General features: G+C 27.8%; 2 non-coding genes across 2 annotated transcripts; one reads left to right on the forward strand and one right to left on the reverse strand.

Annotated features, from left to right (window-relative positions):
- Nucleotides 1-52488: 52488 nt before the first annotated feature.
- Nucleotides 52489-52560, reverse strand: Trnaa-ugc. Its single transcript has one exon. It is a non-coding gene; the product is annotated as a tRNA-Ala (tRNA).
- Nucleotides 52561-52838: 278 nt separating this feature from the next.
- On the forward strand, nt 52839-52910 carry Trnaa-ugc. The gene has a single exon. It is a non-coding gene; the product is annotated as a tRNA-Ala (tRNA).
- The last annotated feature ends 8038 nt before the right edge of the window (nt 52911-60948 follow it).

Here is a 60948-nt window from a genome sequence, read left to right on the forward strand (position 1 = left end):
GTAAAATATTCTAAATGATGTTCGATCTGGAGACTTCATTGTAGCTAGAAATTAAATAAAATGTAAGAACATATATAAGACAGATTTATCAATATTTTAGTGAATTGTTATAATTTAGAATTTTTTATTAATGGTCTTATAAATTAAAGTAATGAAGCTACTTAATATGTAATTTGAACATTAAGAAAATTATTACCTGAGTTTGTCACACTCCTCATGACAAATAAGACACATTCTCCCAAACTTTTCCAATATTTAGAATTTATCGAATTCGAGCTCAAATATTACATAATCCACATAGAAAATAAAAGTCCCAAAATTGTACAAACAACTGCTATCCAACAATACAAAGATAATGTCGTAATATAAAAATCAGATGACAAAACTTTTTGTGGCCTTGCCATTATTATTTCGTAACTGAAATTTAAAAAAAAGCTTTGGTGAAAATATTACATTACATTTAGTGAATAATCGGAAATATTTAGGCTTACCCAGATTTTAAAAAAGTATTAAATACATCGAATCCATAATGACCACCAAATGGAACTAAAATAACTCCTTTTTGGTGGACGTAATCCCATGGTAAATTTTTGTTCATTGTTATATTGTTGAAACTTCGATGTATTGATCTTAAAAAAATAATTAATTAAATATAAAATGATGAAATATATCAATTGCTATTGAACTTTTATAACAGCCAAATCTATGTTCAAATATTTTAAAGAATAATTTTTGTGCAACAAATGGAAATCTAAATACTAAATTTAAAAAATGTGATATGATGTGTTCTATTGTCGAAAGGGCATTTATGAAAATGGGATTTATTCAGAATTTCATTATCAAATAGATGTAATAACAGTTTAATTTAGATTTACAAACTTTATACATTTTTGCCAAAAGCTGTATTAAATCTAATATTTTTAAAATCAAGCCTTATTTTTGCTATTTGCATCAAAGTTGATATGTTAATTTAGAGTTTAATTTGTCTGATAAAAATTTAATTTAATTTAATTTATTTACTCTTTTATTTACAACTCTCCAGTTAAGGACATTTAATAAATTTGTGGAATATATCCAATAAAGAAATAGAAAATACTACTAAATTTAAAATAAAAGAGAGAACAAAAAAAAATTAGATATGTTTATACTGTTAGTTAAAAAAATGTTTTAAATTTTTATCAGACAAATTAAACTCTAAATTAACATATCAACTATGATGCAAATAAATAAAAGAAAGCTTGATTTTAAAAATATTAAATTTAATACAACTTTTGGCAAAAATGTATAAATATACTTTTCACATATATAAGAACATCTGGATATTAAATTTAAACTCATGCTTACTTGAAATTTAGCGTTTCTTCCATAACATTCCATAAACTTCTAACAAATACAAAGCTTGGATGATCATCTTGCAAATCACCTTAAAAGAAACCCTTCATACAAATCAGCCTTTGAGAAAAACATTAATTTTGTCTCAATCTTACCCCAAACTGGAATTTTTTGTCCTGATATGCTTTCGGGGTTCAAAATTTCATCTGCCAATGTATAAATTTTATTCACATCAATTTCTGTTATTTTACCGTTGTTAATTTTTTGGATTCTGTTAACTAAACTCATTATCAATTTTTTTTTGTAATTATGTTACTGAACTATTTAGCTTGATTTGTTTGAAATTACTGTAACGAATATATATATTTATCGAAATCAATTTACTCAATAATGTAGAAAAAACGTTTTTTCTTAATTATCGTCATCCATTAGCATTGTAATGAATCAAAATATAATTGCATGGCAAATTTGACATATAGCTATTTTTATATATCATGAAATAGAATATATTGAAATATATAATACAATGAAAAAAATAGATCACACAATGAAAATACTCAAGGCTGTCCTTTTAATCAATTTTATTCATTCTGTACCAAAAAGGTGTATAATATAATATACACTACAAATAATTTTATTATAAATTCTTCGGATTACTATTTTTTTGACTCCTTGAACAATATTTGTTATAAATAATTTCCATCATCAGCATAGTTACAGAAATACTTGCAGATATCAAATAAAACTTTAGTAATCCAAAAATACTCTCCACAGAAATTTCTTGTGAATCCAATTCATCTTCATGTGGCGATGGAGGTGAATATTTATATTGTCTGTAGAAATAGTTTTGCAATCCTACGTTTTTCATTTTGAGGATTCTGAAAATAAGATAAAAATTTATATGTGGTAAATAATAATGTAGGACGGGGAACAAAAATCCAACTAGTCTGTCCAAAGTTAGACTAAACCAAATAAACTATATCACAAATAACATGTATGTTCACTAGAATCTTCAGAAGGAAGAAGAGCGAATGGCACTAATTTGACAGAAGCATAATTAAAAAGGAGAATTATAGAATTCTAGATCCTACCCCTATGAAGTATATGCCTAACTGTTAACATGTAAGCTTATTAGACTTGCGATCTTCAGAAAGAAGAGCGAATGGCACTAATTTGGAAGAAATATAATTAAGACACAGAGGATCATAGCATTCTACATACTCCCCCTACGAAGTAATGCCTAACTGTTATCCCCGAGGAAAAAAAGCAAGAGTTAATCGGAGGTTATCCTGACATACCCAGACAAAAGACCTAGTTTGGTATGCGTAACTTATGTACCTCCTAAAAACACATTTTTTAAGTTAACTTTTTATTATTGTTTTGTCATTTTTTGCATCTTTTGCAGAAAATTTATATTTCACTTGATTTTTAAATAATGTAGGTGGATCTTTTTACCCCGCTCTACACTATAGTAATTGATACTTACATTCTGTTTATTAGTTTAGAAAATGGAAACCGTTTAGTACTCAGCATTATTATTTGTACGGGTAATATTTTACCTTTTGTAGAGTAGACAGTGCATGATTCGTATCTGATATTGAAAATTATTTAAGAACATCAATATTTTAAACATATATTATATATATATATATATATATATATATAATAAGTTTATAAATACTTGGATCCATCAGGATAAGGAATACTCCTCAAAGGCGCTAAAACAATTATATTTGATTCACAGCATTTTTCCATATGATGCAAATCAGCGAAACAGTGCAACATTTTTTTATATTTTTTATCCTGAAAATAAATAGTTTTAATATATTTCCAGTCATGTTTTATGATATTTTTATTCTATTAAACTTACTTTTTCCATTTGTTCCTCAGCGTATGAATGTTTTCGTACACAGAGTTCATGGGTTTTAAGTCGCAAAACATCTTCTAAAGTTTTCATAGGCGATTTTTCTATGGATATTGATAGTTTTGAAATAAATAGAGCTGAGTAGAATAATAACAACAAAAAGCCAAACATTGTGGATGTTAAATAGAATATTCTGAATGACGTACGAATCGGCTTCTTTATTGTAGCTAAAAATGACAACATTCTTCAATATAATAGAGAATAATAGAGGGAATATCAAACTTTTTGAAATTTTTGAAATATTTTCAAAGCAACAAAGCTGTTTATTAACTTGTATTTTTGCTCAGTAGTTTTTGGAACAAAATTTATTAACTTGCAATAAAATGTCTAAACACTAATCAAGTTATTTTTTATTAATTTATATGATTCACTTTTCGTTGATGTTTGTTTCCAGAAATTTCCTTCTGCTATTTTTTTGTTTTTTCGACATTGCAAGTCATTCCAAATTATTTGATTTGAGAAACCAATTGAAAAACTATGTTTAGTATGACCAAAGTTTTTGGGACAAGTTCGTCGCTGTGTTTCAGAGTTTTTAATATACTTTACCTCTATTTGTGATACTTCTGCAGATAAATAACAGACATACTGCTAAATATTTCAAAGATATTCGTTTTCTAGAATCCGAGCATATGTAACACATTATCCACATAAAAATTAAAAGTCCCAAAATTGTGAATCCAACTGCTATCCAACATGATACTGATAAAGTGGAAATATAAAAATCAGAAGCCAATACTTTTTCTGGTTTTGCCATCAATAATTCATACCTTAAAAATTTTAGGTATTTAGAATTATGAAATTAATTTTTATAATTAAAATATTACTTTTACCAAGTAGTTACAAAAGTATTGAGCACACTCTGTCCATAGTCGTTACCAAATGGATTTATAAAAACGCCTTTGCGATGCACATAATCCCATGGGTTGTTTTTCTTTAGCTCTACATTGAAGTAGTTATGTTGCAAAGATCTGAAAAAATATTTACTTAATTTCTACTACAAAATCATACAAACCTTTATTTCTTAATTTTTACCTAAACTGCAGCGTTTCTTCTACCAAATTCCACAAACTTCGTACGAAAACATGATTTGGATGATCCTCTTCAAAAAGTGCTGAAATTAAAATCAATCCATAATCAACAATTTTGTATTATAAAACTTTAATAAAGTTTTGATTGACAAAAAAATACAAATTTATAATTTATCTTTTTTACCCCACACAGGAATATTTTGTCCTTGTATATTTCCTTGATGTATAATTTCATCTGCTAAAATAGTCATTTTTCTTGTATCAATCTCGATAATTGTACCATTGGATAAAATTCTCCGAACCATCCAGTATAAATTTTCAGCACTATTTTGTTTTGTATATCAAATATAACAAAAAAATTTGTTATGCTAAAGTCGCATAGAAAAGTGATTACGTTAATGGAATATTATTGATGATATCAATGCAATGTTTTGATGGGTAATCAATCACTAATGATATGGAAATAGTATTTATTGGAATTAATGAAAATTTATTTGAAATGGAATAGTTTTTATGACAAACAAAACACTTAACCAATCTTGGAATTTTATACAATATAAATGTATACAATAAAATTTTAATATGTTTTATATGTAAAATTTAAAAATATTTGCTTTTATAAATAAAATAATAGTTAATCATCAATAAATCAATCTGGTTGTCAAAATGGTCTAATTCTGATAATGAAGATATTTACATAAACAAATTTTTATATATAATCTCTATTACAAAAATTAAAATTGAAAGAAACACGCATGTCAAATAAAATCTCAATAATCTGTTAATATTATTTAAAGTTATTTGTCGAGCCACTGGTTTTTCTGTAAAAGGAGATGGTGGTGAAAATTTTAGTTTTTGGAACCAGTAGTTGTGAATGCCTACATTTTTTATTTTAATCATCCTGAAAATCAATAACCAAATGAAATTAAAGTTCAAATAAATATTATTTTAAAATTCCATATTCTTACTGAGAATTGATCAATTTGGTGAATGGAAATCGTTTTGTAACCAACAGTCTCATTTGAACTTGAAAAATACGTTTCTTTGATGCAAAGACTATGCAGCTGCCAAACCTACAAATTTATAAAATAAAATGTAATATATTATTTTATTATAAATTTATATACAGTTTGAAATATTACTTGGATCCGTCCATGTATGGAATGGTATTCATATTAGCCAGAATAACTATTTTGCCTTTGCATGCCTCTTCAAAAGAAATATCGTGTGTTCCAAATACTTGACCACAATTCAAACCATTGATTAAACCCTTGTATTGTATTTTATTTTGTTCCTGTAATAAGAAAGATAATTTCAAATCACACCAAAATTTAAAAAAAAACGTAATACTAATAAGGAAACTCTCAGGTTTACTCGTCTAGGAATTTGATGAAACTTGGAATGAAAGTTGGTACGTCGTTGGTAATTTTTATTCTCAATTATTTTTGACTAAATTTTAAGTTTCATCAAAAATCCTCACAATTAAGCATAAAGTTCTCCTTGTTGGTGCAAAACAATTGACATGATTAATTTATTATTACTTACATTTTCTCGAAATATCATTATTCCGTATGTATCATTGGCTACACAAAGCTGGTGAGTTTTTAGTCTTTTAATGTCATCTAAACTTTTGATTGGTGTATATATAAAAGTTATTGACAATTTTGATATAAACAAGGCCGAGTAGAAAATGAGAAAAATAAATCCGAATAAAGTTGCTGTTATGTAAAAAATTCTGAAGGATAGACGGTGTGGTGATTTGATGGTGGCTAGAAGAAAAACCATTAGGTTATAATTAATTTGAAGTCTAGGAGACAAAATAATATTTAGTTATTACAATAATTTGTTACTTGGTTTTAGAATTTATAGACCAAAAGTTTGAGTTGAAATCCAATTTTAACCTCATACAACTGTCAACTTAATTATTCAGAAACCAGAAATGAACAATTTATTTGGAGACAAATATCTAAAATCAACAAAATTCTGTTTCTACAACTTAACTTTATCTACCTCTGTTTGTGACGCTTCTGCTGACAAATAGCAGACATTCGCCTAAATATTTAATAGACTTATTCTTCGAAGGATCAGGACAAAAATAGAACATTGTCCACATAAACAGCAAAAGACCAAAAATTGTAGTCGCCACTGCTATCCAGGAGGAACTTGACAAAGTTGATATATAGAAGTCAGATGTTTCTTTTTTTCTAGGCCTTTGCATAACCAAATTATACCTATAATTTTTAAAAAAAAACTTGATTAAATTTTGTATTTATCTTTATTGTTATTATTTTTATCACTATCAACTTACCAAGTATTTATAAATGTGTAAAGAAAATCAAATCCAAACAAATTGGCATATGGAAATACCACGACTCCTTTACGATGAACGTGGTCCCAATTATATGATTTGTTTATGGAAATTTCATAGACATTATGTCTTATAGACCTAATATAATATAATACAAATTATTATTTTAACTAGATCATGTGCTATGGTTTTTGTATTTGTATTATATACATTTTATAAGTTCTTACTTAAAATTTAGCATATCTTCAACCAAGTTCCACAAGTTTGTTATAAATACAAGATTTGGATGATCCTCATCAAACACACCTTGAATTGTTGAACTTTAATTAAACTAAAAATTAAAATATTACTTATTTGTTTTTTACCCCAGACTGGAATTAATTGTCCTCTAATATCAATTGTAGGATCTACAAGTTCATCTCCCATGGTTAGTAATTTATTTTTATCAATGCCAATTATTTCACCAGTTTGTAAAATACGTCGGATTCTGTAAACTATATTTGTCGAGTTTTGCATTTTTAAAAGTTATTATAAAAATATGACCTGCTGGAAATTTATAGATAAATACACGTATAGGTTTTCTAACTATTTGTACACAATTATAATAAATGGAACATAGGAAGTAATAATTAGATAAGTGGAATATTGAAGACATAAATATTCTATTACAATATGAATGTCTTAGTCATTAGTCAAAAACACTAAATATAATTCCATAATTGTATGCCAGCTGCCTCTTTTTCATTATAATACCTCATGCACATGACCTTTTTAATGTGTCAGCATCTTTGAACACCATGGTGTATTTCGTACATTAAATTAAATGGTGTATTTAGTACATTATATTAAAAACTTTAAATACGTTTTTCTCAAATTGACTTTTTTCAATGCGGTGCCACAAATTAAAAAAAAACTACAAGTCGGATCGACTTGCATTTTTCTTTTAATTTGTTCACCACTGCAATACCTAGTCCCCCTACCTCAAACAACTTGATAACATTACGCAAAAAAAATTTGCGAACCTTCTCGTCCCAAAACCAAGGCCTTTTTGGACACTTTTTTTTAAAATAGCTGCCATTTTTTCCTCCTTGCTTTTTTTCTTTCATTTTGGTAGGGGGACTGGATTCAAACTTCTTCTTCAACGTAGTTTCGTTTTTTTTTGTTTCAGGCGATGCGCAACGGATTTATCTCTGGCACCGCAAACAAGATCGATTTTGCAATGCCCACTTTGGCGCCCCCTGGTTAAAAAATGACGGCGAAAAAAAAAATGTCTTAATATTCTATGATTTTGTAATTTTTATTTTAAAAAACCGCATGTCTTTATGATAAATACATTTCGAGAAAAACAACTTGCATGCTTTGTAACAAAAAAAAGAACAATCCGCTTAATCTATTTTTTATTACAAATATGTACAAATATTTTCAAGATGTGCATTAATTTATTTTTAATTTCTAACTAATAAAGATTAAATGTTTATATAAATTTGGTAAGTAAAATTTTAATAGGTTTAAATAATAGTGCTTTTCTTGTTCATTACATATTCATTTTATTTCTCTGCTCTTTAGTTCATTACACGGATCATTAGTATTTCAAAAATTTAGTGTTCAGCTTATGAAAAATAATTTCTAGTATTAACAATATTAAAGATACTGTCATAAATATTCCATAGCCTTGCATTACACTCCAAACATTTTTGTAGGAAACTTGAACAAATGGAGGTTTCACGTCATAAGGCGACGGTGGAGAATATTTCATTTTGCGATACCAATATTCATGTAAACCCACGTTTTTTATTTTCAAAATCCTAAAAAATTAAATAGTTGCATTCAGCTTTCACTTAAAGTTAACAAATACACAATAATAAAAAATATATGGTAAATTAAAGAGGCTTTTTTGTATCATGAACTCTCCTCCTATGTCCAAAATAGTGAATATGTATAAGATTTATTACTCACGATTTATTTATTAATTTAGTATAAGGAAATTTCTTTGACGCCAACATCACCACTTCTGATTGAAATAATTTTTGATCTCTCGACATGACAACACATGATCCATATCTGAAATCAATATTGAAATATTTATTTAATACATTTATTTGTAGAAGGGTTCTGGAGAGACATTTGTACTTAGATCCTTTTTTATATGGTGTTGTTTTTAGCAAACGAATTAACACAATATTTTCCTTGCAACATGTGGCGAATAATTTGTGTAAGGTTTTCTGGCAATTGATTCCATTTAATAGTCCTTGCCAAACGTCCTAAAAATAATCAAAGGACTGTATATTTATATATATATATATATATATATATATATAGGTATATATATATATATAGGTATATATAGTTTTACAATTCACAAACAGTAATTAATTACTAACTCTATAAAGAGTAAAAATTTGCTGGCTCTACAAGTACCTGTTATATTTAGTTTTTATTTAAATTTTTAATGAATTTATTACTCTTTATATTGAAGTTTATCCTTAAAATATATTTTTTATTTCGCTTACATTTTTTCTCATCCTAACTTCGGCATAAGTAAAATTCTCGACGCAAACCTGGTGCGTCCTCAATTTAGCCACGTCTTCTAGATTTTGGACTGGAGACTTTGTGACACTGACAGACAACATCGACGTAAATAATGCAGAATAAAATACCAAGACCAGAAACCCGAATGTACATGCAGTCATGTAGAATATTCTGAACGATGTTCTATTTGGTGATTTCATCGTAGCTGGAAAAAAATGTTTTAGGAGGATACTCATCTCACCTCGTTAATAATTTTCACCATATAACTTATATAATTGTCAGTTCAATTCTTTATTGGTACCTCGATTTGTTATGGTCCTGCACATGAACAGAAAGCACTCTCCAAAATACTTTAATGGTTTGTTCGAAGTAGAATCAGGAGCCAAATGGAACATTGTCCACATAGATAAAAGAAGCCCAACTATTGTGCTGATGACTGCGATCCAACAAGATAATGATAAGGTAGTTATATAGTAAGATGATGTTTCGACTTTATTTGGAACTGCCAAGTATAATTCGTACCTATTAAAATAATAATGGATAAACTTTAAAAAAGTCAATTCATCATGACCTCAAAGCGTTTAGAACCAAACAAAAATTGAAACTATTGAAAATTAAATATTTTTCATATGTATATGTATGCGTGTGTCAATAATTTTCAAAAATAATGTGAATGTATTTATATTTACCAAGTGTTAATATAAGGATAAATTGCATCCCATCCTCCAGCGTAAGCAAAAGGCCACAACACAATTCCTTTTTGAAATGTGTAGTTCCAGCGATATTTTGTTGCCACTACAATGTCTCCATAACTACGATATACAGATCTAAAATATCAACCTAATTACATATAATAATACTATTTTGATAAGTTATTAAATATAAATCACTTGAACTGTAAACTTTCTTCTACCAAATTCCAAATCTGAATTATCATTTCACATGTGGGGTGGTTCGAGTAAGTATCGCCTAGAAATAATAAAATTATTATTTTTGAAAATTTTATTATATATATATATATATATATATATATATATATGCTTAGTCTTTATTATATTTACTCCAAACATTAATATATTGTCCTTTTATAATTTCTTGATCCATTATACCATCTGACATCACAAAATATTTTTTTTTATCCAAAGATACGATGTCTCCAGTGCTTAAAATTCTCTGATACTTACTCACTGTATCATTCATAATTTAAAATAATTTAGAAACCTAATTTTAATATATCTTTACGAGAAAAACCTAAATTACATGAAAGTGTACTACAAACACTGTTTTTATTTCATGTATTTTTGGCTGAACAGCTAGACGATGTTTACAAATGATGGATTCGTTAATTATAGAGTATAAAAAATCTTTTATTAAATTCTGAATAATTGTAGATTGAATACAAAAATGTTTGAATAAATTCACAATAGATTTTTTGTTGGTTTTCTTAATATTTTATTAACCTCGTTTTTTATATCTTATGTTCAATCTTGCAGTTACAATAAGCCAGAAATTCTATTGTTAATTTTCAAAAAGATTACGAATCTTAAGTTAACATACTTCCATTGAACGTCTAAAGTAAAATTTGGTTTAAATGAATACACGTATTTAATTTCCCAATAAACACGTAGTGTATCTGTACATTCACTCTGGATAATATATCCAAAAGTAATCTTTTGTTTTTAATTTTAGAATGAATTTGTAACAAATTTAATATTGTGTAAATATTTTACTTGCATTTACTAAAAATTTGTATATCAACCACAATGTGTGTAGATATATGAAAACTTAAAAAAAAATCATACATCATTCCACTTTTCATATTTTTTAGAGAATGGACTATAATTTAGAGGGAAGTCCCGTAACGCCGGACGGCACCTAATGCCGTACTCTCTATTTAACACGTATTATTTAAGCGAGTATAAAAATTTTTATATCAAAATATAAGTGAAAGGGGCGCGGGCGGCACACAGGTGCAAGATTACGCGCCAAGACCTGTCACCTGTGACGCACACGGCCACGGCGGGAGGAACCCTTTGCTGTTTCATGGAAGTAATTCTAGTATATTTATGCATTTACATTTGAGTGGCATTCAGTGATAAAAGTAGTAGGTGATTACATACCTACTTGATTGTTATCCGTAAAATGGTAGAATATTGTTAGATCTTTTAACCAATTTTAGTAGGTGCCACCAAATGAACGAAAATGTCTGTCTCTTAGTACTGGACACTAAGTCGTTTCTTAGTGCCGAACAGTAAACATATTGATATTTCTTGTGAGGATTGACGTAATTTATTTTAATTATTTAATTTTGTTCTGTATGAGTGCTAAGGGTCACTACATACCCCTATTTTTCGTATTTTCTAGTCAAAGAATGAAAATCTTACGATGAATGCTCCAGCTGAGAGCATCGATGTGGCCCAGTTAAAAGGGTGGAAAAATAGTGATTTTTTTGCAATGTCTAAGAATATTCGTCAAACACACATGTGCAGTCACTCCAGAGTGTGGAGATGGCTACCTATGTGTTCAATACTGGTTATTTTGAAATGTCCGTTACTAGGAGCCACTTTGTAAAATCACATTCCTTGTTACCAAAGTTTGATTGATAGTGTTATTTATTTTTAGCAAAGGTTACGTTTTTGTTAATTTAATTGGATTTCTAACTTTGTTATAAACATGAATCATAATTTAATAAACATTTCGTAAAATATTTTTTGATTTATTTATAAATAACTTAATGTGTCCGACACTCGGGGACTTCCCTCTAATATAATTATCTCTTTCTACAAATAGTAGTTTGCACGTAATTTTAACTTTTGTATGATTAATTAATCATATCAATATTTGAGCTCATAGGATCATTGATGTTATGTCTAAATTGAAATATACAATTTTAGCTGCCATTTTTTTATATAGAATAAAAACCCTTGTTTTAGTAATTTAATCCTATTTTTTACATTTAATAATTAAAATAATGTAGTATATATCTTATGAATAATAATTTCGAATGCTAATAACATTAAAGATATTAACATAAATATTCCATAGCCTTGCATTACACTCGAAACATTTTTGTAGGAAACTTGAACAAATGGAGGCTTCACGTCATAAGGCGACGGTGGAGAATATTTCATTTTGCGATACCAATATTCATGTAAACCCACGTTTTTTATTTTCAAAATCCTAAAAAATTAAATAGTTGCTATACAGCTTTCACTTAAAGTTAACAAATATACATTATTAAAAAAATATATGATATATTCAAAATTTTTTTATATCATGAACTCCTATGTTCAAAATAGTGAATATGTATGAGATTTATTACTCACGATTTATTTATTAACTTAGTATAGGGAAATCTTTTGGTCGCGAGCAACATGACTTCTGATGGAAACAATTTTTGATCTCTCGACATGACTATACATGATCCATATCTAAAATCGATATTGTATTATGTATTTAATATATCTATAAAAAAAATTAATTTCGAAAAAGGTAACTGTACTTGGATCCTTTTTTATATGGTATAGTTTTAAAAAAACGAATTAACACAATATTTTCTTTACAACAACTGGCGAATAATTGGTATAAGTATTTCTGGCAATTGATTCCATTTAATAGTCCTTTCCAAACTACCTAAAATATTTAAATATTTGTAAAAAGTATTACATACTATTACTGCTATTATTTTACTTACATCTTTATTCAATCTTATTTCGGCGTAAGTATATCGGTCGAGGCAAACCTGGTGCGTCCTCAATCTGGCCACATCTTCCAGATTCTGGATTGGAGACTTTGTGACACTGACAGACAACATCGAGGTAAATAATGCAGAATAAAATACCAAGACCAAAAACCCGAATGTACATGCAGTCATGTAGAATATTCTGAACGATGTTCTATTTGGTGATTTCATAGTGGCTGGAAAAAGGACGCTATCAGGAGAAAACTGCTGGTGCATTAAACTAAACCTATGACTCCAAAAGCTTAATTATTCTTTGGACATGTTTTGAGTTAGACACTCATCAATAATCAAAAATACTGAGAAATTTGGTTAATATAAAATACCAAGACCACATATTAGAATGCAAATACAGTCATGTAGAATATTCTGAACAATGTTCTATATGATGAGTTTATAGTAGCTGGCAAAAAACAAGTTTGAGGAAAAGCTTGTCAATAGTAATGTTTCACCTTAGTACTAACTCAAAAAAGTTTTTATACCACTGCCTCACGATTATGATAATACAACTCATATCACTTTGTTAATAGTTTATGTTCACGGTATATTTTAATGATCGTCAGTCTACCTTACTATCTTATTATTTATGACAACTAATTAACTGTCAATTAAATTCATGATTGGTACCTCGATTTGTTATGGTCCTGCACATGAACAGAAAGCACTCTCCAAAATACTTTAATGGTTTGTTCGAAGTAGAATCAGGAGCCAAATTGAACATTGTCCACATGGATAAAAGAAGTCCAACTATTGTGCTGATGACTGCGATCCAACAAGATAATGATAAGGTTGTTATATAGTAAGATGATGTTTCGACTTTATTTGGAACTGCCATGTATAATTCGTACCTATTAAAATAATAATGGATAAACTTTAAAAGAAATCAATTCATCATTTTGTCATCATGACCTCAAGTACTAAAGCGTTAAGAACCAAACAAAAATTGAAACTATTTGAAAATAAATATATTTTTTATGTATATGTATGGGTGTACATAATTTTCTAAGGCAATTTCAATGTATTTATATTTACCAAGTGCTAATATAAGGATGAATTGCATCCCATCCTCGCGCGTAAGCAAAAGGCCACAATATAATTCCTTTCATAAATGTGTAGTTCCAGAGATATTTTGATGTCACCACAATATCTCTGTAACTACGATGTACAGATCTAAAATGTCAACTTATTTACATAAATCAATACTAATTTGATAGGTTATTAAATATATTACTTGAATTGCAAGTTTTCTTCTACCAAATTCCAAATCTGAAACATCATTTCAAATGTGGGGTGTTCCACGTGGATATCTCCTATAAATACGATTGTTAAATTTCTATAATATATTTATTTATTATATATACATATATATATATATATATATATTATTTACCCCAAACATTAATATATTGTCCTGATATAGTTTCTTGATCTATAATACCATCAGACATCACAAAATATTTTTTTCTATCCAAAGATACGATGTCTCCATTGCTTAAAATCCGCTGATACTTACTTACTGTATCATTCATGGTTAAGCAGAATTTAGAAACCTAATTTTAATATAATCATAGCAGAAAAATCTAAATTACGTGAAAATTAACTCCAAACACTGTCTTCATTTTATGTATTTATGGTTGAACTAGACGATGTTAATAAATGATGGAGTTGTTAATAATAGGGTAAAAAGAATCTGTGATTAAATTCTAAATGATTGTAGATTGAATACAAAAATGTTCGAATAAAATCACAAAATAGATTTATTGTTGATTTTCTTAATATTGCATTAACCTCGGTTTTTATATCTTATATATGATCTTACAGTTACAATAAGCCAGAAACTCTATTGTTCATTTTCAAAAAGATTACGAATCTTAAGTTAACATACTTTCATTGAACGTCTAAAGTCAAATTTGGTTCAAGTGAATATTTAATTCCCTAATAAACATGTAGTGATTTCTTTACATTCACTCTGAATAATATATCCAAAAGTAATCTTTTGTTTTTTATTTTAGAATGAATTTGTAACAAATTAAATATTTTGTAAATATTTTACTCTCATGTACTAAAATTTTTATATTAACAACAATGTTTATAGATATAATAATAGTAATAAAAGGTAGTCCGCTCGAAGGCAGGTCCATGGTGCGAGAGCCACCACAAATAAATGATTCCCTTACCCTTTGTGTATCGTCTATTCGTTTGTAGATATATGAAAACTTAAAAAAATCACATTATTATTTTATATTCCAATTCATTCATATTTTTTACAGAATATTCATAGTTTTTACTATAATATAATATAAGTATCCTTGTTTTAGTAATTTAACCCTATTTTTATATTTTAACAATTAAACGGATATAATATATAGCTTATGAAAAATAATTTCTAATGCAAATAACATTAAAGATATTAACATAAATATTCCATAACCTTGCATTACACTCCAAACATTTTTGTATGAAACTTGAACAAATGGAGGTTTTACATCATAAGGCGACGGTGGAGAATATTTCATTTTGCGATACCAATATTCATGCAAGCCCACGTTCTTCATTTTCAAAATCCTAAAAAATAAAAAAAAGTTATACATGGTAAATTCAAGAATTTGATATGTATTCCGAAGTATTGGGATAAGTTTTCAGCTCACAGTTCCAGGTGTAATTTAATTATTGGTTAGTATCAAGCATGCAGATAAATGATCTATGAACATATTATGTTTTGATTCAACTGATTTCAAAATTTAATTTCTTTTTTTTTAACAGTATGCGCTAATAAAAACATAATGAGTTCATTACTTAATTCGTAAAGCACTAACTTAAATTATGTTTTTATAAATTCGCTTTTATTCCTCGAATGTTAGTCGAGCTTTGTCATACAACTTCAAACTCTATTCCATTCCATGCATCCACATCAACTCTTAGGTACCAAATAATGTATATTATACATTAGTATTATTGATAACTAAGATTTATTACTCACGATTTATTTATTAATTTAGTATAAGGAAATTTCTTTGACGCCAACATCACCACTTCTGATGGAAATATTTTTTGATCCCTCGACATGACTATACATGATCCATATCTGAAATCGATATTGAAATATTTAGTTGATATACTTATTTGTAGAAGAATTTTAGAGAAATATTTGTACTTAGATCCTTTTTTATACGGTATTAGTTTTAGCAAACCAATTATCACAATATTTTCTATGCAACATGTGGCGAATAATTCGTGTAAGGTTTTTTGGCAATTGATTCCATTTAATAGTCCTTTCCAAACGTCCTAAAAATAAACAAAGAATTGTATATATATATATATATATATATATATATATATATATATATATATATATATTTTAGAGTATGCAAAACAGTAACTCTTATTGCAGTTTTTTACTCATTACTAGCTCTATAAAAAGTAAAATTTTGGTATTATATTTAGTTTGGTATTGGTATTTAATTTATATTTATAATGAATTTATTGCTTACTAAATCGAAATTTGATTTTAAAATACATTTTTCTATTATACTTACATTTTTTCTCATCCTTACATCGGCGTAAGTAACATTTTTGATGCAAACCTGGTGCGTCCTCAATCTGGCCACATCTTCCAGATTTTGGATTGGAGACTTTGTGACACTGACGGACAACATCGAGGTAAATAATGCAGAATAAAATACCAAGACCAAAAACCCAAATGTACATGCAGTCATGTAGAATATTCTGAATGATGTTCTATTTGGTGACTTCATTGTAGCTGCAAAAAAGTCTCAACTAGAGAAAACTAATGGTGCAATAAACTAAACCTATAACTCCAAAAACTAAGTTATTCTTTAGACATCTTTTGAATTAGACACTCATCAATGATCAAAAATACTGAGAAATTTGGTCAATATAAAATACTAAGACCAGATATTAGAACACAAATAAAGTCATGTAGAATATTTTGAACAATGTTCTATTTGATGAGTTCATAGTAGTTGGCAAAAAACAAGTTTGAGGAAATAGCTTACTAGAAGCACATAAATGCATGTTTCATTTCAGCAGTAACTCAAAAAAGTTTTGGCACCACTGCCTCACGATGCTGATTATACAACTCATCTCACCTTGTTAATAATTTATATTCATGGTATATTTTAATGATCGTCAGTCAACCTTACTATACCCATCTTATTATTATTTATGACACCTAATTAACTGTCAATTAAATGCTTGATTGGTACCTCGATTTGTTATGGTCCTGCACATGAACAGAAAACACTCTCCAAAATATTTTTTTAATGGTTTGTTCGAAGTAGAATCAGGAGCCAAATGGAACATTGCCCACATGGATAAAAGAAGTCCAACTATTGTGCTGATGACGGCGATCCAACAGGATAATGATAAGGTAGTTATATAGTAAGATGATGTTTCGACTTTATTTGGAACTGCCAAGTATAATTCGTACCTAAATATAGTAATGGATAAATTAAAAAAAATCAATTAATAATTTCCTCACCATGACCTCAAGTACTAAAGCTTTAAGAACCAAACAAAAATCGAAACTATTTGAATGTTTCTAATTCTAAAATAATTTGAATGTTTTTATTTTTACCAAGTGCTAATGTAAGGATAAATTGCATCCCATCCTTTCGCGTAAGCAAAAGGCCACAATATAATTCCTTTCATAAATGTGTAGTTCCAGAGATATTTCGATGTCACCACAATATCTTTGTAACTACGATGTACAGACCTAAAATATCAACTCATTTACTTAAATTATTACGATTTTCATATGTTATTAAATATTAATTACTTAAACTGTAAGTTTTCTTCTATCAAATTCCAAATTTGAAACATCATTTCAAATGTGGGGTGTTCCACGTGGATATCTCCTTTAAATATTATGCTCATTATTGTTAAATTTTCCATAATACATGTGTTTATTATGTATATATATATATATATATATATATATATATATATGTATATATTATATACTAAATACTATATTTACCCCAAACATTAATATATTGTCCTTTTATAACTTCTTGATTTATTATACCTTCTGACATCATAAAATATTTTTTTCTATCCAAAGATACGATGTCTCCATTGCTTAAAATCCGTTGGTACTTACTCAATGTATCATTCATAATTAAAAATAATTTAGAAAATTAAATTAAAATAATCATAGCAGAAAAAATTACGTGAAAATGAATTACAAACTGTCTTTACATCATGGATTTGACTAAACTACACGATGTTAACAAATGATGGATTTATTAATTATAGAGTACAATAATTCTAAACGACTGTGGTTTGAATACGATAATAATGTTTGGATAAATGCACAACAGACTTTGTTGATTTTCTTAATATTTCATTAACAGCGATTCTTATGTCTTGTTTATAATACTTAAGTTACAAAGAGCCAGAATTTCTATTGTCCGTTACCAAAAAGGTAACAATTAATCCATTGAACAAGTAAATTGTGTACACCAAAAAAGTAAATTAATTCAAAATTGTGTACACCCACGAATATGTGACAGGCCTTGATAAAACGTTCTTGCTGTAATATCAATATTTTGCTAAAATCACTATTGGTTTTTGTTAATATTTTTATTGAAATTGTGTATTACTTATAAGTTAATATATTAATTACAAATTATTATTTTGTGAAACATAATGCACCACATGTGTCTTCTTTAAATTTTCTATACTTTTTTATTTGTATTAATGAAATACTCAATCAATAATAATAAGACACATCCTATAATAATAGCTAAATAACAAATTAATATTCCAAATATATGCGAAAAAGACACCGTCTGAAATGGTTCTTCTATATCATATTTTGATGGTGGTTCAAACATTGAAGTATCACGGATACGATCATATACTCCATATTCCTTTAATTTTATGAACCTTGAAGGAGGAAAATAATTAAAATTATATTTTTATATTAATATATAATTGAATTTGTCTAAAAAAGCCTTGAAAAGTAATGCCTGTTTAGAAAGCCGTATTAATTTATTTTTATTTGGTTCGCATAGCAAAACTATGAAAATTCAAAACTGAAGAAATACATTACAAAATATTCTTGAGCATCACAACTATCAAAAATATTTTTTTAATTCTTAAAAATTATATTTCTTATATTTTTTTATAATTTTCTGGGAAAGAAATTTATCTGCTTCAAATAAAAAATTCAAATACGTACTGTTTATTTATAACATTTGTATAAGGAAAATGTCTGTCGGCAGATGGATTATTCGCAAATGAACCGTAATCCCATTTTTTGAAATGACGATACAGGTACCAATTCTGGAAAACAAATATTTAAGAATTTTTTATTAATTTAATGACATAGTTACTACTGATTTACTTTGTTCCTTTGCTGAATTTAATCATTTTCATTGGCATCAATAAAATAATTTTTGTGTTGCACACTTTTGGAAGAAGTTCTTTCGCAAAATTTGGAGTCTCGCAGGCGGGTCCATTTACAAGGTCTTTCCATCTTGGTTTTAAAATAGGTGGAAATATACCTCGCTAAGAACAATAACTAATATTATGTTTTTTTAAATTTCTCTGAAAATCTTTTTAAGAAATTATTTTTGTTTGGTGTTCAATGACTATAACATCAATGAATATATTCGTATATTCTTACGGCTGACTCCAAGAAGATGCGGTACTGACGTGTTTGTTTGTCAACGCAAAATTGATGTGTTCTCACTTTGGCAACATCCTCAACCGTTGATATGGCTGGTGGATTGACGCTGATTGTCAACATAGATGTAAGAAAAGCTGAATAAAAAACCAAAAATACAAATCCAAACATCATGGCAGTTATACAAAATATCCTCAACGATAATCTTCGAGGAGCAATGATAACAGCTGAAATAAAAAATTAGAAAAAAATGTACTTAATTTTGTCTCTAAATTTTTAACTTCTTGAAGGTGAAGTTTATGTTCTCATAAAAAATGCGATTTGGTAATTTTATGTTTTCTCGACGTTTCAAACCATTCTGAATCGAATGAGACCATAATTGGAGAAACTAGTGTGTGTGTGTACGTAAACTGATTTTTTGCCTTTAATCAACGTTTTCTCAAAAACGGCTCGACCGATTTCAAAAATTTAAAAACCATTCAATGTATCTTCATGAGGACTATCGTTTGTCAGTTTTGCGCGACGATCGGCCGTACCGTTTCTTTGTTATTGCAAAAAGTGAAAAATATTGTCCACATTTTAGCCCGCAATTCTGAATCGATTTTGAAAATTCAAAAAACGTTTGAAGATATTGATTGGGAATCGCGCTGATTAGTTTTTGGTAAATATTCGCTGCCACAATTTCTGGTAATTAACTGTTGAATTTTTTTTTCGACTAAAAATTACGACAAGTACTTTAATTTCAAAAATTCATCAAAATTTGAGAAAATGAGTTGTTTTTCGAAATTTGTTAGAATTAAAATTAGACGATTTGCTTGGGACAGCGATACAGTACCTTAATGAAATCTTAATGAAAACACTAACTCGTAATTTCGTGAAATCATTGAATTATAAAAAATTATTGATTTTTGAAAATTTGCTTTTAGAAAATACTCGGAGTTCAGTTGCTTGTTTGTTTTCAATTATGTGCAATAAATTTATTCGAAATACTTTTAATCACTCATAAATTAATTCATTTATTATTGATTAACTCGATTATTTACACAAATCGGGAAATTCATGTAACTTGCCTCAAGGCAAAATACCAATACCAACTAGTTTTTTTAGATCTACCTCTGTTTGCAATTGCGCTTGATATGAATAAAAGACAAACTCCGAAATACTTGGTAGCATTATTTGCACAATCTTTTGGGCTTAAAAGATACATGATCCACATGACTGCAAAGAGTATTAATATTATTATAATTGCAATATACCACGTTGACGAAGAAAGAGTGGATATAAAGAAGTTTGATGTTTGATCCAATATCGGTTTCCCCATATACAAATCCATCCTAAAAATATATCTATTCAATAATTTTAATTATTTTCCAATATGTAGTTTATTTATACATATTTAGTTTATATACCATATTGGACTAAATGTAAAAATAGCTCTTCGATTATTCGGAACTTCTTCCATAGGCCAAATAAAAACATCTTTACCGGGGTGGTAAGGTCTTTGTATTTTCTCTCCATAAACTTCTACTTGTTCTGACCTAAAATAAACAAAATAAAATATAATGATTCTCGTTGTTTTTGGTTCAGAATATAGCTGAAAATTTCATTTTATTTAATGAGAAATAATTAATATTAAATATTTAAACTTGGTAATATTAAAAAAAATAAATAATAACATCTATGGATGATTTATTACACTTATTTTAGACATCTACTGTTTATTAACTTCTTCAATGTAGTCTATTTTTTTGTTTGTTTATTCAAAGTTTAAAATTCATTTTTATGAGTATTCCAATTTGTCTTGTCGTTTCATAAAATCTGACAACATTTATTGATTTATATATTGTTATGTTTATTAAAAAAACTATGAAAATTGTTTTGAAAGTACCTGAATTGCAAAGTTTCTTCTATAGTTTTCCAAACGCTTTTCATAAATCGCAAAAATGATACTTTTTCGGATTGCCCTAAAAATGATAAAATAAAAATAATATAAAAAATGATAATTTTATTTCTCACAAAATATAATTTTAAACTGAAAAAAATTTGGAATTAGATATCATGATTTACATCTAGATATAAAAATGTTCTATAATATCAATTTTTAAATTTAATTCTATCATATTTACTTACCCCATACAGCAAATTTTTGTCCTGTGATATTAAAAGGATCCAAATTATTATCTGTGATATAATTTTTATAATTTAAAGCGACAACCTCACCTGTATTTAATATACGAAAAAATCTATTTTTATCATATCTATACATTTTTGTGCTAAATTTTGCTAAGTTAGTCGCGAGCAATCATTTGATACTAACGATGAATAAAATAAATTCATCAAATTTTGATAATTATCTAATACTACTGAATTAACACCTAAATAATTTATGTCAACTTATATTGTTTTATTGTGACATTTTCGAACATCACTCTGGTTTACGAGTATATAAATATTTATTTGTATATAAATTATACAAAACATTGAATGAATTGCATTCTGTTTTATTTCTATTTCTATTTGTAACATACATTATGTTACATGATAATAAAATTACTCAATCGTGAAAAATTAATAGAGCCTAGAACAAATGTCCAATAGCTTATCCAATATTTCTAAAATGTGTGATATAAAATTTGATGAAATGCTTCCTTTTTGTCTTAAATTGAATCTTCTATTTTTAACAAATTTTATACTTATCGGCTGAATTTTTAGGAATAAAATCTTAATAAAGCCGCAGCAAAAATATCCCATAATATTAACAATATTAACAATTAATTTTTCATTTACTAATACTAAGAAATTAATACTAACATAAAAGTTAATACTAAACTTGAAATATTTTCAATAACCTTTTCATTAATTATTCATAAATTGAGTAAAATTCTTTTATTAATATAGATATATATTTCTATTATAATTTTTATATATTGGTTACAAAATGTTATTTTGTAAAATATATTACTTCACATTTGTTTTCTTAAATTTTTTGTAATTTTTTCACTCATATGAATTAAATACTCAATTGTCAATAATAAAACACATCCTATAATAATAGCTGAATAACAAATTAATATTCCAAAAATATGCGAAAAAGACACTATTTGAAATGGTTTCTTTATATCATATATCGATGGTGGTTCAAACATTAAAGTATCATGTATACGATTATATATTCCATATTCCTTCAATTTAATGAACCTTTAAGAAAAAGAAATACAATTATATTAATAAAAATATAATTAATTTTGACTTAAAGATCTTTGAGTTATTCGACGTAGTTCAAAATAATCACATAGTCAGTAGTTATATTTACATTTCATTTATTTTTAAAAATCATTAATAAATTAAAATTATTATGAAAGCTTTAGAATTATTATATTTATCCACATACTATTAAGGATATGAAAATTAATAACATGCAAATTATGGAAACAACAACCAATTTTGGACTTTGCATTTATAACTTGAATTTATTAATTATTTTCTAGTCTGTTAACCCTCCATCGGTCGGCGTGGTCTGGCCAGACTTTTTTCGACTTCAATTAAAAAAAAAAAATACTTCTAGTAATCCTATCGACTTGAAATTTCTTGACTTTTCCTAAAATTTCATTAGCTGACGATCAATGAAAAAATCAGGACGAAAAAATGTACAGAAGGATAATTATAAGGATATTAACTTTTTTATACTTCGAACGGTCGGAAAGGTCTGTCTAGACCACCCATACATTTTGTATGAAATATACGCTTTTTGATATATGTAAACCAGTATTTTGTCTTTTTTCATGGTATTTTCTATTCAAACTGCGTTGTTTATATTCTTTGCTATGTGTTCTAACATGAATGTTAGTATTTTCATGACGAGAGTTCCTTGAAAACCTACCAAACTATTATTGGTAATCGCAAACACTGAAAATCGGATGAATAATGCACACATTATCAACAATTTTTCTACCCGTACTGCGTTCGAAATTTTTTTGGCAAACCTGTAGTGAAATTATATTTTCACTTTGAGTTTTACAGCTCATTTCAAAGGCGACGCACCTCATTTTGTTTTCATTTGAATTTCACATTCATTTCAAAGGCGCCGAAAAAGAATAAATATTTTTTTCCATTGATTTAAAACATAAAAATTAACAAAAAAAGTAAAGATTTTTTTTATATTTCTTGATTTTTTTATATAATCGTTAATATATAAGACACCAAAAACTCATTTATCCCATAAATGCATGTAAAATGAATGGTGGTCCAGCCAGACCTTTCCGACCGTTCGAAGGTGAAAAAATATCGACGGAGGGTTAAGTAAGACATTTTTTTAATCTGAATCAAAAATAATTCAAATAATACCTACTGTTTATTTATAATATTCGTATAAGGAAAATTTTTGCTGGCGGAGGGATTATTTGCAAAAGCACCGTAATTCCATCTTTTTGAAATGACGACACAGGAACCAATTCTAAAAATAAAAAAATATATCTTATTTAATAATTCATATACTTATTTGTCACTTAAGTACTTTGTTCCTTTGCTGCTTTTAATCATTTTCATTGGCATCAATATTATAATTTTTGTACTACACACTTTTGGAAGAAGTTCTGTTGCGTAGTATTGTATTTCGCATTCGGGTCCATTTACAAGACCCTTCCATCTTGGTTGGAAAACTGGTGGAAATACACCTCTCTAAAAAAGATAATGAACATATAAAATAGAGTCTTTAATATTTTTGCTTTAAAAACCTTAATCATGAGTATTTTCTTACTGGTGATTCCAAAAACATCTCATATTGACTTGTTTGATTGTCAACGCAAAGTTGGTAAGTTCTCAATTTGGCAACATCATCAACTGTGGATATGGCTGGTGGATTGACACTAATTGTCAACATAGAAGTTAGGATAGAAGAATAAAAAACTAGGAAGACAAATCCAAAAAATGTTGCTGTTATACGAAATATCCTCAATGATAATCTTCGAGGAGAAATGATCACAGCTGAAATAGAAAATTGGCAAAATGTAGTACATAATTTTGCCTCTAAATAATACATTTTTTTATTTTACCTCTGTTTGCAATTGCGCTAGATATGAATATAAGACAAATTCCAAAATATTTTGTAGCATTATTTGCACAATTTTTTGGACATAAAAGATACATCATCCACATGACTGCAAGAAGAGTTATTATTATAACAATTGCAATGAACCACGTGGACGAGGAAAGAGTTGATATGAAGAAGTTTGATGTTTGCTCCAAAATTGGCTTTCCCATATATAATTCCAACCTATAAATATTATCGATAAAATAAATTTATTAGTAATCTGCTCCAAACATATTTAATGTATATACCATAATGGACTAAATGTGAAAAGAGCTTTTCTTCCATAAGGAACTTCTGCCATTGGCCAAATTAGAACACCTTTACCATAGTATGTGGGCTTTTGTATAATTTTTTCATCATATTCTATATGCTTTGACCTGAAATATAATAAACTATATAAATATAATCATTTTTACCGAATGAAGATATTTTTTTTGTATTTAACAATTTTTTTTAATAACACCTCTGCGAATTATTTGTTGCATTTACTGCAGATTTTTCTCCTATTATTTTTTTCTAGAATTTATTTTATTCTGTTGTTTATTCTAAATTACACTTATAACTATTTCAATATTTGTATTATTTATTTAATATTTATCAGTATGAGAATTTATGTAATAATTTTGAGAGTACCTAAATTCCAAAGTTTCGTTTATAGTTTGCCAAACACTTTTCATAAATCTCAAAAATAATGCGTCTTCAGAAAGTCCTAAAAATGAAAATAAAAATATGATTGATAAATAATTTTATATATAATATGTAGTAACAGATTATAACACAATTTGCATAAATAAAATAAAATATAAATAATAACAAAATATATAATATAAATAAAATAAAATGTTGGCTAAAATATTGATATATTAGGTTATTAATGTTTCTGTTTTTGTTTAATATATAAATTATTTATAATTTACACAAAACATTATATTGAATTAGAATCCATATAGCATCATATTAAATTAAATATGATATAAAAAAATATGATTACTGCGTACTACACTCAATTTGCAGAACCTATTGATGAGCGTCTTCTTATTAATAATTTTAATAATCAATAATAAATTATTATTGATTAATAATTTTTTTTATATAAACTTACCCCAAATAGGAAATATTTGTCCTGTGATATTAAAAGGATCCAACGTACTATCGGTGATATAATTTTTATAATTTAAAGCAACAACCTCACCTGTTTTTAATATACGAAAAAATCTATTTTTATCATATCTATACATTATCGTGCTACATTTTACATAGTAAAGTCACTGGAGTCAATTTGATACTAACCATGAATATAATAAATCTACCAAAAAATCTATATCAAATTATTAATCACACCTAATAAATTACCTTTGTTAATGAAAGAAGGGTTTGTATACAAGAATAACAAAATCTATTCTTACTGAGTTTACTTTTGAATAAATAATTCAGGTCAACTTGTAGTGTTGGTTATGAGAATTATTAGTAAAATATAAACACTTTAGCTTACAAGTTTTGATAAAATCGTGTGAAAATGAATTTTTATGATATAAAATTATAGATAGATTTGTTATTTAAGTTAAAATTCAATACATTAGTTAGTAAATACTTTAATTGATGATTAGAAAGCTTTTATCAACATTGTAGTTCAAGCAGATCTTTCTAAAGATATGGATGGTCAAGTGGTATAATAATTTTCAAAAAATATTTTTGTTCTGTAATTGTGCTGTATTTAAAATGAAAAATATGTATCATATGATCAGTTTTTTTTGTTGGATTTCTAGTGTTGTTTACTTTATCATTTTGAATTTAAAAAAATGTTTAGATTATGCATTTACTGTAACTCATACTCACATTATTCTGATTATGACAAATTTAATATCAAAAAAAAAAAAAATATTAGAAACACCTTTGCACCTATTTTATCTGCAAGAATCATTATATATCCTCCTACATATTATATATTATTATTCAATTTTAATTTTACATAATTTTGTAATTTATTGTAAATATTGTTATATGTTTTCTGGTTTTTTTTAGATATGATTTTTTAACGTCTCCAATATTTACTTATATGTATCATGAAGCTACAATCAAATTCTTCAAATAAATTAATGAATACATAAATATATAAACAAATTAATAATTTATTTATAAAATTTAAGAAAACTGTATTAAATAATAAATACTAAATTTAAATTTCCTTAACCTTTTTTTAACTTAGTTTTAATTCAAAGACATCGAAAAAGTCTAATTTCACAAATATCATATAAACAATTGATGCAAATATTCTATAATATCCTTAAAATTTTAATTTTACTTCCAATATTTATTTACTAAATGAACACATAAACAAATAAAAAAATTAATAAAATAGTTTTTTATAAAATTTAAGAAAACTCTATTGAAAAATAAATACTAAATTTGAATTTGCATAACCTTTCTTTTTAACTTAATTTTAAATCAAAGGCAGTGAAGTGGCCTTATTTCACACATCAAATGAGCAATTGATGCAAATATTTTATATTATCCTTAAAATTTCAATTTATATAACTCATTTAATAAATTGTACTATGTTTTAATTCTATTTCAATGTTAGTAATATGATAATACAAAAACTCAATCATCAAAAAAATTATACATCCTAAACCAATTGCACAGTAACAAATCAATATTCCTGAAATGTGTGAAAAAGAAACTTCTTGAAATGGTTCTTCTTCGTCATATATTGATGGTGGTTCAAACATCAAAGTATCTTCTATTCGGTCATAAATTCCAAATTCTTTTAATTTGATAAATCTGGAATTGATAGAATAATAGATTAATTTATAGACTAGATTTTATAAATCCAATAGTATAGAAAATGGATAACCAGAATCTTATAATGGACTAAACAAATCTTGTGGAGAATCTTGATATCGAGAAAAACTACGTAGGAAAATTTAGATAGAATAATATATTAATTTCAAGACTAGATTTCAAAAATTCATTAATATATGAAATGAATAGTCACAATATTATAAGGGGCTAAATAAATCTTGTAGTGAAACTAGTCATCAAGAACAACTACGAAGGATTTTTTTTTAATGGAACTCCTATTGTGATTTATTTCTAGTATCACTTAAACACACAATCTAAATTTAAATGACAAATACTTCATCGTAACCAGGCACCAAAAATATTTATATTTATGACTCGTAGGCTTTCACAAAAAAATTTGGCTATATTCTTTATTCATTTTCTTGGTAATGGTTTTTTTAATTAAATTGAACAATATTGAATATTTAGATTAATCTAAATTACGTACTGTTTATTTATTACATTCGTGTAAGGAAATTTAATATCAGTCGAAGGATTATTCGGAAACGACCCATAATTCCATCTTTTGGCTATGGCAACACAGTCACCAATTCTGAAAAATATTAAAAAAATATATTATCAATAATATTATCACCAAAGCACTATTTTTTTATTTTACTTTGTCCCTCTGCTACTCTCAATCATGTTCATGGGCATCAAGAGGACTACTTTTACATCGCACATTTTTGGAAGAATTTCTGCAGTTCTATTTTCAACCTTGCACTCTGGTCCATTGATTAATCCTTTCCATTTTGGCTGATATACAGGTGGATATTTAATCTTGAAATAAAAACTAGCTGTAAGTGGAATTCTGTCTTAAGGCAATTAGGGCATCGTGCCTTAAGGCAAATTGCTGGAACTTCCCGTACCAAAAATTATTATTTTTTTAAAAACGAATAACATTTTTGAAAAAAAATTAATTAAAAAAAAATAGATTTGAGAAACTACAAATTTGACAAAAAATTACTTTTTTTTTGAAAAAAAAAATTTATATGAAAAAAAATATTTTTTTTTGAAAAAAATTTTTTTTTTTGGATACAAAAAATTTTTTTGAAAAAAATGTTTTCTTCATTTTGACATATTTTGGAAATTCTGAACTTTTTTTCAAAGCAATCGCACTGCTTGAACTGCTTAGAGACGAAATGTCAAAGCGCGCATGTGCCGCGCCGCCGTCTAACGCATAAGCATTGGTACGGAACCCATAAAAATGTAAAAAAAAAATATACTTATTGTTAAAATCTCTATAAAATATCTGATAATTTGATGTGCATATGTCTAATGATAATTTTTAACCGCCGAACGGCATTATTTTTTACTTTTTTCATTAGATCTCCGAAACCGCTAGACCTACCTCCATGAAAATTTGATCAATTCTACATCTTGTCAATACAAGTAAAATGTTTTTTGAATTATTCAAATCGGACGCTCCGTTCTCTTAAAAACGGAGGTACCGTTCTTGTCACTTTTTGCCCCGTATCTTCGGAACGGCTAGACCTGCCTTTGCCAAAAGCACGTCTCCTTATCAATACGAATCGAATGTTTTTTGAATTATTCAAATCGGTTGATCCGTGTTCCCGAAATCGTCGACGAAAATTTGTATCCGCACATACATACACACACATACATACATACATACATACATACATACATACATACATACATACATACATACATACATACATACATACACACACACACACACACACATACATCCATTTTTTCTAAGGTATGCCAAAATGTTCAGAAGGTTTTGAAACGTCGAGAAATGCAAAAATTTTCATTTTCGATTTTTTTGCGATTACTATAACTTACCCTACGGGAAGTTAATAATAAAATTTAATATCTTACTTAGGGATGAATGTAGTTCTATTTCTATAAATATGAAATTTCTACTCACAGGTGTTTCCATGAACATCTCGTGTTGACTTGTTCCATTGTCGATACAAAGTTGATGAGTTCTCAATCTAGCAACATCTTCAACTGTTGATATAGCTGGTGGATTAACACTGATTGTCAACATAGAAGTAAGAAATGCTGAATAAAAAACCAAAAACACAAATCCAAACATCATGGCAGTTATACAAAATATCCTTAAAGATAACCGTCTTGGAGAAATGGTAATAGCTGCAAATTCAAAGTCCAAATTAAAATTTTGTTTGGAGAATAAATATGATTATGATTGTGATTAAATTCACACCTCGATTTGTGAGTACGCTGAACATAAATAAAAAGCAGATTCCAAAATATTTTGTAGAATTGTTAGAACAATTTTTTGGACATAACAAATACATGATCCACATCACGATCAGAAGAACTATTGATGTGATCAAGGTAATCAACCAAGATGATGATGACAGTGTTGATATGAAGAAACTGGAAGTGTGATCCAGGGTCGGTTTACCCATATACAAATCCAACCTGAAAAAATAATAATTAATATGACTTCTGTTAAATAGTTCGAGCAATATTACCATAATGGACCAAATGTAAAGAGAGCTGCTCTCTTTTGAGGAACATCTCCCATGGGCCAAATAAGGGCTCCTTTGGCTCGGTGGTAAAACTTGTCGAAATATTCTCCTTCGTAATCTACATGAATTGATCTGAAATATTTTAAGTATTGTGATTGTATGATTTAGGCAATTTAGTGACAAATGTAAAATTATATGGTAGAAGTTGTGTTGTCAAAAATCTTACTTGAATTTTAGGGACTCTTCTAAAGTACGCCAAACACTTTTCATAAATTTTAAAAATAATGCTTTTTCCGATTCACCTAGAAATTTATACTAAGACATTTATCAATCTATTTTGGATTGTTTTATTATTCTTGTTCTTACCCCAAACAACAAAAGTTTGGCCTGTGATATTAAAAGGATCCAAATCACCATCGTTTATATAATTTTTATAATCAAGAGCCACTACTTCACTTGTATTTAAAATGCGAAAAAATCTGTTTTTGTCATATCTGTACATCCTTGAAATTTGGACGATTCACCTTATGATCACTACAGTCTTTAAATCATCACTAAACTGTGAGGTACACAATTTATAACTTAATATTCCATAATAAGACATTTTTGCTGCTTGATGAGGATTCTTGGCAAAAGAACAATATTTACAACTAAGTTAAAAAACTATCATCGACTATCAAACCTACTAGTTCCATATACTTATGCCGTATATTATTACCAAACTTTTGGTAAATGATTAGTTTGCTTATATATCTAATGATGTTTTTTATGAACTTGTTTACTTGCAAATACAAAGTATATGTTCCACTAAAATTGCTAACATGTACTAGGTCATGAATCGTTTAAATATTAATAAATATTATGGTTTTGCGCCTAAATGGCGTTTATTGATATTTGGTTAGCAAAGTGTTGATCAATATTTAATTATTTTGTGCTTTTTTGCTAGGATTGACTTCTAAGGGTAGTACAATAATTGTAATTAGTAGTTAGTGTTTTTAGTATTTCTGTTCGAATAAAATTGTAATATTTTTGAAAACTGATATTTTAGCATTGATACTTTTTTATAATGGTGCTAAACTTATCTTTATATATTTTTTATATTATTTATATTAGTCATAAATGGACTGGACAACTACTGGGTTGCCATCCTTTCAAGATTCATATAATAAGATTCAAATTAGTCAAAACAATTACTGAATATCCTAACTCCTAAGTGTGACAGATTGTAATTAAAAAAAAAATTATATAACTTTGCTCTTTGATAGAAATGCAAAAAAACGGTTTGTTAACTAAAAATAATATATAGTGTTGATAATAATTATTCATATTTCATTAAAAATGTATTAATTTAAACTTATTAACTTTCCGTGAGGTATGTTAGAGTAATCGCAAAAAATATGATAATATGAAAATTTGTATGTCTTTAGGTTTCAAAACCTTCTGAACATTTTGGAATACATTATAAAACTAATTGTTTGTGTGTGTATGTATGTATGTAAGTGCGGATATAATTTTTTTATCGACGATTTAGAAAACATTTGATTTCTATTGATAAGGGGAAGGTGCTGATTAGGTTTTGATAAAGGCAGGCTCAGCTGTTTTGACGATTCGAAGCATAAAGTGACAATAAGTACAAATTTTCTTTACTTGGGTTCCATACCAAGATTTATAATGGTTAGCTTTACTGCGACGCAGCGTTTATGCGCTTCGATATTTCGTCTCTACAACAGCTACGCAGCGCGATTGCTTAAAAAAAACTAAATTTTCAAAAAAAGGTAGAAATACAAAAAAGCACATTTATCAAAAAAGTGAATTTTTTTCAAAAATTTCAAAAACCTCAAATTATTTTTTTCATAATTTCTTAAAAATTTTAAAGTTTTTAAGAAAATTAAATTACGGTGCGGGAAGTTCCAGCAATTTGACTTAAGGCAGACGCCTTTCACCACTAGTTTATTTAATTTGCTTAGTGTTATTTCTATGAGTATGAGTATAAAGAACTTACTCTCCAATTTATTTTTCCTTTCTAAGTAAATTTAATAGCTTTTTTAGTATTATTTTTATTATTCAAAAATTTTATTTTATTTATTAATTTTATTGTTATTATTATTCGCTTTTATTTTATATTAAATCAACATACTACGGATATCATTTTAAAGAAAATACTATCCTTTATCTGGTACTCTTTTTTATTTAAATTTAGGTTATTGTTTATCATTGTTACTAGATGTTAAATGATTTAACAGTGACAATAAGTTGAAAAAAGTCTTTTTTTCAAAAATTTCAAAATTCTCAAAAATCTATTTCTTCATAGTTCTTAAAAATTTAAAGCTTTACGTAAAAATAAATTATGGTACGGGAAGTTCTAGCAATTTGCCTTAAGGCAGATGCTTTTCACCTATAGCCTTGCAAAGTGGTATTTTCACTATGAGTATAAAGAACTTACTCTTCAATTTACTTTTCCTTTCTAACAAGTAAGTAAATTTTAATAAGACCAAATTAATATTTCTTTAATAAAATAGTTCTTCTAATTACCATTTAAATATGACCATTCTTTATATGACTATTCTTAATATGACTATTCTTAATTACCGAATCATTTTCCTTTTCCTTCGTGTTTCTCCTTCGGCTTGTTCCGCCATGGTCACTAAGATGGAATCAAGCGCTCGCGCCAGTCGGCGGGAAGTGTTCGCTGAGTGCGCATGCTCGCTCGTTAATGTGTTCTTAGCCTGAAACTCGAACGTGATTAATAAAAAGTGTATTTAATTGTAATGAAATGAAATTTGTAATGAAATTGTGTGAAGTGTACAGAAATATGTGAATGTGTGAAGTGATTAGTGGTTTATTTTTTTAGACAAGGATTACTTACTTAATATGCAGGTATAAATTGGGATGATTTGTATTCTGTTGAGCAATGCAATGCATTTTTATTAGAATGGTTAGGTTTCACTAGAGAATTTGATATAGGTAAACCATTGAGGTTTTCTTCTTAAAAGGTACTGGTAACTCTCTAACATATTATTCAATGCCTATCAATATGAAAATGGTAATTTACATGCAAGGATTTGCAAATAAGCCTAATGGACTGGTGTTAAATTAACAAAAATAAATATAAAATCATTCATAAGTTTTATTGAATATGAGCAACAAATTTCATTTTAGTTCTTGAACTAAATATGGATTTTATGAATTGTTAGTAATGAACAATATTTATAAGTAGAACTTTTATATATGCTTCAGTTTAATTTACCCATTGAAAAATCGTATAGAATTCTCAAATATCACCAGATAAAGTGACAAATCTGAATAATAATACAATAAAATATCCTTAAATAGTAATATAGTAATATCACTATTACCGTTTAATAGTAATATAAATAATATTTTCATTACTATTGTTATTATTACTATAATAGTTATTATTACTACCATTAAATAGTAATATAAGTAATAAATAAATAGTAATATAAAATAGCGTTTTCTGCTTTGAAGTAACTATAAGTTTTTTACTTCTGAAGCATCTTGAACAGTTTTCAGCAAAAGTTGTTCATTTGATACTAAGAAGCATAGCAAGTTGTTGATTTTCAAATATATTTATCTCAACCGATATGAAAGTACTAGGTGAGGCCTTTAATGAATGAAATACAGAAATGTTTTATCCATATAATCAACAATTGACACATTTTAAAGCCAAAATTTTTTTGATCTTGGTTTTTACGAAACTCTTTACTTGTGTAAAATACGTTTTGTTTAAAAAAACTATATTTATTTATTATGACTAAATACGAAAATATAATAATAAGAAATTGCACACCTATTCAATTAATATCAATACATTTATTTAAATTGCACAATATACCATATTATGCTAGAATTTAACAAAAATATGATATTGAAAATAATGGAAAAATTCTGTAAAAAAGCATAAATATGTATAAAATACTTTAAATAAAAATAGTTCATTTAGTTTACTCGTCAGTAGTAAGCTTATTTATATTTTTGTGCATCCACGTGCTTCGTTATTAATATTATTCACTATTACTAATGGTTAGTATACAAACTACGCAATATGTTTGATTATTCATCCCTTACGATGTTTCTGTGCCCACGTGCATCGATCGCATTTATTGTTATCAACGATTTATTAAAATAACATAAGAACTATTTAAAATATATTATTAGAGATTCTATTATATTTTTCAAAAAAAAAAATGTATTATATATCTGCACTCAAACAAGTAAATTAGTTTACTCATATAATTGTACGATACCTTGAAATGTATGAAGCCGCCCTACTTAAAAATATTATATGAGCCCTTTAATTTGAAAGTTTCATTTTTTATCAAGTTGGCTCTTGTGACATTCATAATTTATGCTGAATTTTTGAAAATTAACTCGTTGTTGACGTAGTATACTAAATATATTGAAATTTTAAGTTCAATTCGCTTATTATATAATAACTATATTATAACAACTATATTTATCTCAAAAGAAATTATAGGAATATTCAAAAAAATTAAATTAGTATTTGATGCTTAGAAAAAATTGTATACCTCAATACAAAATTTAATTGTCTTTCGCTATAATAGTATCTACACCTCTTAACAAGAATCATTGCAAAGTTGTATATTACTTGGCGCAATTTGTAATAAAATCAACCATAATCAACTTATAGTATGAGTAATCCCAAATTTCAACTAAAAATAAAACGTCTGAAATGCTTTTTTCACCTGTAATGAATCCAGTTGATTGCATTTATTTATAATTCTAAGGAGAAAGTTTATATTATATTTAAATCAAAATATTAATTGCAGTATTTAATCTTATGAGATATTATTATGAGCAACTAATAACATTGTTATTCGAAGCGTTATGTTAGTGTGAGGTAAATTTTAATGATGTTACTGTAAGGCTGTAAGGTTTTTATATTACACTTACTCTTAGCTCAAAATATAAATCATTTTACTGCACGTATGTTTTTTACAATCTTTCCAATAATAATGTTCATATGTGCATACGTTAAGCCAGTAAATAAATTCTAACAGTATTTCAATCCTCGAACAATGTCTTCCATATAGTAATTTGCTTCAGTTTTTACATCGTTCGTTTTTAATGCGTACACCTGCGTTGTATCAGTCCATTTCTCACTCGCTCATATAATTATTTGGTTCCTTCTGGGGATCCAAGATGGTGGCTCCCGTTGCAATGATTTAGCGATGAATTATTTATGCTTTTGTTTTTAAGGAATATTTTTATGAAAGGCAAAGGCGGCGGTTAAAGGATTAGATCAAATCGTTATTAGATTTAGCAAAATGTGTTACCAAAATCATAGCGAATAAAATTTTTAGTTGTAATTTTTAATCGACTTTGACTCTATTTTCTTTTGACTTTATTAATTCTATTAATTATTGCACTATTATTAGACTTTCTTGAATACAATTGATTAATCCTTTTTTTTTAAATTTCTTTGAACAGTGATCACAACTTATGGGTTCTATGAGCTGTTGTGATTAATATCTTACAAACTACGTTTGTTTTTATTATAGATGGCAACTCAAACACTTGTTTCATCTCTACGTGTTGAATTTTCATTATTACAATTACTCTGATGTATTTAATTGGAGCAGCAATGCCGTATTAGGGCTGTTTTCACTTGGAAACATATTGCTATCTATATTTCTATGTGAAAATCGTTGTCACTGCTGCCTGACAACATGGTTAATCCACGCACATCACTTTATTTACAGAAATTAATATTAATAACTTCACCAATAGATCCGTTACGAAAATTACGACAAATATATTTTTTACATATAATTTACAATGCAATTTTTGGTTATCTATTTTCATCTTTTATCAAATTGGCATTCAATTGCAGCATTCATAATTTATTAAAATTGAATTTTTGACTCTATTTTTTTTTTCAATTATAACGGCTTTTATCAAAGCCATTGATGTCGATATTTATGCACGTGTACTCTTTATTCTCTTTTTCATTATTTTGTTTATTTGTTATGTGATATTTGTGTATTATATCATTGTTTCTCATAATTTTCACATACTGGATTTTCTATCTAAAATTGGCTATGGTCTAAGTCTCGACCAATATTAACAAAGTTTAAAGATTTGATTCTTGACGATAATATTGTAGCTTAATACATTTATCTCAAAAATTTATATGAATATCTAGAGAAGATTTAAGTATTATTTGATGCTTAGAAATAATTTCATACCTTAATACAATATTTGTATTCTTCAATAAGAGTGTCTCCTAATAAGAATTATTGCCAAATTGTATATTAAATAAAGAAATTCGTACCATGGCAATAAAATCATCTATAATCAACTTACAATATTATTAATCCTAAATTTCAACTAAAAATAAAACCTGTCATGAATCCAGTTATTTTTTTATAATTTTAAGGAGAATTTTTATATTATATTATTAAAGAAAGCATTGCACGTTTTTCATACCTTAATACAAAATTTGTCTTTCTCAATAAGAATATCTACATCTCCTAACAAGAATTATTACAAAATTGTATATTACATGAAGCAATTTGTACCATTGCAATAAAATCATCCATAATCAACTTACAATATGAATAATCCTAAATTTCAACTAAAAATAAAATGTGTGAAACGTTTTTATCACCTGTCATGAATCCAGTTGATTGCAATTTTTTATAATTTTAAGGAAAAAATTTATATTATCTTATTAAGGGAGCATTGCACGTTTTTAGGATAAAGTGGAAAATAAAAAGTGTTAAGTTAAATTTCAAAACTAGGTGTGAGTGGCATTTCGTCTTAAAGGCAATAAAAATTGAGATTCATTTCTTTTAAAATTGTGTGATAAAGATTCAACTATTTTAGAATAAAGTTTCTACTTTTCATTTTAACCTAAATCCAAGTCAAATTCTAATTAATTTTGTACTCTTATACTTAAGAATGTCTGTTAAGACCATGAACTCTATCATCCCACAAAGTTTCATCAAATTCGTCAGAAAAAATTCATGGAGATTCATGAAATGGCTTTAAAATCATAAATTTGTTAAAAGACATCGACGAATGGTCAAACTTTGTCTCACTTGCACATACGCATGTTTATTTACCAATTTTGATGTCAAATGATTCACAATAACTTAAAACTCCGAGAAAACGTGAAATTATTCGATAAAAGAAAATTTATACTATACATGACAAATTCTGATTAGAATACCGAATGCAGAGTCTTCTGATTAGAATATCGACTATAGGTTTTTTTAATAATTATCCAACAATTTGATTATAATCGAACAATTTACACCTGTAGTAGTTATCTGTAGCAAATATAACATATAAGTTATTATATATAAAATTTACCATAATTCTTTGTTATTAGCAATTTGCTAATACTCCTAATGATGGCGGTATATAAATGCGTTTCATTGTTGTTCTGGTCGGTTTGCTAAAACTACACGCATTCTGCACTTCTTGTTTTATATTATTATATGAATAACAAACACATGGAATGGAATAACACGCCCAGTAGTTGAATTAGAATTAGGTCGATTTAGGTGCAATTTATCTTTGCGTTTCGCTTGCCTGATTATTAACACTATATTACATCGTCGACTTTGATCGATAAATGGATATACATAGGTGTAACTGAGGAATGAGGAATATATTTTATTACATATGCAAATGAAGACTTTTAATTAATATAATTATTTCCTCTGTAATTCATGTTAATACTCTCATCATTTTTATTAGTTTTTTCACTATTATTAACGACACTTAATTTTGTACTTATTTATTCTATTGAGTAATTTCTCTTTGAGTCAGTTTTAATTAACAATTTAAAATTAATTGATACCCAATAATCAAAAAAAACACCAGTAAGATTCTAATGGGAAAATAAAAACAAGAAAAATTGTATAACGGATATTTAAATGCCTTTTTTTACCATCAGAAGAATCTCAAGATCTACAAGCCCTAAATAATCTATCTCAATATTATAACATTTTTTCTTCAAGTTATTGTTTTATATAATACTAATGTTAGGCTTAATAAAGTTTTAGAGATGGATTTTACTGTAATTTATTCAATTAAGATAATTTATTTTCTATAATTATTTCTGTAATTCTGCAACATTCCTGGTAAGAATCCAGTTGGTCATCAAATAGATACTACTACTGCTAATAGCGATCTTATAAGAGTCTAGTTAGAATGGACCGATTCTGCCGCACAACAGACCAAAGTTATGACAAGGCCATGTTACGCTTCAACTTCCATATATTATTCTACTAAATCATACTGAATACTGTCAAAATGTCATGTATATGCTGTGCATTCAAGCGTTTTACACATAAACTGCAACGTCACTCGTATGTTATGAAGCTGGGTCAGAAAGACCCTATTATCTAAGATCGTTTTTTTTTTTTGACATTTGTTCGATTTCTGGATTAGGTTTTCAATTTGACAACCTGAGAAAAACGTCTGACTGCATAGCAACCACATGGTTTTTGTCAATATTTAGAACGAATTTCTATGGAAGTTCTTAATAACATAGCCTTTCCATAACATTGGTCTGTTATGTGGCAGAATCGGTGCATAAGTTTTAGAATAGAACATTATTAGAATCTAGTTAGCATCTAATTAGAATCTATTTGAAAGTTTAAAAATTGTCCATCATCAGCTATAAATGATTTATTATATAAAAAATCATTCATAGCTGCATAGAAGTAAATGAATAATTTAACCCTTTCCATTCGCGAATTCCAAGATTTATATGAATTTCAGCGGCATCGTAGTGGGAAGGGTTTATCACATCTTTTTATTTCTAAATATAAAGTAGTTTTGGGATATGTAATTTATAAGTTTGTACTTAAATCATAAGAATAATATGTGCAAAACTGAGTGTCACACCTTTATGATTCAAATCGATCCTTTACCTTTACCAAATTTGGCTTATAATAGACCATGTCTACACTTGTGCTTTTATTCAAACACTACTTATACGATATTTCTACTATCATTTTGTGGTTAGAATAAGGAATGATTGATGTTTTGCAGCATTAAGAACAATGTTTTGAAACGGTTTAGTCTTTACCATTCAGCGGCTTGTACTATTTGTCATGTGGGCTATGTCATTAATATTATTGTCCTTGATAAAATTTACCGTAATATATATATATATATATATATAAATTTATTGTCGATATAAAATATTGTATTTGAATTTAAAAGTCGTGCGGTTTAAAAAAAAAATAGTATAAACGTTTTTAGAATTTTATTTAAAATCTATACGTTTCGGCTAGCACCTTAGCCTTCATTTAGTGGCAATCAATGTAACTTAAAACTAAATAAATAATATATAAGAAATTCTATAAAAAAACAATAATAATAATAAAAAACACTTAATACTTTCAATTACGTTCTCTTCAAAATGTAAAATGTTTGGGTTGAAAAAAACTGTATTATGGTTTAAATTAATTATATGTTCGGTTAACATAGTCTTGAATTATTTGGTATTTTTTGAGTTGTAAGGAGAAGATTCAGCCCAACAGCTCATAGGACGTAAGGTTCTGATTGCGGTTCAAAAAATAATAATAATAAATAAAAATTGTTATTTTTATGTTGATAAAGGCGTTTACTCAGGTTTTAGCTAGTTTCTCCGATGTAAAAAATTTTGCAATTAGAGCAATCAATCTGATATACTAAGTTTCTGAGGCGAATTAAACTTAGATTTAATTTGTGTAAAAATGGAACTAAGGGTTGTATCGCAATTACACATTAACAAAAGATCACATTCTTGACTTTTAAACTCATATAATATATATATATATATATATATATATATATATATATATATATATATATATATATGTATGATAGTAATCAGAACTCCAGCCAGTTCTATGAGCTGTTAAGAAATATTTCTTCGATCACTTTGATGTAAACATTTATAACAGTATGATTTACTACGTGCTAATATAACTTATCCATGGTTTATTCCTTGGATATCATATATCAAAATTAGCGTTAAACATTTTTAAGTATCAGCTTTATCTATGATTTGTTCAAATTTATTACTTCAACAATAAATAACACTAGTCAGTTCCAGATATCGCAAAGGAACAGTTACCACATTCCGTTCCTCGACTTCGTTCAAATTGCGTACATATATATAAAATCTAATCAATTAACGATTAAGTATAGCAATTGCATAATAAATATTTGCATCAAGCCAGGTGTGTCCCCAGGTAGTAATGTTCTAGAAAAAAACTCGGTTTTATCTACCCATACATTCTCACAAACCTGTTTTTGTGATTGATGATAAACAACATTACATGTTTATACTAAGGTCGGCAAAAATAATTCAAAAAGAGTAGAAGTCTTAGCACCCCATACTGTTTTGAATTAACTGTTTGATTTGAAGAAGACACTCTCGGTACTAATGCAATAAACATGTTGGAAAAGTCAAATGGAACGAATTGGATTTATAGGATTTACCAGAGACCAGGAAAACAATTTCTGTAATAAGCAAAAACTTGACTCAAAAGTGAATGAAAAATGGCTTTAGGTTCTTCTCAATTTGCAAGATTTTATAAAATAAATTGCCAGTTGAATGAGCTGATGAAAAGATCAGCCTGAGTAGTTAACAGATGTATTTTTTTATCCATTCAGGAATAAATTTTACTTGTAGGTTTTTATATTTCAAGCTTCATAGTCTTGGTTTTAGTATTCATACTAATATTTTTATCAAAACTTGATCCATAGTATTTTGAAACTATATTATCGACTTTCAGGAAGTTTATGCTGCGTCTTCTCGAGAAAATGCCACTTACGCCTAGTTTTCATTCACGATCTTAAACCTGAAATATTTTTTGTATCAATGATGTATAAACATGTTACTTGTATCATCAAGACTCGTAAAATGTAAATAGGATCATTTTATTGCACTACTTACTTCCTGCTCAAAGTTATTTTACATGCAAATATGGTGTGAATATTGTTCAACTTATTTAAATCTTATTCTCATTCTCATACTGGTCGTTAAAATAAGCATTTTTACATTTGTAAGAAAATGTAGTTTTTATTCATAATTTATATGAGAGCCGGCTTAGAATAATTAAAAGTGGAATGGAATAAAGTAAGAGCTTAATAAGGAAATTAGTTCTTCTAAAAGTCTAGGAATATTTATTTGTCGTTCAATGTGTTTGTTAATTCATCGTATTAAAAACTGACTTGAAGGGCTTTTGTAGTGATTTTTGTTTAGCACGGTTTTTCCAAATAAGAGTTTTTTTTTTGAATTGCACGGTTTTTTATGGAACCTATCTTTCATGTAAAGCGTATCTAAAAGTTACAATAACTGCTGTGTCAAAAACATTTATAAATGGACCTTGACAAGATATAATTGGACCTTATATAAAAGGCCCAATATTTTACTCCCAAAAGTTAAAATTTCACCAAAAGCAAATCACAGCACATACTCTCATATACCAAAACGCGTTTTAAAAACCCATCGTGAATTTTTTAGAGTCAGTATTGCAAAATAACTCAATTAGTAGCTTTCATATTCAAATTCGCTTTTGACGAGCTTCAAATTCTAAAATAATGTCGCAGTAACTGGCGGCACATTTTTTTAACGCAGACCTGTTCGATTATAAAAATTTAACTGCGCTTCAGAGATAGAGTTCGAGTATTTCACAGAAGTTTATGATAGGCTAAGGCTATTAGTATGTAAATATTCTTAAATAAATGACTAGAGTTAGGCAATGATTTCGATGATATATGAATAATAAAATGAATATGTGTTTGCTACAAGAAATGCTTACATATTAATAATTTTTTTTGATACGAAATATAAAAAAATGTTGATACATGCTTCGGAAAACAATTCTGTTCTCCGAAAGTAATTTCGTACCTTATATTATTTATTTAATGTTTAATATATCTTTAATCAAAATTATTTGCACTTTAATAAATGTTATATGTTTATATTACATTTTCTAATACGTGATAGTAACAATTTACTTCTTTATCCTCATTACATGGTTTACATTTATCCTTTTAATATAAATAAATTTATTCATTACATTAATTCAATTCCATTATAATACAATACTGTATTATACAATAAATAAAACTTCGTCATACATTTGAATTCATGTTCTTGTTTCACAATGTCATTATATATACTTTATGCACCTTGCTTATGAATATCAAAATTACTGACAACTCTTACAACGTAATGCATTCCAAAAGCTCTACAATGCATGATCAGAATTTTATTAAGAATCATTCAATAATAATAATAATGAGAAATCACAAGAATAATATTGAAAGTAAATGTTCTGCACGAAGGCAAATCGATAGTTTTTTTTTAACTTATAAATTAATTTTAGTATTATTAATTAGTGTTTTTACATTGACTGGGAAATTGATAGTTGTGAGATTCTTTTTTATCCACTTTTGTATCTTAAATTATAGTAACTCAAAACCAATCTAAATTTACTACAGCACTTAGTAATAGAAATGTAAACGAGTTACAATATTTTGGCACCGTAATTTTGTTTGTTTAATGAAGTAAGACATCCTAAAATATAAAATCCCCAACATATTAATATTTTCTATAATTTTATATTACGGTCTTCAACCTGTCCATGTCTTCGTGAAGCAGCAGTAACAATTACTATTATTTCTACTTGATGGTCGATGTGGTTTCTGTGGTTTTTCTCTATTTTTTTTGGTCTTTGTCGACATTGATTTATATTGTCTTTACAAATATATTTTCATAGTGCATCAATTCCAATAACATTTTTCTTGCCCAAGTTTGGAATCAGATGCATCTTAAGATGCTATTTCAAAATTGTGGATAACGTGGAATAATTTTGAAATAGCATTACAATCAGTCATCTTTCTGGAGAATCCTTCTCAACGTCCTATAAAAGCTCATATTCTAAGAAAAAAACTTACATTTTGTTTATAATTAAATCTTTATAAAATGTGTATTAAAAAAAACAAGTTCAGAATTGTTTATATTATTCCCAATTCTATTATTCTTGATATCTTCAAAGATATCATGAAGCAGCTCTCTTTTTGCAATTAAGTTTTATGTTTGCTTCAAAATTGGATCCAGTAATAATGTTTCAAAAATATTTTATATTATCCACAATTTTAAAATTTCTATATCATCATCACCAGGTAGTCACTGTTATTGCAATCGAAATTCAAATCAATCTTGTTTTGGTTTCATGTTTAATTGCTTCAGCTCTATTTTATACATCCCAATCAAAAATGCTATGATTTCTTAGGAATTACATCTCTAATCTGTAGAGAGAATTTTTGGAAATTCACCTTTTTGTCTAATTCTGAATCCCATAAAAAAATGTTGAGGTTTCTAAGGAACCACATATCTGATCTATTCAGAGCATTTTTTAAATGTAACTTAAAGTTTAAAAGCTTGCGAAACATAAAGATATCTTCAAAACCATATCTCTGATTTATACAGAACAACACTTTATATGTACGTTTAATATAAACTTTTGCCTCTAATATAAAGGTCCTAATAAAATCTATAGAAGCAAATATTTATGTGGTAACTAACCAGCATATATATACCATAAGATACTATATTATTCATTTTATAATATTTATATCAAACTAGATTAGGTTTCAGTAGAGGAATTCAATTTTCTTATAGGTCAAATCTATAACTGCTAAAATTATTAAAATTAACTCTGCCCTTTACGCTATATCAGAATATAAATCTAGTGAAACTGCAATCAAGGTAATAAATTACAAGTTACGTTTTTACATATAAAAACCTCTATAAGGTTATAACAGCATTGCATTGCTTAACTATTAAAGTGGCCAATAATTCATGTGATTAAATCATAGGTAGAATTGTGAAAGCTGTCGTGCCAAATACCAAAATGTCTTCCGAAGCTGATATGACATCTTCCACAAAACTTAGCCAATTCGTTATGGCTAAGCAATGGTGGAAAGTTTGCTTTTTACACGGAGACCAAACAAAATTCTACAAGGAAATTTATGGAAAAGCAGCATCCAGACGTATTGCTAATAGTAGGAAAACGAGTGATTGGCTTAAGGACCAAAATCAGTTACCTCTTGCCAACAGTAATAAAAATGATAGTTCTCCAAGGATATATGATAAAGGAGCTTTGAATCAACATATTTCTTTAGACTATATACAGAATTATAATGATCTAGAAGGACCAGCAATGAGCTTACCGAATTTTCATAACCAAAACTTTGATCGACTGCACAACCAAAACAAGTCGGAAAATATTTATACTAAAAACCACCAGTATCGGGGAAGTAGCATGAATGATAACCATTTGAAAAACTCAAGAAAACATGATAGATTTCCCACAAATAACCAAAACACCACGTCCTATGATCATCTACCAAGAGCTCCTTTATCACCACGTTTGGAAGATTCTATAATTTTTGGAACAGAAGGTGGCAGTATGCATTGTTTGACTTTGGATGATGATGTTCCTAAAAATGATCGATTAAAGAAACGTTCAACTATTTATGATGATAGTTCGAATGATGCTTTATTTCAGAATCAGCCTGAAATTTGTAACGATTTTCGCGATGCCATCGAAAGTTTGCATTTGTTTAATAACACTCCACCGGTGAGAGATACCAGTATTGATTCAGGAGCTGGAGCTGAGGAAGGGACCAGGGATAATCACACGTGAGTAAATGAAAATATATTGTTAATATTTTTTATATTGTTTGTGTTGTAATACCTAATTTTAAATTTTTGTAAAAAATGAATGAGTCAATTCCAAATAATAATATATTACTACCTCTAATAATTGGATACTATATCTTTTTGCTGGTATTGTAATTCGAAGAATGTCCATATATAGTAACCAGTAATAAAATTATTCCTCTCAACATGCTTGCTCTCTGTAATCATAAAACAAAATTTATAAAACAAGGTACAAATTTCTAACGGGTTTCAAAACTAGAAAACTAAATCTAGTTTTCTACGCGGATGTTTGCATAAGCCCGTTGCAACTGTTATTTGAGCTTGAAACAAGTTTAATTGGATGATAAAAATATGTCCAAGAATTATAATAATATTGATTATCTTAAGTCCAATTACCCATCATTAGGTCTGATAAACTTGGCATTCCTTGGAGTAAAATACGTAATTATAGATGTGGAATTCTGCTTGTAAATGACACAGGTACTAATAATTGGTCATTAACTTGGTTTTAATATTATTATCAATTAATAACATAATAGACCTATAAAATATTGATTAAATACTTGTATCTATAAATAAATGCCATTATCTATCTTGTCTATGAAAATGCCAAATTAGCACTGGCAATCTTTAAAAAAATTTAGAAGAAACTACCATAGTTTTTAATTTTTTGATTGTTCAAACATACAATTGTTTTATAATATTATTTATTATATCAAATTATTAAATCACATAATTTTCGACTATTGTTTTCCCTATTATGATAAACTTGTTTGTTAATTAAGCCCATAATATAATTACGATGTGTTCAAATAAAAGTTAGTTTACAGTTTGCAAATAAATTTTGTTTTAAATGCAGTGTAAATTATAATAGGATTGTGTTTGATAAAACAGAGTTATGATGGTTAAAATTTATATTAATTGGATTATTTCGCAAAAAAAAAATTGATGCATTTGACGCAGTAATTGAAACTTTGGTAATTGATCAAATGAAAATATTATTGGTTTAGTTGGAATTACACACACACACGCATATATATATATATATATATATATATATATATATATATATATATATATATGCGTGTGTGTGTTGTGGTTTACTATTCAGAAATGATCATTTAAAATGATTCATTTATAAAGCTCCTCTACAAATACTACCTCAACAAAGTATTCACTTTTATCAACGAGGTATTTTTTAAATATTATTTCAATCTAATCATTAAAGCAGGATATATGATATTAATTTAACTCGACGATCACAGTAAAGATATCCATATTAATATGTACATTTTATCGTGGGATATACTTGTATGCATGAACATTATGTTGGCTTTATTTTGTAATTGAATATGTAAACATACAGTATCTCCTGAGGTATCTTGAATACCTACTTGTAAACGATAGTAAAAGCTGAAGATATAAAATTCATTCATCAGTTTCATCGACTTCTTGTAGAGATAAAAAAAGGAGATTTTTATTTTTCTGACATACCTTTTAATTCATGTATAAATAAATATAGAATCTTCCAAAAGATTTACTAAATGTCTATGTAGGATAGTTGTAAATATAGTGTTGAATTATAAAAACGTTATAAAAAATTAAAAAAAAGTTTAGAAAAAATATAATCTGGCAAGATTTGGAAAGAACTAACTCGGACGGTTCATGAAATAGTGGACTTTTCTAGACCATGCGCAAATCCATTTATTTTTTGGTGGACAAAAGTCAAGCCAAGAAATCTACATTTTACAAATTTTAGAATTAATTTTAGTTGCAAATAACTTTTTTTATATTCATATTTTATATATAATCAATGTTTTTATATATAAATATCATTGTTTTGTTTTGAGTAGCTTGAATGATATTTATTGTTGTATATAATACTAGGTATGAACATTTTCAAAAAAAAAGATTAAATACAAAAATTTCATAATCCATTTCTTACAATTTTTAATAAGCTAGCCATGCCATAATATTTATTATTATGTTTAAATTCATATTTAGATATAAAACGTGATGATAAAGCATTACTAGCTCTAAAATTGGGACGAAAGTTTAATTAAGAGTCGGAACTGTAGAATTCTAGAGCCTCCCCCCATGAAGTAGTTCTTAATGTTAGTTTCCATAGGGAAAAGGCAAAAGAGAAGCAGAAGTTATAGTCAGTATTCAACACACGCAGACAAAAGACCTAGCATGAGAAGCGTAAATGCATTCAGGATTAATTACACATATATTTGTGTGTGGATAGGTTACTTCTAGGATAGGAATAATAGAGTTAAGACTTTAAAGTAATTTATTCACACGAATGTAATACACTTCGTATTTATGGTATGCCGAAGAATAAATGTACTTCCAATAAAGATATGTCTAACTTCTTCCAAAGCGCAATAGAACATCCAAATCTATTATATCGCCAATATCTCTATCCATCATCAAAACAGTTAAGTCCGTTATCCAAATTAGAATTCTCCAACTCCAAATCCGTACCAAATACTCGGCACTATACATTTTATGATTTAATAGCTCTCTCTAGGTACAGCGAGTCCAAATGCAATTTACGCGATACAAATTGCAGAATCTATTGTAGTCTCTAGAGTCGGATTTCTTGAAGCTAATTGTTAAATGAAGATATCACCATCGCCATTCTCATACAAATTCTTGCACAATGGTCACATATAGAGGTATAATATGATTTGTCATTAAGGCACCTCGGACCATTGTCGTATAAGGTCGCTCTGTTCTCACATGAGATATCTTCCATGCCGAATGCGAGGCGTAATATTCAACCGGTTACAATGAGATTCAATTCAGGCAAATGTAAAAGAGTGATTATTACATGACAAGGTAGATAGATAATAGGAAATGGAACTAGTGGTGGATAATATTGTACCTCTAGGAAGCGGTGAGATAAGATATGTACCTAGTTGTGCATGGCTAACATGAGACAAATTGCTAAAGCCTCCGATTTTAATAAGATCAAAATTAGACTTTGTGGAAAGTATGTTTTTTTCGCAAAAAATCCAGTTTGCACGTTTGCTCAAAATGAAGAATTTAAATTATTTACTTGAAAACAGTCTATTAAATATTAAATTCACACGTTATTTTAACAAAGCATATACATTTCTCGTATTAGTATGGATTCAACTTAATTTGATTTTAGTTTGTTAATAAAGTTGCAATTAAAATTCCAAAGAGTAATATTGTTCGTCAAGACTTACAATCGTTTTTTTAATTTTAATGCTTAAATTGTTTGACAAATTTGTCTTTAATGCAATTTTTCTTGCAATCATTCTAGCAATTTGATAATAGAAAATAAATGCAGTTTTTATATCTGGTGTCTGGTATGAGAGATTATGAAAACAAATTTCATATTTTATATTTATATATCATTTAATTTAATCTAAATTCTTTCATTTTATACAATTGTTACATAGTTTGAAAGACCTGCTTGTGACTGTGTTTCTGAATTAAAATTGCTTCAACAACGCAAATAGTCAAACATTTTCTCCAGTAATAGTACACTAAGGTCATTTCTACAAATTTCTACGTGCAGTAACAATTTTCCATTATTCTGTCTAAACATAGTTTAGATACTTTCACTCATTATCAAATTTGACATTGATGCAATTTTTTTTGAAATCCTTCATTGGATCATAGAAAACAATTGCAAAAAATGATCTATTCCAAATCACTGATGTACAATTTAAAAACCTTGCAGACTACAGTGCTGCCCCTCAATCAAAATCACTTCAGAATTTAATAGTATTCATACTTAGCTTCTAATTTTAATTGTTATCTTTTCTCTAAGTAATTTCCGAAATTAATAGACAGTATGCTCATTTTCACATTTTTTTACTTTTAAAAAAGCGATTTAATCTACTATCTAAAGAAACTTCAGATGGCATCATTTATTGGTAAATTTGACATTTGTGCAAATTTTCTTGAAATCCTCTATTGGATCATAAAAAATAAATGCTCTATTTCATGCCATCGATTTACGATTTTAAAACCTTGCAGACTACAGTACTCCTCAATTAAAATCACTTCAGAAACTCAAATAGTCAGCATATTTAGCCTTCAATCTACCGTACATTTTCTCTCTAGTAATTTTCCATTGTTCGCTCATTTCCACAAATTTCAGCTTGCAATAAAGCAATTTTATCCATTATTCTTGTACAGTACCTATCTCCGTTCTTTATAAGTCTGGTGTGCTATATATAACTGTAGTTAGGAATCAATAATTCCTGTTATGAATCGCGATCGCTGATGCGGCACATTATTGGTTTTGGATTCCGAGTGTTCCTGATTGTGAGCGATTGTTTTCTTTGGGTACCACTCGTGCAGACAAAGAAAGTAAAAGGAAGAGGTGGACCAGAGAGGGGAATTGATATAGGTAGTAGATTTTTTAAAAACTCTCAATGATTACAAAACCTCTGATAAACAACTTATTTTTGTAGTATTCACTATGCAATATATTACTACAAAGTAGTAAGTCAATTCAAAAGATCAGTTCAAAAGATCCTAGACGAGTATAGAAAGATCTTAGATGAGTTTCAAAGATACTAGATGACATTCAAAAGATTCTAGATGAGTCTCAAAGATCCTAGACGAGTTTTAAAAGATCTTCGATGCGTTTCAAAAAATTCTAGGCGAGAGCTGATCCTATACGAGCATAGAAAGATCTTAGATGAGTTTCAAAAATACTAGACGAGTTTTAAAAGATCCTAGATGAGTTCCAAAATATCCTAGATAAGTCTCAAAGATCCTTGACGAGTTTCAAAAGATCCTCGATGAGTTTCGAAAAATTCTAGACGAGACCTGAAGATCCTAGACGAGTCTCAAAGATTCTAGACGATTTTCAAAAGATCCTAGACGAGTATCAAGACCCTAAACGAGTTTCGAAACATCCTAGACCAGAGCTGAAGATCCTAGAGGAGTATAGAAAGATCGTAGATGAGTTTCAAAGATACTAGACAAGTTTCAAAAGATCCTAGACGAGTCTCAAAGATCCTAGACAAGTTTCAAAAGATCTTCGATGAGTTTCCAAAAATCCTAGACGAGAGCTGAAGATCCTAGTCGAATATAGAAAGAATTTAGATGAGTTTCAAAGTTACTAGACGAGTTTCAAAAGATCCTAGACGAGTCTCAAGGATCCCAGACGAGTTTCGAAAAATCCTAGACGTGTATCAAGAGATTCTAGGCAAGAGCTGAAGATCCTAGACGAGCATAGAAAGATCTTAGACGAGAATAGAAAGATCTTAAATGAGTTTCAAAGATGCTAGACGAGTCTCAAAGACCCTAGACAAGTTTCAAAAGATCCTCGATGAGTTTCCAAAAATCCTAGACGAGAGCTGAAGATCCTAGTCGAGTATAGAAAGAATTTAGATTAGTTTCAAAGTTACTAGACGAGTTTCAAAAGATCCTAGACGAGTCTCAAGGATCCCAGACAAGTTTCGAAAAATCCTAGACGTGTATCAAGAGATTCTAGGCAAGAGCTGAAGATCCTAGACGAGCATAGAAAGATCTTAGACGAGAATAGAAAGAACTTAAATGAGTTTCAAAGATGCTAGATGAGTTTCGAATAATCTTAAACGAGAGCTGAAGATCCTAGACGAGTTTCAAAAGATCCTAGACAATATGTTGACGTTTTTTACACTTTGTTGCTGATTCTGAATATCACGGATGTTGTCTGGGAAAATACTTTGCTGAAAACCGGAATAACAATATGTGATGAGTTTATGAATTGAAGTGTTTAAAATTGTCTATTGTTCGAATTATCAACCTGGTCACAAAAGTTGTAATTGTCAGAATTCAGTCTATAGATCTTTATTATTTATAATACCTATGTTGAATCTAAAGTACAATTTGGCCTGATCTAGGAAAGACCAACATATTTCAAATATGTATTAATAGTATTTTATGTTATAAACTAATCGATAAAATTATTATCGTTAAATGCAACTTGTTTCTAATCATTCTTATAATAATATTTAATATCGAACAAGTGCGTTTGTAAAATAGAGGTAACGGCGTGTTAAGCATTTAAAATTTACAACATCCGTTAATATGAATTACTATATGCAGGTTATTGACATTATAGAGGATTGAAGATCTCGGATTAGAATTAATAATAATTTATTATTACATATAACTTATTGAGGTTAAATATAAAATACCAATACTTGGAAATCTTTGTACAATGATAGATTTTGTAGTCTGGACTATCATACTAAAATATTATAGGCCTACGTAAGTGGTTGAAATACAAAAAAATATCAATGTTCATGATTTTGTCGCATATGCATCAGTGCTTCGTATGTGCGCTACTGATCACAGTTAACGTCCACACTTCAATAAAATTTTGTTTTTAAAATTTGAATAGGGATGCATAATAATTTTGCATTTGTAAAAAAATTTAATTTAAAATACACAGAGGCAATATACTCATATTTTAGAAATGTATTAAATAACATATAAAAATAGTTTTAGAATCTTCAAGAAAAATGTTACAAATATAATATTATTTTATATTAATTATTATTTTTTTTTTTTAATTTGAAAATTTGCTTTATTTGGCTTAAATACATACATTGTGAAAATCAATGTATGTATTTAAGTCAAATAAAGCAAATTTTCAAATTAAAAAAAAAAATCATATTAATTAAGCTTACAACTATGATGAAATATAGATGAATATTTTCTGCTAGAAATTGGAATTCAGATCTAATTTTAATTCCTCGATTTTTTCCACTTAAATATTTAATTTAACTCACATTTTATAAAATCCTTCTGCTCTTCTCACCTGTCTTATTCGTTCTTCCGCCGTCAGCTGGTATAGAAATAAGTCAGGTAGAAAAGCAGGTGCCTGACATGCCGCCGGCTTGTAAGGGTAAAACAAGAAACAGTATAAACAGAAAGTCTATTAACACGAAATCGACAAAAAATATATCCAGAATCCTTATTTATTGATATACATAAATATCGAGAATGGAATGCTTTTAATGTCGATATCACAGCGGGAAGGATTTTTTTTTTAAGTTATAATGGAACGAGTAAGAAAAGAAAGGGTTTGTGTATAAAGAGGATGTTGTTTTGTGTGTTTTTACTTGAACATTGAATATTTAATCTTTGGATGAATTTTAAGATGTTGATATTTGATTTAATGTAATCAATGTAGAAAATTTCCCAGCAGGAATATTTTTAAGCCGTCAGTTAATATATTTTTCAATATTGTGGGTAGTTATGTACAACATTACATTCTCTACATTGCGTAAAAGTTTACTAGATGGTTCTATTAAAATATACATTTACAAGGCAAAAATGTCGTATTCTGATGTTTGTACCATTTGGAGATTAGGTTGTATTTATGAAACGCTCGATTGAATAGCAAAAACATAGCTATTTGATAGTTTTGAATACCAACTCATACGATTATTTAACACAACAGACCCGTAACATAAATTGTCCATTTTGTAGAAACCATTTAACTAATAGTGGAAATAGTTTCCATTTTATAGAAACCATTTAACTAATAGTAGAAATAGTTTCGCTGACACAATGAGCAATAGAACACTATTTCCATAATTATCACATATTCCAATGCCTTATTGGTAATATCTCTCATCATCGTGTATTGGAACTTACAAAACATTTACTTAATTTAATTTTTTTTTTTCTTATATTTTAACAGCAATTAGCTGTTGGGCTAGAACTGTTTTAAAAATGAAGTTGAATTTGTATGCTAAGATGAAAATAATATCTGTTTGAGATAAGATCTGTTTGATGTAGATAGTAGCAAAAAACAATTTGGTCCTGAAGTATTGAAGTTATTGTTTTTAAAACAAAATATTTGGAGATGCCGGGGATCGAACCCGGGGCCTTTCACATGCAAAGCGAACGCTCTACCACTGAGCTACATCCCCACTTGAAGAACTTACTCGAGAAGCCGTTGCTCTCTACAATCGGCGTATCAAATTCATTTTTGTAATCAGTTTTTTTTGTCAATAATTTACATCACAGATAATATATGCTGTAATAGTGCCTATAACTGTCCCTCCGTTAGATGTAACAGACTTTTCGATAAGAATATATAAAATATTTGTCTCATAGTAGACCAAAATGTAAAGCAAACTTCAATGTTTTCTGCAATTAACCTGGCTCACCTGGCACGCAGGTAGATGAAGAAAGGTGATTAGCATGTGGGGATGTAGCTCAGTGGTAGAGCGTTCGCTTTGCATGTGAAAGGCCCCGGGTTCGATCCCCGGCATCTCCAAATATTTTGATTTAAAAATAATAACTTTAGGATTAAATTATTTTTTGCTACTATCTATATCATACATATATGTGTGCGGAACGAGATAGTGCTCATATATTTTCATAATAGCATACGAATTGAATTCCATTTTGGAAATAGTTTCTGCCCAACAACTCTAAAGACGTAAGGTTCTGATTGCTGTTAAGATATGAGAATAAAAAAAACCCTTTAAGTAAATGTTTAATTAATTCTAATACTTGTGAGGGAAAATCAAGCCAGCTAGTGATTGTATAGAAACAATTGGACTTGTCATTTTGATATCGTAATATTTTATAATCAATAAATTTTATATATTTTTATACAAGTGGAGTTTGTACTTTCATATACATTACTACTCCCACACTTGGTTATCAGTGATATTACCAATTAGACATTGTGATGTGTGATGATAATCATTAAAATAATATTCTATTGAAATGAAGAACTGATTGAATTTTTGTAAAGACAAGTCTAGCCCTTTCAGAGATAATAAATAAACAGTTTTCAAAAAAAATTTTTTTTTAATTTTTCAATATTCAAAAGGTTTCATAATTTTCAAAAATGTTCAAAAAATTTAAAAAGCCCAAAAATTTGTAATTTTTCATTTCTGAGCTATTAAAAATCTAAAATTACGATACTGGAAGTTCCAGAAATTTGCCTTAAGGCAGAATGCCATGCGCACTTAGTTATATTTTTAGTTTATAACAGATTTGCAAATCGGTGTAGGTACTTGTATACCATGTATACACTATTTTTTATTATTTCTGCTCGTGATTAAGATACCTCAAAAAACGCTGCTAATTTTAAAGTAGGATATGGATTTACTTTTAAGTGCTATAAGAACTCGAAACATAAAAAGCATCTTAATTCATTCTTATTAGCATTTTCGACTATATATCTCTATAAGATAATCTACTTATAATTATGCAAATAATAGCGTTGAGATCTCCAATGGAGTTTTTATTCATTTGAATAAAACATTTTTTACCTCTTGCTTTTGATGTGGCAAGATCAATATATTATTACAATTAAAATCAGATTTGACTATTGTAATGGCACTAATAAGTATATACTTTGTTTCTTTTTATTTATTGTGGTAATCTCGTATGATTGATATTCTACGAATGAATTTTGACAGTTTTGATTCTTAATTACTTGCTTATAACTCGTTAGGCCGACGACTGAGCCGATAGTGCGCAGATACGATCTCGACTAGTTGAATCAAAACGTATAATTAACTACGAATTTGCATATCACAATATGATGCCTTAGTGGAATTTATTAGTGTTTATTCGAACGAACCTGAACCAACGAGAACTTTTATTTCTTTTTATTAATTGTTAATATGTGATTATCATTATTCAAATACATCGTGATATGAATATTCTTGGTCGATGGTAATGGAGTTGTGAACCTCTAGCTGTTTTTTTCTTTCATATTTGCTTGGTAAATGAAAGAATTTGATTGGCTACTGCGTAAAAAGTCTAAGCTCTCTGTTGAGAATGAGTTGCTGCTATATAAATCAATCATTAAACCAATCTGGACCTACGGAATTGAGATCTGGGGATGTGCTTACAAATCAAATATAGCTTTAATGCAGAGAACTCTGTCAAAAATTTTACGTACAATTCTTAATTCTCCGTGGTACCTGACAAATGAAACCATTCACAGCGACCTCAACATGAAAACGGTGCAATTAACGTTCAAAGAAAAAATATATGCATGTGTGTGTGCTTATGTATGTGTGTAGTATAATATGTACATATGTTTGGATACAAAAACAAATGGGAAGCTATGTACTCCAGTCAATGGAGCGATTTGGGGTGTGAATTTTTGTACTGTGCTCCAATTTGCAAAAAAGTTTGGTTTTTATAATTAGTTCTTCTATAGATATCTGACGTTATTCTTGAAAAATTAAGTTAAACAACTGAGAAGGAGTGTCATCCCCCGGGGGGTGGTGACGAAGTCCAAATTGTTTTAACTTTTGAACTTGAGGGTAAGATGAACCTAATTCCAAAATTTCATGCAAATCGGAGCACAGTAAAAAAACTCAGAGGTTATATCATTTTTTCCTTTCCTAAAGGATATATGAATTCAAGAGAATACTCTTAAGACATGACTTATTCATTGAAAGAAATCATTCATCGCGATGATACTGAAGATGAAACACGTTCTGAGTCCAGATTGTCATTTCCCGGAACAGTATTGAATAAATTAATACATATCTCATAAAAAATTGAAATACTTGCGATACGAATGCACGCATTATATTAATCCAACATTATGCACATCCTAAGCGCAAATTTTACCCCGAGGCTCTTTTATAATTTCTACATTATTGAGACTTCACAAGTTATAAGCAAAATAGTTGTCGGGCGCTCATAAAATAATAAATTGACAATTATAACAAGATGTTGTGTAAATTACATGACTCGATACTAGGAAGGGAATTGAATACATACTTATTATATACCGTAGGTGCGTGTGTGTCGTTTTTGCCGCAAATTATGCCGTTTCTTTTCCTTTGGACGGGTGAACGGTATTCAGGAAACCAGTAGTAGAGTTGCAATAAAAATGCAAGCAAATATTCTGATAGAGGAATTGAACGATGGAAGCGATTTCTTGTCATTGCTATTTTGTATATTTTATATGAGTTTTTGTACAGTAAAACTGTAATTATTAAATAAATAGCACAAGTAGTTAGTAAGCGAAGCTAAGAATTCAAGCTGTGTGCATATTATAATTTAAAATGATAAGAACAAAAATCATGCATTCGCAATGAAACCTACAATTTTGTTTTCGCAGTAATTAACTTATCTCGCTTAAGTATGTTGTTTTTAGTATATAAAATTACAAGGACGGTGCAAGTTCTCTTGCCATCACTATTTTATATATATTTTTTTATTGAAATTGTAATTATCAAGTAAATAGCTCAAGCAGTTATTATTATTAGTGGAAAGGGGCATTCAAGTCGTGGTCATATACTAGTTTAGAAAGTGAAAAACCAAAATAATGTGTGTAATTTTGTAGTATATATGTATGTATGTTTGGATATAAAACGAATGGGAAGCTATATGTACTCCAGTCAATGGAACGATTTTGTATCTGAATTTTTTTACTGTGCTCCAATTTGCATGAAATTTTGGAATCAGGTTCATCTTATAATTAGTTCTTCTGTAGACTACATACATAATCTTTGAAGCTGGGAAATTTAATTTTTGCAAAATAATAAACGTTTTTTTCCCAAATAAATTAGATGTTCCTAGTTATTTACAACAATAAGGATTTGCTATTTCTTTAATTTGTTAGATCACCTAATTATTAAGACATTAAATCAATTGTTCAAGAAGTAGAAAAAAATCTAAGAACTATGATCAGTAATGCAACGTTAACCAAAAAGTACAAAGAATGAAAAAAATATTGACAGTGTTTTTTTTACTCATAGGTACATGTTAACCCTTTGCGCTCGTATGCAGCCGTATTAGCGGTAAAATACATATTACCATTTTAATACACGACTGGAAGGAGTTCAAGTTACTCATTAGGATTTTTTAATTCTTTTAGTCAAATTATTATCTAACAACTTTTCTGCTATATTATTAAGAAGTTCAGTCAGCCTATTTTTTAAAATGAATTTTAATTACTCTAATATAATTAATATCTAAAACAAATAATAAACTGAAACTCGATGATCTTCTCCAATATGTAAGTCCGTTACAAAACTTAGTAGTTTTATTTTATTCTAATGTTTTCTTATTATATTACTGTATGTACTTTACAGCATTTTTATATAATTTAATTTATATATAAATGATTTTGCATAATTATCTTCGTACGTTGTGTCATGTTTGATAAAAGCAAATGCTCAGATGAGATTAAATCTTAGCGCCTTAGGACATGTTATTAAATGTAAGCAGCAGCACTCGACTTTACAGGTTAATAGATGGTAGTTATTTATATTTTTTCACAATTATATATATATATATATATATATATATATATATATATATATATATATATATATGTAGGGTTTTACCGCTGCCACCAAAAAATGTGGGCATCTACTGTAACTGACCGGCATTGCTCTAACTAACTATTTTCGTTATTCCAAGGCTTTATATAGTATTTTTAAGTAATGCGGCTTAATGCATTTTGTTTATAACATAATTTAACCATATTTCAATCAATGCCATTACATTAACTGGTATTATTATTACGTTCATATTGTTAATTTTTAATAAAATTTCTAATCCAGGGCGATAAGTTTTTATTGAAAATTGTTTTTTAGTTTGGAAAAGATATTATTTTATTTACAGTATTTGATACATCAATTAATTTTAATTATAAAAAATATGAGTTTATCTAAATTTATGATGATTATTTCATGATAAAATAGTAGTTGAAAATATTATCCCCTGTTATAACATTGAACATATCATGTCGTTGTCTATGCCACCGACTCGTATTTCTAGTTGTGCATTTACTTGCTCATTACTAACATCCTATTTATTTTATTTTCAGGTAAGTCCACATAACATCACTACGACATTAGTCTTGGATGTTGAAGTAACTCTACTTGTACCTACGCAAATCAGTCGTAAGTGTTTTATACGTTGCTCCCATTGGTATTAATAGTCACTTAAGGCGATATCGAAGACCGTAAGAACATTTTTTAGTTATTTTTTTTTTGCTCATGGGTTTGCGCTGTCCCAGGGCTGGGGATAGAGGAAATATATAGAATCATTAAGCACATAACATTTATTTTTACCCAATCTGCCTAACATTTTGTTTGATACTTTGCTGATCATACAAATTTAGTTTATAATTAGTTAGTTTATAATAAATTGATTTATTTTATTTTATTATTTATATTGTTATAAACTAACTATTTTTCATACTTGATAGTTACCATACTATTTTGCATTTGTAAATACCTGTATTGAAGTGCTTTTCCACAAATATTTCTTATTTTTGATTTCACAATTATGCTTTGAAACGCTTTTATTAATATTTTAGTGTAATTTGGTTTCGCTTATTTGACTGATTTATTTAAAAATCAATATGTAATAATTTTATTAGGCGTTAATAATTTATATACACTTCTTTGTTTTTTTATAAAAAGTCATAGCACACTTAGTCTATATTGAAGCTAATTTGCTTCATGTATTTTTATTGCTTATGAGTATACTTATAAGTTTTATTACAATAATTACAATTTATAACATAAATTTATTTCCTTCTCAACCCTTGTGATCCTCAGGTTTATTCTGATTTTCTAGTTCTCTATTCGAATCACGGACAAAAATAATTATCGGTTTTGGAACATGCAAAACGGCATGCCAGTATGATTTGTCTATAGCTTTAACGGCGATGTTTATATGAATAGTTTTAATAATTTATTATGAATTATTACTAAAAGTTGCATAATCGGTACAAGTTATATTCTAGCCACGGAAATGTTGTGATAAATCTGGTATAAATATTTATACACGGTTGATTTATGTGCATTCGTATTATAATTGGGTTCGATTGTTAGTAATTGATGTATGTAGTGTAAATTAAGCTTCAGGTTTTGAATTATTTGTAAATTTCTAATTTTTTTTGACTATGTGGATGTGATTTAAATTGAAGTTTCGAATAAATTAATAGATTCACTTAATTGCGAAAAAAAATTGTGACGAGTTGAATGGTTTAAAGGTCTCTTTATGGGGTGCCATGACTGCCATTTTATATAGGTTACCTTTGCGCCCTAATCTGACCTCTAAGAACACTTGTAATTACCTGTAAGGGGAGTAACTAACTATTTAATGTATAGAAAATATTTGTAGAATTCAATATTTATTGATCTGCAATGAAACAGATTTATTCATATCCATTTTAAGTATTTATTGATATTACTTATTATCAGAATGCAGTTTAACAATATCAAACTAGTGGTGCATTGCATTGTGCCTATTTTTTTAGAACTTTGAAACAATAAGATTTTTGACCTTTTTGAAAAATTTTAATTTTTTTATACTTTGAAATTTCTTGGAAATTTTTCAACAAATAAGATATTTTTTAAATCATTCAAATCAGACATTCCGCTTTCTTAAAAATTGAAAAACCAATTTTGACACTTTTTGCTTCGTATCTTCGGTACGAGTGGACCTGCCTTGTCCAAAAACTAATCAGCGCGTCTCCTTATCAATAGTAATCGAATGATTTTTAATTCATTCAAATCGGTCGAATCGTATTCCCGAAATCATCGACGAAAATTTGTATCCGAACGCACACACAGACGTACACAAACACACGGAAAGTTAATAAATAAGCACCAAAAATTAAATTTTTTCTATGAACATTTTAAATAACAAAAAATTCAAATATTCTAATTACAAATTCCATTTAAATTAATTTTTCTACTTAACCATTTCGAATAAAAAACTTTCTTAGAACAAAATCTCGTTTTATCATAAGTCGTATCTTTTCACAGTGTTAGATTTATGTCAAGTTAACGTTTTGACATGCCTTGTTTAAAAATATCCTACCGTATAAATGTCATAAGGCATTAAATGTGATATTTGATACAGGTTGATGTGCTACCTGTTTCTTTTTATATATAATCGTTTCAAACAACCATGAAGATTTGATAATACACATAGGCAGGATAAAAAATTGGATCGTGAGGTTGTGGATTTGAAGATTCTATACGGAGAACTTAATAGAAAATAGTTAATGGGTAAAATAGACTGTATAACCGTTGTTATGGCAACTGTATGTAATGCTTATTTCTTGGTACTAAAAACTATCAAATTGCTTTATGTCAAGGTCTATTTTACGAGAGTAATGGCTTATAAGTGAAGCTCACGCAATTTCATCTATATTTCCAAATTTATTATTATTATTATTTATTTTCTGGTTAGGTTAAAAATCAAGTATCACCTGCTGCATATAAGGTTCTCTGTAATGTCAGGATTTTTTTTTTGTTTTATCCGAACACGAAATGCAGGGTTATGCCCTGGAGGTTACTGTATGGAACAAGTCCTTCTACAGAAATGTCTGCTGAACGTACATTAGCCTTGCCTAGTCAGGGAGACTGGAATAAAAAAAAACATTATTATTATACATAAAATATTTTATGCTATAATTGCTTCTTTAAATCAAACTATAATATTTTAAATAATTAAAACACTTTTTTAACAATATTTGCCTTAATATTCTTTACGGTTGTAAGTTGTTTTTTCAAGTAATATTAGTCAGTATTTATTTTATATTTATTTATTTATTTGCGAATGCAGAATTTTTCACCATTTACTTGAGGTAAAATAAATTATCAAAATAACAAAAAAAAAATAAAATGCAAATACTTTATACCTTCTGAGCTTTCAATTTATAGAGCCCTATCAGAGATAAAAGAAGTATACATGAAGTCATATATCTCAATTTGTTTGCATCGTATCTCAAGATATTTAAGACTTCTTCTAAAAAAAATTCGTAACTTCAAAGACAAAGAAAATTTTGTATAACTTACTAAGTCAATAGTAACTATATTGTATTACATCAGAAGTAAATAGTGAAACTTCTAATTAAATGGCTTGGTAAAGTAGCAAAATACTGCTCGGTGTCAAATTTGATATATGTATTCAGAAATCTCATAAATATTGTAGAAGGTTTTAGTTAATTAATGAGAATAACATTGATTGAATTATTTTTTCGAATAAAATAGAATCATTTAATTTCGAAAAAAATATTATGGCGAGTTAAAGGATTTAAAGGTCTTTTCTTAGGGCGCACGGCTGCCAGTTTTAAGTTTGGCTTCTCAACTTTCCGTAATTGATTTTAAAATGAAAGTATGGAATTCCCTTGCATAAACTTTGAAAAAATGATTTGATTTTTTAAAGTCTCTCAAATATACTTTCCAGCTATCTGTTTATGAGTTCTAAGAGAAACCAGTTATTCACTCACTAAAATATCACAGCAACTAGATTGTGAAGTACCTCAGTAAACTGTGGCAATCATTTCGATGTTTTTGTTC

The sequence above is a fragment of the Ctenocephalides felis genome, unplaced genomic scaffold (assembly GCF_003426905.1).
Source record: "Ctenocephalides felis isolate EL2017-DRISC unplaced genomic scaffold, ASM342690v1 CF-g0.4_SCAFFOLD_01170, whole genome shotgun sequence".
NCBI lineage: Eukaryota > Metazoa > Arthropoda > Insecta > Siphonaptera > Pulicidae > Ctenocephalides > Ctenocephalides felis.